This window comes from Pan paniscus, chromosome 10 (assembly GCF_029289425.2).
Source record: "Pan paniscus chromosome 10, NHGRI_mPanPan1-v2.0_pri, whole genome shotgun sequence".
Taxonomy (NCBI): Eukaryota; Metazoa; Chordata; class Mammalia; order Primates; family Hominidae; genus Pan; species Pan paniscus.
Window position 1 is genome coordinate 52,215,161 of NC_073259.2, and position 72,089 is coordinate 52,287,249.

Genomic DNA, 72,089 nt, shown 5'->3' on the forward strand with positions numbered 1-72,089 from the left:
GCTTCTATTTCCTTGCAGTCTTCAACTGTCACAATAGCAGTATCTAGTGGATGAAGAGACTTTCTTTTCAACTGAGCAGTAAGCAGGAATGAGTGCAGAAACCCTCCCTGGGTTCCTAAGAGATGGAATTCCTTTTCTTGCTGTTACTGTAGAGTTTCTAATTCCCTAATTTACTGCCAGTGTGGATACAGATGCCTCTGGTGCCTGGTGTCACTGTTCCATTAGCAGGTTTTGCACATTTTATTGCTAAGCAACAATTAGCAGTGTGAATCCTGCCTTCTGTGATTTCAATTTGGGCTTCACACATGGAATTTTGCTTTCATCTTTGCAACACAGCAACAGTGTTCACTGTTCAGTGAAAGCTGTTTTAGAAGAACCTGAGAAAAAAAATTGAGGAGGTAACAGCAGGTGTTCAACCATTCAGTGGTATGGTTTTGAAATGTTATTTATGAAAGAACATTCTCTAATTAGATATCCAATAATTTGAAATAATGCTAAAGGTTGGAGATAAACTCAAAGCAATTCAATTTGTCCTTAAGGGGGAAATGATAACAGTAGAATAATTATAAAAATCCTGAAAGAGAGCAAACCGAAGGTCCATAGGAAAAAGAAAAAGTATTTTAGCAAAAAAAAATTTCTCATGACAATAATGAAAGGAAATGCTTTCTTTCCAACCTAATACCATGCAAAATTCTTTTCATTGAGTTAATGGGATATTATGAAAATTTAATGGAAATAATAGATCTAGAAGAAGAAGTAAGTAAAAGAGTAGAGGAAACAGGAAAATAACTCCATTAAGTTAAATGTAACCTGGTTCTTTATCCATAAGGGAAGAAAAATGACCATGCTTCAGTTTAAATATTGTTTTTATGGAAGTGCAGCTTATTGTGAAACATTCTTGTTAGAGAAGTAAAATTATTAACATTTAAGAATTCAGCAAACATAAATGCATGCTTTTTTAACATATAAAAGAATATTGTTTAAAAAAATTCTGTTGGGTAAACATACTCACCCTCTTGTGTTGAAGAGGAGAGGGAACTGTGGTTAAGCCACTTACAGAAATAGGGTCTGGACATTTTATTCTTTTCTTAACAAGAGGTCTGTTTCCTAGTCTCTTCTTAGAGTCTTGAAGAAAGACCCAGGGAGGATCATAGTAGAGAAGAGCCCTAACTGAAGAAGGAGAAAATATTAGATGTTGGATCCTCTCTTGTAGCTCTCGGAAATACACAGTAAGTGTTTTAAGTGGAACAAGGATTTATAGGGGATTAAATTTTGGAGTTAAGAGGTATTGGTCATGGATGAGCCAAATTCTCTTAGAATGTAAGAAACTCTTTGACTGAAAAACTTTTCTCTAAAACTCTCTGACTTAAAAGATAGTTAATTCAAAGCATTTGGTTCTACTTTGAACAGCGATTTCTCAAATCTTTGACTTGGGGTTCATTGAACAAGATCTGCCTCCCTTTAACTTCACCTCATTCAGTTTGACATTTATCGAATTTACTATGAAGTCTCTGTGCAGTTATTTGAATAAATAAAAGGCTTCTTGTCCTCAAAGAACATACAGCCGAATGGGCAAGACAGTTAAATAAATAGCGTATCATGTTTAAGTACAAGGCTAGGGAATGGTACTAATGCTATGATGGTACCAGAGAAGTTACCTTAGCTAATTTTGAGGGCAGAAGCTCAAGGAAGGATTCCTGCAGGTCATGGTGTGTGAACTGCTTGGCTTTTTTATGAAGCTGCAAGTAATAAATCTACGGATGAATACACTTGGAAATGATATTGCGGATAACTCTGGAGGGGAGTTGAAGAGAGGAAAGAGGCTTGACAGCAACTACCATGGTTTATTCCATGTCTTCCTATATTTTGAGAGTGTGTTACAGTAAGAATCTATTTACACATGGTAAAAAGTATACAAAAATTTAAAAAAGAAAGAGAATGTCTTTTCCCTTAGAATGGCCTTTCAAATATTTGAAGATGGATCTCTTGCTCCAGGCTAAACCGCAGCTCTCAGAGTGGAATGTCATAATATATGTGAGATGCCCTGTGAAGTGCTTGCCATAGGACTTAAACAGATGTTTGCTTCAACCCTCTTCTCTCTCTCTCCCTCTGTCACCAGAAGAAGAGGTCCATCTTAGTTTTTGCCTTTGGGTTATGCTTTTGTTTTTTATATATCTCTTTTTAAAATGGAACCTATTTCTTTAGGGTATCAATGGAACAGAGTTAATCACTGAAAAAGTACAGTTATATAATCAGCTAAATAGGGCTGAATGTAAGGCTTCTGGTGATGCACACTGTATTTATCTGGGTAAGCTAAAGTTGTAGAAACAAGAGAGAAACTGAATTAAAGAACACAGCAGCTTATTTCTCTTTCCTGTGGTAGTCAGAGGTGAATGTTCTAATCTGGTGGGGAGTGCTGCTCCACTTGGTCATTTTGGGATTCAGGTGCCTTCTGGTGTGCTGTTCTGCCATCCTTTAGGGCCTTGGAATCATCTTAGTTGAAGCTGATAGCAGCCATGGATGGGTTCTAGCTAGAAAGGTAGGAAAAGACAGCAAGGAGAAAGCAGACCCACCGTGGGCTCAGAAGTAGCACACATCACTTCCAGTTTGGTTCCATTGGCAATAACTTAGTCATATGACTGCACCTGCTACAGGGGACACTGGGGAATGTGGTCTGCTTAGACAGCCATGTAACTTGCTATAATTCAATTACAATGGAGGAAGAATATATTTTATTAAATGGCTAGCAGTTTCTGCCACACACCTCTAAGTTGCATTAACTTTCCTTAAACATTTTACTAGCTCACAATGAGTTTATAAAAATTAAATATTGCTAAAAAGATTCTAACTGGTCTTACATTTCTTTGGTATGATTTATTCTCTCAAAGTTATTATGCACTTAGTTTTACATAAAAATATTACAGTGGACATTAAATCAATTTATGTCATTTCAAATTAGCTTTCAATACTTATAAAATTATATATTTCTACATTGGAGTCATTCTTATGTATGCATTCTTCTTTCTCACTTAACGTTATTTCATGTACACATTTTCTTCTAATTTTGCCACTCCATAGAATTGCCTTTAATATCATAAAATAGTGTTCCATTACCTTTATGGCTGCATATTTTCAGATATTGATTTGTTTCTTTTTGTATCTTCCCTTTTCATTCCTCCAATTCAAGCAGGTAGCCTGCACTCCCTTGCTGCCCCGGGAGAGATGTATGTCAGGTGGAGAGCAGAAGCAATGTGTAGTCTTCTGGACTTTGTTTCCAGAAGCCTAAGCCCATACTGGAACTTGGAATGTTTACTGAAGTTATGTAAGTGTCCAGGGGATTTGCCAAAGACAAAAAGAAAGTATTTCTGCGAGTATAATTTCCCGAGGCCAAAAAGGAGGCCAGAGGATGGGAGAGAGGTGGAGAAAGAGGCCTGTGGGTCCCTGAGTAATGGGGATCCAGTCCTACTTGATGGCAACAGAGGTGGGGAGATGGAAAGCAGAGACAGCTCAGGCCTTGGCAAGGGTCTGGATGGCCCAAGAGCGCCATGGAGCAGTAGGGCCCTGGGTCCTTACAGGCCGTGCAGACAAACGTCCTGGGACAGCAGGGTCCACCCTATCCCCCGGACCTTGCCACTGTATAAGAGTCCTGAAACTTTCTAGGGAGGTGAAAAATTTTTGAGAATGACTGAGATTATATTTTTTGCCTGCTTGGCAGATTTAGATCTCAAAGTCAGAAGTTGAACCGAGTTATAGAAAATAGACATTTCCTGCACATCTAAGTTTGGAAACTGATTTTGATATCTGCTGCTTAAGTGTGGATTGCTTAATCATCCTTTGGCTGTGTCCAGGCTTTTCTTATAAGCTAACAAGGAAATGGGGCCCCCATTCTAAATTTGTATGATTGAGTTTTAGAACTTATATCCAGACTTTATATTATATGCTGCTAAATTTAATCTTGTTGGTTTTGACTCATTATTTCCATCTGTGGGAATAATTTTAAAAACTGATTTTATCATCTAGAATATCTATTTCTCTGTTTTGTGTTATTTGCAGAAATGACCAAATGACAGTGCATTCTGTTTTCACTGAAATGGTAACTAGAAATGTAGGAAAGGCCAGAAACAGAGATAGCATGCGGCTGCTGCTGTGGATCCCTTTTCAGTTTTAATATGTATTGCATCCTTTCTGAGTTTTGTTACTCGTTCCATTTGAGTCTACATAACTGTACTCTTATTGAGACTATAGTTCCTTTTTTCACCACAGATATTGTGTATGATGTTATTTACTGCTTTGGTGATAAACATCTGTTTATTCATCATCTGTTCATATTAAGCCACACATAAGCATTTGTGTGGTGGCAGCAGAGGTGAGTGAAGAATGTACCAATGTAATGCAATGTCCTGAGTGGAATATTTCTTATCCTCATGAGGTCCCCAACGTTCATGGAATCAGTCACATACCGAATGTACTTCATGACACTGCCTGGTGAAGGTTTGCTTTGTAAGGAACAGTTAGAAAACTGCTGAAAATTGTTTTCCCTGGGCGGGGTGGTGGTAGGATTATGGATGATTTTTATTTTTTATATTGTACATTTCTGAAATGTTTGAATTTTATACTTGAATTATATTTATCTATCCATTCATTTATTCATTTAAAAATATACAGGTGTAATGGCTTGTGCCTATAGTCCCAGCTACTTAGGAGGCTGAGGTGGGAGGATTACTTGAACCCAGGAGTTTGAGGCTGCAGTGAGCTATGATCATGCCATTGCACTCCAGCCTGGGTGACAGAGTGAGACCCCATCTCTTAAAAAAAAAGAAACACAGAACCCCCCAAAATATAATGAAAGATTATATGTGCTGGGCACTTGAGATACAGTGGTGAGCAAAATCAGATATGGTCCATTCCCCCATAGAATTTAGTGTCTAGTGGCCAGATAATAGGGCCTAGAGGCTCATACGTGTTCTGGAATCGGAATGCGTGGATTCAAATTCCAGTCTGCCATTCATTAGCTATTAATCTTGGTCAAGTTCCTTAACTAGTATTCTCCAGTTTTTTCATTTATAAAATGGGGATAATAACTGCAACTCCTCACCTCCTTGCTTAGCTTAACTGGGTTGTTATGAGAATTAAGTGGAAAAATTTGTAAAACATTTGATGTGGTAGTATGTGGAATACAGTTTTTATTGTGCATGAGTATTAGTGAGGGAGACAGACGTTAATTACATGTTCATACAAATACATGTGAAGCAGTAACTGTGACAGGTACTTCATGGAGTGGTTTATGGTGCCAAAGAGGGGGCAAGAGACTACAGCTGGGATTCCAATCTGGTCAGGGAGGTGTTCCTAAAGAAGTGGTGAGTGAGCTATGAGTTAATTATCACAAAAGCCAATCAAGATGTAAATATCCTTTCTAGAAAAACGCTGGAAAAGATAGGTTGTGAGCAAGGCTGCATAATAGGTTGATTAATTGCCTCTTTGGTAATATCTGCTGGTTGTCTGAGCTTTTATGCAGAGTAGTCTTTGGTGGATAGCATGAGAGATATAAGAAGCAGAACACAGCTCAGAAGAAAGGGTCAGAGGGAATAAAGTGAAAGGATCAGGACTCCAGTCTGTTGGTTGCAGTGAGGTGGAGTCCACTTCCATTTGGGCAGGTCAGACACTTCTCATGTGGTTTGATGCAGAAGCTGCAGCTTGATGCTGTCAAGGGGCCTTGGTGTCCTAATTCCAACATCAGGATATTAGACAAAGGCACAGGAGCTACAGATTATTTCTAGGCCAAACGTGTTATTGGGGAGGAAGCTACTACATTAGCAGTGTCCTTCAAGGGTAACAAAGTGTGCTCTCAGATTACAAATTTATTGGATTTAACAGGATGTTTTCAAAAAAAAGGTCTTACAAGTTTATTAAATTTGGCCAAATTTAAGCAAGCATCTTTATTGTAGGCATTTCAAAAACCTTTACTATGCTAATGGGCATTAGGAATCTCCCAAAGGGAGTTTCTCATGGCTTAAACCATCAGTCCCCTTGGTCATGGGCTATCATGGAATGTCTTGCAGGGCTAGTTATGAGAAGCACACGCTGGAAAATATCCTCAGATGTTGTCAAGGCTGGCTGTCAGTGGCCCACGGACAAAGAAGGCTATAGCAGGGAAAGCCTGGAAGGACCTGCCAGAAGGAGCAGGGACCGACTAGACCATCGTTAAGACTAGAAACGACCAAGAGAGGGCAGATGCAGAGTGCAGTGAAGACAGGGAGGGGCAACATCTGGGAGGAAAAGTGGGCTCCAGGAAAAACAGAGAACTTATGCCCTGACTCCCAGATGCCATCAATTACAAGTAGACTGCATTGGGCCCCAGGGAACACAGTGCTGGAGGCTATGGGGGCCTCTGCATCTTGTTTCTACTAGGTTTTGTTCATCATCACAAGCAACACAGAGCTCACATTTTGGGGAATGATGGGCAGAATAAAGCTAAGCCTGCTCCTTTTCTATCACGTTTTCCATGTTCTCAAAGCTATCAAATCAAGAGTTTTCCTGAGATATAGTGCCCAAGGGTTTAAGATTCCCATTATTCTGAAAGTGAGAGTGTTCTGGTCTCTGACTTAATGTTTATGAGTCCTTAGGTGTTACTGATACTGATTTCCTCATCGCCAGCTCCTGGGTCTGGACTCTTGGCCTCATTTAATACTGGTGTAAAGCTGCCTCACAATAGCTTCAAGTACCTTGGGCTCCTATTTTTGATTTTAGTTTTCTACTTCCATTTTCTGATTATAAAAGTAACAAATATTCATTGCCCGAAAGTTCATAAAAATGTAACATCGAGGCAAAAAATACCCATAATCTTACCAGTGAGAGACAAGCAGTGTTGGTAGATAGCCATCTGGTACTTTCTCTCTGATTTTATTTTTTCATAAATCAAGATTATTTGTGATTCAATTTTGTATCCTGCTTCCCTCCCACTTAATCTTATGCCATGCCTTTTTCCATGTTATTAAAGAGTCTTTAGAAACATAATTTTTAGTGGCTGCCTCATATGTTAAAGATGGAAGTATTGTAATTTACTTAGCTGTTCAATTTCCTCTTAACCATATTTGTTCTTTTCCTAATCTGAATGTCTTTCTTTTTGGTGAAGACAGGGGCTGTTAAGGACTCTTGTTTCTTATTCATATATTACTATTACACAGTTTTTCTCAAGAAGTGGGCTCATTCCTTCCATTTTCATTGATTTATTGAGCATGGTTAGCCTTTGTGTTGTCTTAGCATTTTCTCCTAAGCTTTAGCTCACGGTGCTATTTAACTTTCCTGTCCTAATCTTACCGATGCTACTCACTTGCCCTTCATTCTATCTTTGGTACATGCCCTTTCAAAACATCAATCTATTAGAAATTTCCCTGTATAGAAGCTTGGGATAGTTCCAGTTGGTGCTGAGACACATACTTCTTTGAATAGTTCTGCCTAACCAGCTGAAACTTTCAGTCATTTGCCATGTTACTACTCAAAGTGTTGGGAAATTCAATTTTTGGCCTCTCTTCCTGGCTTGTAGACAGCCCCTTCTCATTTTGTCTTCATGTGGCCTTTTTTCTATGCTTGAGGAGAGAGAGAGAGAGAGAGAGAGGGAGAGAGAGAGAGAGGGAGAGAGAGAGAGGAGGCGAAAGGCAGGAGAGGGGAGGAGAGGGGAGAAGAGGAGAAGGGAGAGGAGAGAGAAGAGATCTGGTGTCTCTTCTCCTTCTTATAGTCACCAGTCCTGTTGGATTAGGGCCCCACCCCTATGACCTTTAAAGAGTTAATTATCTCTTTATTTTATAAATTTAAAAAATTTTATTTTTGAGACTGTCTTGCTCTGTCACCCAGGCTGGAGTGCAGTGGCACACTCTTGGCTCACTGCAACCTCCACCTCCCAGGTTCAAGTGATTCTCCTGGCCAGCCTCTCGAGTAGCTGGGATTATAGGCGTGCGCTCCCACGCTCAACTAATTTTTGTATTTTTAGTGGAGACGGGGTTTCACCATGTTGGCCAGGCTGGTCTCAAACTCCTGACCTCAAGTGATCTGCCCACCTCAGCCTCCCAAAGTGCTGTGATTACAGGTGTGAGCCACTGCATCTGGCCTGCTGGGTCATATGGAAATTCTATTTTTAATTTCTTTAGGAACCTCCATACTGTTTTCCACAATGGCTGCATCAATCTACATTATCACCAACAGTGTACAAGAGTCCCCCTGCCCTTTTTTCATACCTTCTCCAATATTTGTTATCTCTTGACTTTTTGATAATAGCCATCTGAGAAGGTGTGAGGTGATATCTCACAGCGGCTTTGATTTACATTTCCCAGATGATTAATTATATTGAGCACCTTTCATATACTTTTTGGCCACTTCAATGTCTTCTTTGGTGAAATATGTATTCAGGTCCGTTGCCCATTTAAAAAATTGGGTTATTTGTTTTTGTGCTATTGAGTTGTATGAGTTCTTCATAAATTTTGGATATTAACTCCTTATCAGATATATGGTTTGCAAACATTTATCCCAATCTGTAGGTTGCCATTTCATTCCGTTGATTGTCTTCTTTACTGTTCAGCTTTCTAATCTGATGTAGCACCATTTATTTATTTTTGCTTTTGTAACCTTTTTTGAACTTTTGGAGTTATATATTTAAAAAAACAATTATTGCTGAAGTCAGTGTCAAGGGGCTTTTCCCTTACGATCTCTTTTAGGAGCTGTATGTTTTCAGGTGTTTGCGAATAGGGGAGAGAGACTGAACTCAATTTTTCTGAAACAAAAGGTAGGAGAGTTTTTAAACACAGAGTGAGCTAGCAGAAAAGTATTGGTGGACATTGGGGATGGGGGAATTGTCAATGTGATTAGGTCATCACATTGTGTCTGCAAATAGATGCTTATCAAGTTAGGCTCCCATGCTCCCACAGAGACTGAGAGATAGGAGCTCTGTCCTTTCTTGATGATCGTGTTTCAAAAGGATGACTCCCAGGTCCTTGAGAAAGGCATTCCTGGGTTGTGAAACTGGCAGGAGGCTGGGAGAAGATTTACATCTCTAAGGGGCAGAGAAAGAATTTATAATTGCAAATTTTCTAAAGTAAATGCTCCAAGGAAAGGGAAGTCCGGGCTATAGTCAGGAGGAAATCTGTCTAAAGTTGAGTAGAGCTGAAGGGAATGTTAAGGACTTCTTGGTCAGTGTGTGTGTGTGTGTGTGTGTGTGTGTGTTTCTTTTCAACTGACAAGTCTCAATAAAAATTAACAGAGGCCTTTCCTCTTCAGGGCTCATCTGTTGCATTTCTGGGGTTCTGTTGGATGTTAGAGGGTGGGTGGATGGCCCCATGGAGCAGATGGGAGGCAGCAGGGTGAGGAGGCCAGGAGAAACATTCCTAGGTGGAAAGCCTCTGGGATTATGATGGGTCTCTATGTAAACTGCCCATGCTTTGATTCTCTTCCTCCAGTAAAAAAAAAAAAAAAAAAAAAAAAAAAAAATTTAGTTCTTAAATTACACATTTTGTAATTACAAAAAACAAAAATAAACAGATAAAATAATTAATTAAATAATAAATGAAAGAAGGGCAAAAATCATCCCCTTCCCAAATCCCTGCATGATGTGAGTTTAAAAATCAACTGCATACAGGTATCCACCTCCAAGCTCTCCCTCCCTCTTTATAAACAGCGCTGGAAATATCCAGGAGACCTGGCAAAAAATCGAATTTTGCCATACAAATAAACAATAAGCTGCTTCTGCCTGTGAGAACCTGCCATCCTAAAGCACAAAGGAACCAGGCCGGGACAGATGCACACAGACTCCACGCAGTCGCGGGGGCGTTCAGGAGCATTTTCCGTCTACTGATGCTTGAGGGACTGGGCCGGCTGGGCCCGGTGCGCGCAAAGGTGTAGTGCAGGGATGCCAGGTGGGCGTGCTGTCGGCAAGGAGCCCGTAATGGTTGTAGTTAAATTGGGGAAGTGATGAAGGCTAATTAAAAAGCACTTAGGCTTGGAAAACAGGAAGCAGAACTCCGCGGCGGGGAGGCGACAGCGTGGCCGGCCTGGCGCCAGCAAGAGTCAGACTGCTGGGAGGGTGGGGGCCTCGTCGGCATGGGCGCCGGGCCAGCGCTCCCAGCCTGCATCGCCGTGAGCAACGGCGACCCCTGGGCAGGGGCGGAAACGCCCGGCTCTGCAGCCTGCCCAACGCCGCGCTGCTGCTGGTTTCCTCTTCCTTGCAGATTGTGTTCAAACCCATTGCTAATTGTGTCAGTAAACAACAGACACAATTTTCTCTTTGCAGAGAGGTTGGGCAGCGGCGTTTGAACGTTGAGCAAAGCCTTTCCATTCACCTGTAAAATAGAATCAAAGGCTGGACGCCGTGGCTTACGCCTGTAATCCCAACACTTTGGGAGGCCAAGGCGGGAGGATCGCTTGAGCCTAGGAGTTCGGCCTTGGCAACATAGCAAGACTCCTTTTCTATAATACAAAAAAATAAAAAAATTGGCCGTGTGGGCTGGCTCGCACCTGTGGTTCCAGCTGCTCGGGAGGCCAAGGTGGGAGGATCAGCTGAGCCCTGGAGGTGGAGGCTGCAGTGAGCCGAGATCGCACTAATGTACTCCAGCCTGGGTGACAGAGCGAGACCCTGTGTTAAAAAAAAAAAAAAAAGTTTGGTGATGAGGTAGGATTAGAGGTGGTGGCGGCGGTGTCAGAAGCTGTTGGATGATGGTGATGGGGGCGATCACAAAATTCTGACTCTTTGATTCTGAGTTTGGTTAGTATGCTAGCTTTTATTTTTCAAGTCTGATTAGTAGCTGAGTGTGTGCCAACTGATTTCCAGATGCTGACATCCTGTTTCATTAGCTTTTTTTTTTTTTTTTTTTTTTTTTTGAGACGGAGTCTCGCTCTATCGCCCAGGCTGGAGTGTGTGGCGCAATCTCGCATTCACTGCAACCTCTCTCTCCCGGGTTCAAGTGATTCTCCTGCGTCAGCCTTCTGGTAGCTGGGACTGCAGGTCCGCACCACCACGCTGGGCAAATTTTTGTATTTTCAGTGGAGACGGGGTTTCGCCATGTTGGCCAGGCTGGTCTTGAACTCATGGTCTCAAGTGATCCGCCCACCTCAGCCTCCCAAAGTGCTGGGATTACAGGTGTGAGCCACCGCGCCCGGCCTCCAGTAGGTGTTTTGAGGTTTAGGGTGCTGAGTTATGAACTACTAGACTAGTGGGATGCCCTCTTCCTTGGGCACCTTGGAAAATGCTGTCATTGCTAGGTAATTAGAGAATCTACTTGACCAAATTCTCTGTACAAGGCCCAGTCAAAATGATCATATTCTAGTTTTTATGAATACACCAGTGAATTTTAATCTTGTCAAACAAAAAACAAACATGTATTTTTGGGGTATCAACTACATTTCTTTACTAAAAGCTCTGAAGTTAAAGATAAGCAAGCCTTGATTTTCCATTTGGAAATTTACCATTTACATACATGTAGCATCTCGTTGGACAGAGATATAAACCCTGATGTACTTTCAGAAATCCTGTAATACTGTAAAAATGCTGTAAAGACCACGGAGAACATTAAACATACGAATCCAGAAAGTGAAAGTAGATTATGAGGCAGACTTTTAATAAGCATATATTCAAGTAATCTACATGAGGGCAGAGTTTTTGCCCATTGAATTCCCTGCTTTATCCCTAAGTGGGTCTGGAACAATGTCTGGTACGCAAAAGGACTTCAATTAACATTTTTTGAGTAAGTGAACGAAGTCTGTGCTTATCTCTAAGGTAGTTATTTAAGATGCAAGAATCTTATTTCAATAATGGTGTTATCGTTCAAACTATTTTTCAGAAGGAACTTTTCTTTAGGAATTTCCTTTAATACTAGTCCCATTCCTTTACAGCCATACTTTGATTTTTACATCAAATCAATGCATTCTGAGTGAAAGAGTTTACGTGTATTATTTATCAGACATAGAGCCAAATCACTTTCTCAGTTCATTCTCAGAGGCTGAATTTACCATCCTGAAGGTTATTAAAGAATGCCATAGGCGCTAAAGGCAGGTCTTCAAGAGGCATGCCAAAATGTTTGCATTAATAAAGCTTCATTGCAAAAAGTGTCTAACTTCCTGAGATGAATACCTTGAAAGGAATAGAGCTCATCTGATTTTTTCTTGTGTGTTTGATAAAAAATCAATTCCATTACTCATATTTATATTATACTCCTGGAAAGAGCTTAAGTGCTTTTGATTGAGTAAAGAAAGAGGGATAAGGATTGTTTATTCTTTACCACTACTCTTCCAAAGATTTTAAGCTAGCTGAGAATAGAAGCTATTTTTTCCTATTGATTAAATTTCCATTCTCTTATCATTTTATCCATTCCTATTCACTTCCAGAAATTTCAGAATCTTTTATTTCCCCATGCTTTAGAAGTATGTTATATATTTTAAATTTTTTATTTCATATTTAAAAATATTTTGTAGTCTATTTAGATTAAAGAGAGCAGATTCAACATATAGCTATAATCCAAATTCTACTATAATGAAAGTAAATGTTTTTTTTCCCCAGGCATTTCAGTTTCAAACTGTGTATCACTTATGAAAATATGCGTAAAACATACATGTAGAAACGTAATGAATTGTCATAAAATAAATCCTATGTAACCATGATCTAAATTAAGAAAATGTACATTATCAGTATCTTGGAAGTTCTCCTGGCTGCCCGTTCCTAATGAAAGCTCACTCCCTCTCCACTAAAGATAACCAGTATCTTCTTATTTTTGGTGGTGATTACTTTGTTGTACTTTTCCATCCAAGTAGGCATCTATTAACACCATGGATTACTTTTGCTTATTTTTGAACTTTACAGAATTATGCATAAGGTATATCAGAGATTCCTTTCTATCAACATCATGCTTATATGATTTATCCATGTTATTTCTCTTCCTTGCTTAGAATTCCATTGTATAAAAGTTGACCACAGTTGATCTGTTCTACTACTGATGAACATTTGGATTGTTTCCAGGTTTGGTTATTGTGATGTGTGATGCTATGATAGGAACACTTTAGTAGGTGTCTCCTTGTACACATGTGCCTGTATTCCTGTTAGTATATAGCTAGGAGTGGAATGGCTGGCTCATAGGGTATGCAATTTAGACTCCTGACAACACCATAAGACAGTTTCTCTTATTCTGTACCCTTGACAACAGTGGGTATTTTCAGTCTTTAAGATTTTTATATTCTTATGGATCCTGCACATTTGTTCTTCCTTTTCAAAGCTGTTTTCGCTCTTCAGGTCATTTGCATTTCTATATGAAATTTAGGATAGGTTTATCAATTTATACAAAAATATCCTGCTGCAATTTTGAATAGGCATGCAATTAATTTGTAAGTCACTTTCGGGAGAATTAACATTTATTATTGCCATGTATTTTTCTTTTACCTATGTTATAAACTGCATTATACATAGTTATTAGTTTTGTTTTATCAGTCAATTATTTAAAAATATTTATTATTTATTTGCATCAAGATATAATGTACATACCGTAAAATGCATCATTTTAAAATGTATATTTCAGTGGTTTTTAGTATGTTCGTTAGGTTGTGTAATCATCACCACTGTCTAACTCTAGAACATTTTCATCACCCAAAAAAGAAACCCCATACCTATTAGGGTCACTAATTATCTTTTAAAGAGATATAAAAAAAATTATATTTACTAGTATAGGTAACTCTTTCAGTGCTGTTCTTTTGTGTAGATTCATATTTGCATCTGGTATTATTTACCTTCTGCCTGAAGCAAATCCATGCACATTTCTTGTAATGTGTGTCTGCTCGTGATAAGTTTACTCAGCTATTTTACCTTAATTTGTGAAGGCTGTCTTCACTCGGTACAGAATTCTAGGTTAATAATTTTTTCTTTTAGTACTTTTTAAAATATTGATGCACTGTCTTCTTGCCTTGCTCACATTCTTTCCAAAGAGAAATCTGCGGTCAGTCTTAGCTTCGTACGTAAAATATCTTTTAAAAAATCTGACTGCTTTATTTTATTATTTTTTTCTTTTGGAGAGGAAGCCTCACTCTTGTCCCCCAAGCTGGAGTGTGATGGCGCGATCTCGGCTCACTGCAACCTCTGCCTCCCAGGTTCAAGCGATTCTCCTGCCTCAGCCTCCTGAGTAGCTGGGATTACAGGCTCCTGCCACCACGCCCAGCTAATTTTTTTTTTTTTTTCTTGAGACGGAGTCTCGCACTGTCGCCCAGGCTGGTGTGCAGTGGCGCGATCTCAGTTCACTGCAAGCTCCGCCTCCTGGTTTCACGCCATTCTCCTGCCTCAGCCTCCCGAGTAGCTGGGACTACAGGCGCCCGCCACCACGCCCGGCTAATTTTTTTGTATTTTTAGTAGGGACGGAGTTTCACCATGTTGGCCAGGCTGGTCTCGAACTCCTGACCTCAGGTGATCTGCCCGCCTCGGCCTCCCAAAGTGCTGGGATTACAGGTGTGAGACACCACGCCCAGCCCTTATAAATATTATTGAGCTTTGTTCTGGGATGCAATTAAGTTACTGGAAACAGTTGATCCTTTCAAACTTTGGGCATTTTTTAGGCAGGGACAGATTGGCATTTAGTATAGGACAAGTTATTTTCCATTATTGAGGCAAAATCCTTTTGAGTTCTCTACCCAATGCTGTGTCTACTAAGAGGTTTTCAGTTTGACTCATGGGCACAGACACTATTCTGGCCTGTGTGTGAACACTGAATACTGTTTCCTCTAAGCCTTTTGGATGGTTCTTTCCTTGGCCTTGGGTAGTGTCCTTTCATATGTCTGCTGATCGCTACTTTGCTGAACACTATGTAGAAAAGGACCCTCTGCAGATCTCTGGGATTATCTTCGTTCAACTCTTTCTTTTCTGACCCTGTAAACCCTGTTTGTCCTGTTCTCCCTGGGCTCTAAGCTCCATTTCCTCAACTAGAGCAGTCCTCTGGGCTCTGCCTGGCTTTCACCTCCCTGTTCTGTGGTCTACAGACTAAATTCAGGCAATGATAGATGTATCATATTTGATTTTTATCTCTCAGAGACTACTCTTCTTTGTCTGATGTCAACTTTTTTGCAAGCTCCTTTTTCATATACTTTGTCTTTTTATTGTTGTTATATTTGTCTCATTATTCTTTTAGATTTTCTACATATGCAGTCATATTGATTGTAAAAAATAAAAGCTTATTTCTTTCTTTGCAATAGGTAGGTCTTTTATCTCCTGGCTCCACTGCAGTGGTTAGCACCTCCTGTATAATGTTTAATAAAAATATCTGTAATAGGTAATATTTGTCTCATTTGCATCTTAAAGGGACTGCTTTCAGCATTTTACCATTTGATATGGTGGATATTGTTGTTTTTGATAAGTAGGTTTAAGATTAGGAGCATTCCCTTCTATTTCGAGTTTGCAAAGATGTGTATGTGTCTGTGTGTGTGTTAAGTTGTAAATGGATGTTGACTATAATCAAATGCTTTTAATGCAGCTATTGAGATAATGAAATGATATTTCTCCTTTATTAACATGGTGAATTACACTGATTTTTTGGAATAGTAAACCAACCTTATATTCCTGGGATAAATTCAACTGGGCTATGGGGTGTATTTTTCTTTATAAAAAGTTGCTGATTTGGTTAGCTAATAGTTTGCTAAAGGTTTTAACATATGTGTTAAATTGGCCTGTCATTTTCTTTTCACATAATGTCCTTCCTTGTCAGTTTTTTGTAGTAAGGAAAAGCTAGCTACATAAAATGTGTACATAATTGTTCTGTTTTTTAAAAAATTTTCTGAAGGAGTTTGTTTAAAATTGGCATTATTTCTTTCCTAAATATTTAGGAGAATTTGCTGTTTGGTCAGGCATTTTTGCTTTTTTGGGAGAGCAAGGGGAAGGTTTAAAATGCAGATTCCATTTTTAAAATATAAGATTGCTTTGCTTTCTATCCTTCTTGTTTCAGTTACAATAGATAAGTTGTTTTTCTAAGATTTGTACATTTTATATAAATTTTCTAACTTATTGGCATAAAGTAGTGCATAATTTCCTTTTGTTATCTTTTTTATACCTAGGTAACATTTGTAGTGATGACTCTCTTTCTATTCTGATACTTGTTATTTGTATATTTTTTAAAATTAATCAGTCTCACTGGTTTTTGCTCAATCTTACTATATTAGTTCTTTTAGTACCAACTTTTTGCTTTGTGGATCTTCTCTACTGGTTATTTTTTTTCTACTTCATTAATTTCTGCTCTTATATTTATGATTCCTTTCCTTCTGTTATCTTGGTTTTATTTTCTGCTTTTAGGCTTATTGAGATGGAAGCTTACTTGATTTTTAGTTTTTCTTCTTTTCTAAATATGTGTTTAAGATTATATTCCCTCTGAACTCAGCTTTAGTTGCATCCCACAAATTTTGGCAAATGGTATTATTTTTTGTTATCATTCAGCTAAAAATCTACTCTAACTTCATTGTGATTTTTTCCCTTTTACTTATGAGTTATTTAGATGTTTATTACTTAATTTCCATATATTAGGTAATTTTCTGTTTTTTTTTTTATTGATTTCAAGCTTAATTGCACTGTAATCAGAGAACAAACTCAGTATGATATCAGTGCTTTGAAATTTTTTTAGACTTGCTTTACCGCTCAGCATATAGACAAGTTTTGCAGATGATTTGTGTTTTTCAAAGGATTATTTGTTTCACAGTTGTTGGGTGCAGTTTTCAATAAATGTGCATTTGGGCAAATTACAGTCTTCACATTTATTTCATCTTTCTTGATTTCGTGTGGTGTTTCAAAATCACTACTGTGAGTGTAGATTTATATTTCTCCTTGTAGTTTTGTCAAGTTTTGCTTTAAAATTTTTGAGGTAATGTTACATGCATACAAATAGGGAACTGTTTGTCTTTCTGGTGAGTTGATTCTTTTAGAATAAAGTATACCATTTATTTCTATTTTTTCTTTAATAAGCTAACATCAACTTTCTTTGGATTAGTTTTTGCATTGTATTTATTTCACCTCCTTTCGCTCTTTCTGTATTCTTGCAGTTCAGATATATATTGCTTATACTTTTTTTAAAATTCAAATTTGAAAATATTCATCTTTAATTGTAGAACTTATTCATAGACATTTATTGTAATTATTCATGTACTTGGGTTAAAAAACACTTTAGTTTGAACATTTTAGTGTGTGCTTTCTATTTGCCCTACCTCTTTTTTGTCCCTCTTTTTTTCTCTTTTTTTGTCTTTCTTTAGGTTCATATTCTCCCTCTAGTTTGGAAGCTACATATTGTTTTATTAGTCTTTTATTACATATTACAACATACAAGCTTAGATTATAAGAGTCTAATGCTAATTGTTGCTCTTACTCTTTTCTCAGATAATACAAGAAGTTTAGGTCACTTTAACTTTAGTTTTATCAACTTGTCTTCTATTGTTGTCATGAATTAATGCTGCATATATTTGAAACTGTAGAAGACATTATTATGTTTTACAATAGTTTTTATAGTCAGTGTTCACTTGGATATATAAATGTGTTTACCATTTTTTCCAGTTTGCTATTTGTCTTTTAACATTTTTAATAGTATTTTTAAATCTTAGAAATGTTTAATTTTGTTATTGGCTGAATCAGTCATTTTCTTTAGGCCTCTGAGTCTTGCTTGGGAAGGTTTTCCCACACTGAGATTACAGAAATACTGCCCGTATTCTTATTTTTAATATTTAGACTTTTAATTCATCCAGATTTGTTTTCCTCTGGGTGTGAAAGTAAGGATCTGACTTAACATTTTTCCAGGTGGTTAGCAAAATGGCTCAGCCCTAGTAATTGACTATCCTCTTCTTTTGACCTGCAATACAACTTTATTATATAATCATTTCCTTTTAAATATGGGCCTTCTATTTTCTTGCCCCTACTATTTTACTTACCATGATATGCAATAATTAATATGGAACTACTGTGTGACAAAAACATTGTCTTGTAGTCTATAAGGATGGGTCATTATGGTTGAATAGGAATCTGATGGTTCTGGTGTTTTAATCACCAAACGTATATCCTGATAGAGATAAGCAGCAGAGCTCTCTGGAAAAAACTGTGGTGTAGGTGAAAGAGATTGTCCTTTCTCCTTTCTTCTGAACAGCTTTCTAGATCTCTGGGTTTCCAGGGTCTTCAAGTAATCCCAGGCTACACAGGGCTCTTCCCCAGACCAGTTCTCTTAGAGCAATGTCTGTTTCTCTGAATCTATTTTTAAATCATTTCTACAAAATTCTACCTCATAGGGTCTATGTTGGAAATCCTCTGAGAAAATAATTTATACTAGGGCAGTGATGACTGAAGAAGGTTTAATGTAGTCATAGCAAATGTGTGGTATTATAACAATGGGCCTCCTCCTGCACCTAAAGTAAGTGGTCATGGTGTACTTTTCTGCTGATCTTGGACTTGACCTGAGAACTCGTTCCAAAACAACACTCCAGGATTCCTTAAAACTTCATCAGAATTTTCATGTGGGTTGGAATTAGTGTTCCACCCCTAGAATAATGTTTAATTTTCCCAGGAGAAACAGGCACTGAAGAAATGGGCTGTGATGGTGGCTCTGTTAGTTTCCCAAGGCTGCCGCAACAAAGTCCCAAAGACTGCATGGTTTCAAACAACAGGAATGTGTTGACTCACAGTCCGGATGCCAGAAGTCCAAGACCGAGGTGTCTGCAGGGCCATGCTGTCTCAGGGATAATCTTTCCTTGGCTCTTGTAGCTTCTGGTGTTTGCTGGGAATCCTTGGTGTTTTTTGACTGGTAGATGCATCATTCTAGTCATATGGCTGTCTTCTCCCTGTGTGTCTTCGCACTCTCTTCCCTCTGTGTGTGTTCAAATTTCCCATTTTTATAAGGAAATCAGTCATATAGGATTCGGGCCCACTTTAATGACCTCATTTTAACCTGATTACATTTGTAAAGACACGGTTTCCAAAATAGTCACATTCTAAGGGACTGCAACATGAATTTTTTGGGGGAGCGGTGGAGGGGGAGAGACACAGTTCAACCCATCATAGTGACACTCAAAGTTGTAGGTGAAAACCTGTTTATCTATGTTTAAGAGCAGTACTGTTAGAGTCAATCAGTCCTGTACTAAAACACAATATCGCTTGACAGTGGAAAAGCATTGAAGATAGTCATTATCATTTGTGTGGTTAAAGAGATTCTGGGCTGAGAGGCACAATGCAGAATTAAACTCTTGGAAGCATCCTGAGGACTTAACAGGATTATTCATATTTGCTGTTATTTAGTTCTATTTTAAAGAGATATGGAGGCAATGTGTATGCCTCACTAAATTATCCTTATGTCTTTCACTGCAGATACAGCAATGCAAACAAGAGCTAGGTCTGAATGCATTGTCGCATTTCCAGAACATGTGTTTGTTTGTTTGTTTTTAATGAACCTGGCAAGTATTTGAAGTTATGAAGGAAGAATCTAGTTCTTTTGTATTGACTTTTTGGTATCACAAATTATAGGTCAACTGAAATTTATCAGCACAGGTTCAGCAAGCTTCAGGTGTGATTTGAGTTCATCTATGTGAAATGAACAAAGTCAGAAAGTAAATTATGAGGTAAGAAATAGTACTTACTAGGCATTGCGAGATCTATTTGGTCAGCAACTTAGTTGATTCATGGTTAAAAAAACATATTAGACTGTGCTTTATGAGGGATTAGCTTCTTACTGCTTATATGAAGTAGGCATAATCTAATTTTATTATTAGTGCAGAACAAATGTGCTAAGGCTTGAAAGGTGTGCTAACCCAGATATGGATGAAAACTGTTCTTGAGGTTGAAATCGTTTGCTGTTATTTGGGAAAAGGTTTCAAGTAATTAGTCAGACACCTGGGTGATGCCACCCAGCTATTTACAGTTTCTCTAGTAGTTAAAAATAAATTCAATATTGTTTCTTTATTAAGGAAATCAGGATAGAAAGGCTGCCCTGTGTTAGCCACATTAATATAGTTATAAATGAGATTAACTGAACACACTTATTGAACTCTCATTAGATGCTAGGTTCTTTGTCAAGGGCTTTACGTGGATTATTTTATTTAATTCTCGAAATTGACAACTGAGGTATATTTTTATTCCAGTTTACAGGGAAAATAAGAAATTTCACTAAGGCCACCACTGGTAAGTTGTGGACTTATGGACAGTCTCTTAACTACAACAGGACAGCGATGTCTCTTATTCTGCAGGTGATTTGCTATGGCAACTAACTAAAAAAATTGTTTGATTTGTAGCAGGCTTGGAGACTATATGGCATGGGTGAGTGTGCGCACTTTGGAGTTACACAGTTCTAAGTTTAAATTTCAGTGCCATCTCTTGTGCAAAATTCTTAATCTACATGAACCTCAGATTTCTCATTTTTTTAATTAAAAAAATTTTTTTTCTGTCAACTTTGCAGAGAAGTAAGATTTCTTATTTTAAAATGAGGGCAATGATGCCTCTCTTGCAGAATTGTGAGGATTCAATCAGATTATAATTGTAAAGTGATTTTAAAAAGTTTGCAACAAAATCTTTCCTATTCTTTCTCTCAAATTCTTTTTTTTGGCTGCATGATTATGTGATCTGATTTCCATCATTTTAAATTAAAACCCATTTCCAGTTGAAAGAAAAGTTGGCGAGCTAAATCTCTTTTCTGTCCCATCACTGTAGAAGAGAGAACTGTCAAGATTGTTCAGCATTTTAAATAAAACCACCTTTTTGTAGGAGAGAGATTAGCGTAAGATATGTTAAAAGAAAGGTCATAAATATTCTAAAAGCAAATAGGCGCAGAGCTCTTGTTCTGGGGAGCTACGTTAGGTTTCTTAATTTTGTAGGAGAGGAGCCTTATATTATTTCCTTCTCCTTTTAATCTTAATCTGCACATATTTCAGAAGGGTCATTCACTGGCCTTTTTTAGCCAGTCCTGCCTGATTAGACAGAAATTAAGTTTGGTTTTGTTTGACAACCTCAGGACAGCCAGAAAGATAGGGAAAAGGAGCCCACAGATTCTTGCTTTAAGTTTACAAAACTTTGTAGTTCTGCTTAAACATTTAGGTTAACAATAGGGAAGATTTAAAAATAACTTTAGATTTTCTAGTGTTCAAAGTCTTTACTGAAGCCATGTATTCTGAAAAAGTTATCACTTTATAATTAAAAGTATCAAGCCTGGCTGCAACCTTTAAAAAACAAACTTTACATGGGTTACAATTTTTGTTTTAGTAGCATAAAAACGAGTGGATTGCCTTAGATATGTCTATCACGTAGTGTTCTGTAATTTTTCTTCCCTGTAGAGTTATTATGTTTGCATGCTTACTAGTTCTGTTGTTTGACTTACAGATACCTATCTTTGGTTTCAAAATGTGTGTGTAAGCATTGCTAGGTGGTGCTAACCATCTATAATTATCTCTGTTTCTTAATAAAGAAATGGTATTGAATGGTCAACAATTAATTGTTTAGCAACATAGGATTTTCAAGCAAGCTGCTGCTTTTTAGAATCAGGGAAAGGAAAATGTATCCATGTACTTGGTCTATCATTGGGGCAGAATTTTACTACCCATAGCTCTTCTTAACAACAATGGATGCCAGCAGGTTTATGACTTTATCTCTAGAGTTATTGCCCCAAGAAATAGTATTTCAAATGCAGCTATCTCTGTGAGATATCTCTATAGAGACTCTCTTTTACTTTGTGCTTTGAAATGTATATTATTAATGTACCAACCCCTCTTATCACTAATGCTGTCAGTGACGTAGACAGCAGAGGTGTAAGGTATATCAGTTAAAATTTTAAAAAACTAAAATATTGAATGAAAACAGTGAAGTCTGCTGGAAATCATACCAACATCTGGTGCTCAAACATTTTTCAATATCTATATATTGCCAGAAAATAAGAAATGTTTGAGATCATCTATAGTGTCTTTTGGTTTGGTAGAGGAATTTTTCAGCCAAAGACAGTAATATAAATGCCAAACATTTTCTAAGTTGTCTTAGGATCTGTGAAAGTCTCAACTTAGACTTGTACAAACAAGCACTATTTTCTCCAACATACATTGCTTGAGAAGTGCATTTTGAAAAAAAGTATGCTACAAACCGACATGTTGGAGTAAACATGTGAAAATGATGCATGTAGCAGAGTTACAGTTTTGTTCTGCTCGACACTTGACATATAATTTTCAGTAATCTTCTAGCGATTAACCTCTGATGTTTCTTAACAAGGTCTACTAATCTGAATCTTTTTTTGGGTGCCTTGGAGTTGTAGGTTATTGTTTTTAGACACTTGGAATTACTGCTGTTCTTCTGAGGCCTGTCTGAAGAGGGGCTGGCTTTGTTAATTTCTAATGCAGCAGCAGTAAGAACAATATTTAGCACTTATGAGGCTCCACTTCTCAGTTTCAAAGCACTTTACAAATATCAATTAATTGCGTTGAATGGGGAGCTCTGCAGCTGCTGAGTGAAAAAAGAGCACACAGTGATTGGCTCATTATCATTTACAGCTGTTGAAAAATGTTCTTCAAAGAAATAATTACAGATTTTCATATATATTTAAAGAAAAAAGGAGCAGGCAGGAGGCTACTAAGGGTCTTCTTTAACAAATGACTCTTGTCTTTCCATTCTGTTTCGAGAGCAGCAGCTTTATTGCGAATAATTATCCTCTCCTGGACAAAAAGAAAAAAAGCGCTGCAACAGCCCCTTCCCTAAGAAAATGCAAGACAGTAAATCCTCTTCTGAAAAATAATCTCAATTTCACCAATTTTGATTTGTTTAGAATTTTTGTTTCTTAGTGGTTGGACTGCTGCTGGACTTTGCCTAATGCAGCCTTATTTAACGTCTGATCCAATGTTGGCTTTGTCCAGCTTTAATTATGCATGAAAACAGAACAAGTAGACAATAACGGATAGTGCTTCTCACTTTGTTTCCAACAGAGCTTTATCACCATATGGGCGCCAAAAGAAACTATCTGAACTGTCTCCCTGTCACCAGGAAGAGATACAGGCAGTCCTGGCCATAGAAACAGATTTCCGTTTCTTTTCTTTTTCATTCTTTTTTCTTTTCTTTTTTTTCCCCCTTCTCTTCTTTTTCATAATGTGAATCTCCTGGTCGAGCAGATAAGCTGCTAATTCTATTAATTTTCTTATCAAAATCAGCAAGGGAAGCGAAGCTTCCAATTTAGTGATTTATTATCCTGAGCAAGCTGTGCGGAGTATGCCTTTCATATTCTGTAATTGGCACTAAAGGGGAAGAGACTTTCAAGGGAGATGCACTCAGCAAACCGTTTCCATTTCAATTGACTATTGAGCAAACAAATGGAGTGTCCTTTCATTGGCTTAAATCATTTAAAGTGATAAAGCTAGCAATTCTGCATTTGAATGTATGCCAGTGGATATCTGTGTGTGAGATGCTGACCCCTAAGACATTAAAATATGAGCATAATAACATCTCTCTATAGGATTTGCCATCAATAAAACATCCAAGTGCAATACGTTAATTGACATGCAAAAGGCCAAAATTGATCACACATGTAATCTGACCCTTATTATTATACCGCCCCCAAAGGCCTTTGAAATCAACATCTTTCCTTTGCATACTGAGTATTGAATATTTTGGTATATGAAAGTTGGCTGCATAAGCAGTGGACTCTGATGTTTTAACACTGTTTATTTTAGTCTCAAAGGCAGGAACATTATCAGTTTGAAAGGAAAGAAAGTGGTGAGGAGTTGGATGCCAGGAGTGAGTGGGACTGATTGAGATATAGAAGGAAGACTAGGTTTCAGGTGGGAAAAAAAGTTGCTTTCTGTTTAGTGTCATTTGAAAAGCTAGGGAAGGCTCCTCTGCTCCAAATATTATCCTCAGTAAAATAGGAACTTGAATTGTAGGTATCCATTTCTTTTTATTTAAGACCACAATTTTTTAAAGTAAATTTTGTATAATAATTGCCACCAACTAGTTTAATGGTTGCAAATCATGCTGCCTACATTGCTTTACTTAAATCTAAGAGCAAGGCACTAGTGCCCCCATTATACAGATAGTGCTTAGAGAAACTTGAGAGTTTAAGTATCATACTTAATGCTTAGATGCTTGAGAGGTTAAGTAACTTGTCTGATTTTACTTGGTTAGAGTGTTCAAGCTGGGAGTTGAATTCAGCACCATGAGATACGAAACTGTTGTTTTCTAATCACTGTATTAGTCTTCCTCTAGCCTTGTGTTTCTGGGAGAAATAGTATCCTTAGCCCTTAAATCTTAAATATAAATCACGCCTTGAATTGCACCATACCCAAACCCTTGAATTAGGTTTTGGTACTAAAAACTTCAAAGATAATTTATTTTAAAAATTGAATCCTTTTTTTTCTCATGATATATTTCATGAGAATGATGATATTTTGACAATTTGGAAATTCCCTCCTAATTCTTTGGGATGTTTTCCCCTTGCATTTCCTGGGAGGAACAAGGTAGGGGACGATTTTCCCTTGTAGAGAGTGCTGTCTATAGTGCCGATGGCTGGGAAATGTACTATAGGAGTGTGCACAATGATTTAGACATTTGTTTGGGCTTTTAATCTTTTCTCATCTACACGTACCACCAAAATAAAAACCAGTGAAGTATGTACTCTATAAATCTGCTTGTTCTCTCACTCCTCAGAAATATTTCAGAAAGAACTTGACACTTGTAATCAGAGCTGGGCTTAGATGCAGCCTCCTGTTGAGTCAGCGATCCCGCCTCTCTTTGTTTCCTATTTTAAATAGCACAAAAATAGTACGGGCCAGAGGTTATGGGCTGGGGAAGCGCTGCTGTTGGAAGAATGTAAAATCTACTTATGTACAATGAGTTTCCCCCGACTTCAAGTGTGTGGATTATTGAGTTAAGAGAAGAACAAGTTGAGAAGACAGTTAGAAAGCGTTGTGCATTAGACAGGTGGGGAGAAGCTGCTGGGCTTCACGTGGGGCACAGCAAAAAGACAGATGGACTGTGGTGATGATGCAGTGCAAATGCTTGGAGAATATAGTTGCAAAAGACCTCAGGAGATTATTTGCAAACAGAAGTGGCTTGACAGTAATTAGTAAGATTTCAGTTTAAAAAAAAGACTATGTTGGAACTTATTAAGAGAAAAGAGGAAAAGCAGATAATAATTATCACGGGATAATTCTCTGGGATGCTGGGAGATGTGCAGTATGTGAGAATAAAACCAATAGCCCAACGTGGGGAAAGGAAAGAGGGAAAAGTGAACCAAAGAAATGGGGACAAAATAAAACTATACTTGTGACAATTCTATTTATGAAACACTCTGTGTCATGTAACTGTGCTATGAGCTTTCCATATATTACCTCCTAAGATTATTTCCATTTTTTTGCATAAAGAAATTGTCTAGCTCTCATTCTATGCTCTATATTGTTTTAATAATAATTAAGGACATAATAAATGTGATATCCTAGAATTTTTGATTTTTTTTTTTTAGTGGAATACAAGCTATAAAAGCATGGATACTGTGAATTAACAAGAAGTATGTATGGGACAAAAAAGTTTGAGAATACCTGATGCAATACTGAACCTGGTTTCAATACCTGGTTTCAATAATGAACTAAGATGTTATAAACTCTGGTTACTAATAGTATAGTTTCAGTGAAGTCACAGTAATTTTCTGATCTTCAATATAAGATGGAATAAAACATCTTCTATTTACAATATTTCAAAAGTAAATTAAAACTGGCATTATAAAGACAAAGCCTAATTTTGAAAAAGGCATTTTCTGAGACAAGTTATTTGTATTTTAAAGTGACCATATATATGTTTTTTAAGGTTGCTTGATGCTTTATAAAGCTATCTAGGATAAAACTAGAACTTTGTTCTTCATCTCCTTCCAAGTTTTCACCTGTATCTTCTGTGTACAAAGGTGACTTTGACTTCAAAGGGCAATGGGAATTGAATCTGGTATGAAAATGGGATGAGGAAATATATGGTCTTTCAGGAAAAGGTCATTACATACTGTACAGAAGCTCAACTTTTATTTTGATTAAATACTTTTTTTCAGTGCGATTTACTAGCTAATTACTTCCTCAGCTTTGTGGCTTTGCAAGACTTACCTGATCTATCATGTCTACTGAAGGACTTAGAAGCCTCAAGGTTTGTGTGCTTTTATGTAAAATTATTAATATTAATAATAATTAACTATAAATGGTAAGTAGGGTGGGCCAGACGGCCTTTTCTTCTTTCAAAAACATCTTTATGTTCTTAGTTATTCAGAAGGTAGAGGTGATAATACAAAGACACAAGTGACATTTTAAATTAAATTATTGATTTTGGAATGAAGCTTAAATAATTTACTCAACAAGGGGACTGACTTTCACCTGTACCAGACTGAAAGCTCTAAATACCATCTGCTTATATCAAAGTAAAACTTTTTGTCTGTTTGTAGTCATGCTGAGTTTGGGGCTCCTATTGGCCTCATTTTTAAGAACCTCGCCCATTAATCATTAGTATTAGTTGGTACCACTGGTAATTAGTCTTTTAAGTTGCAACCAGATGGAATGTATAAATTATTAGAAGTTTCCTGCCAGGCGTAAGTGTAGATGATTCATGGGCCTATGGCATTTCTCTGTGCTCTGTTCCTGATAGGAAAATGTAAAGAGTATACAGTTGGAAAGACTAACCTTCACACTTTGTCTTGATTTCAACAATTGCTGACTGTTACTTCTGGTGTATCTAGAGACACAACAGGCTGAGTTCTTTTAAAGTTATTTTTAGACTTATTTTTACATTTTAAAATTATCCACCACTTCTTTTGGTTCCCTGTTTGATTCTTCTTTCTTTAATATCAGTAGCATGTCACTCCAGAAGCAGTCTTGTCTGCAGGAAATGTAATATTGCCAGGAATCTCCTTGCTGTGGCCAGTGGTAGGGGAGTTGAGGGTAGAGAGAGTGGGAGGGGCGACCAGATTCAATTTTTCTCAATGGGAACTTAACCTCAAATATATGTGTCCTCTAGTTGTAATCCTAAGCTCAGGCACATGTGATCTGGCATATAGATTAAAGGAAAGAAAGTTGGCCATGAGGCTTACACTCATTTTCTTGTGCCTTTTTCTTGTTGTTCACTTTCCTGGCAAAACCCTCCTCCTAGATAAACCCTAGTAGTCACCTACATTTGTCCATGCCTATATTCAAGCAGTGAAGCATTTCTGGAGAAAGTGAGATAAAATATTGGTAGGAGTATAAATTTATGATTACGATGTAATTTTGATGTGTAAATTAGACAGAAACCCAACTTAAGCTAGCTTAAGCAAAAATAGAAATTTATTGGCTTATGTAAGTAGAAAGTTAAAAGAGTGGTCAAGCTTCAGACATGGCTGGGTCTAGACATTCAAACAGTATCATCAGGGCTCTGTTTTTCTCTCCAGCTTGATGACAAGATGACATTGAGCAGCCTTAACTAACCTTACATTATCTTTATACTTTTTTTTGAGATGGAGTTTTACTCCTGTTGCCTAGGCTGGAGTGCAGTGGCGTGATCTCAGCTCGCTGCAACCTCCACCTCCCAGGTTCAAGTGATTCTCCTGCCTCAGCCTCCCAAGTAGCTGGGATAACAGGTGCCTGCCACCATGCCCTGCTATTTTTTTTTTTTGTATTTTTGGGAGAGATGGGTTTTCATCATATTGGCCAGGCTGGTCTCGAACTCCTGACCTCAGGTGATCCACCCATCTCGGCCTCCCAAAGTGCTGGGATTACAGGTGTGAGCCACCACGCTTGGCTTCTTTATACTTTTAATACCAGTGAGAGGGAAAGAACATCCTTTGTGATAATGGTAATGAAATATTCAGGCCTGACTTGGAATGGCCCAGCTTGGGTCACGTGCTTATCCCCTGTATTAGTTCATTCTTATGCTGCTAATAAAGACTTATCTAAGGCTGGGTAATTTATAAAGGAAAGAGGGTTAATTGGCTCACAGTTCAGCATGGCTGGGGAGGCCTCAGGAAACTTACTTACAATCATGGTGGAAGGGGAAACAAATATGTCCTTCTTTACATGGCGGCAAGAAGGAGAAGTGGAGAGCTAAAGTGGGGGTGGTGGGGAGCCCCTTATGAAACCATCAGATTTTGTGAGAACTCACTATCACAAGAACAGCCTGGAGGTAACCAACCCCATGATTCAATCACTTCCCACCAGGTCCCTCCCATGACACATGGGGATTATGGGAACTACAATTCAAGATGAGATTTGGGTGGGGACACAGCAAAACCATATCATCCCTGGACCAATAACTCAAGTCTTTGTCCTATGTCTAAGTGTAGCATCACAGTCCAGGCTAGATCCACTTAAATCTCATGGGCTTAGCAGGCATAAAATAGAGTGGGGAAGGGGAACATTCATGTCAATATTGAAACTCAAGGGTGTTCTCAAAGCTGCATGACACTCCTACTACAACCTTCTGATCTGAGTTGCACTTCCATTCCTAACAGCAAATATTTCAAACCGTCTTCACTGCTATCTCTGAACTCTCCCCCACCTCATCCCAACTTTTTCTCTGATGCTTGACATGAATAACTTTTCCTTCTATCTTACAAAGAAAGTTGAAGTGAACTGATGGAAAGCCCCACCATCAATTTCCTGCTGCCCAACAATTATGCAAATGCGAAGGCTTCTATTTGCATCCATCCTCTTCTCTTTTGTTACACCGGAACAGGGGCTTCTCTGTCTATTTATGGCCAGTGCCATTGTCTGTGCCTTTTCCTGCCTTCTAACTCTAACCCTCTCTTTATTTATTTCATGCACATCGTACTGCATTCTGCTACCTGGAATTTACATTCCTTCCTACATTCCCATTCTCATTCTCCTTTATCTTTTAATAAAACTCTCAATTGGTCATATATTCCTTATCCAATTTCTGTCTTAAAGCTTTCCTTCTTTCAAAACCAAACTTCTTATGAATGATAACAATCCTTGCTATCTCCATTTTCTCACTTCCCACTTACTTCTCAACCCACTCCAGTCTAGCTTTGGTCAAAACAGCAAACCCTCTTATGTCCCTTCTGCTTTAAACTCTTCAATGTTAGTGCATTGCTCTTAGGATAAACATCCAAATTCTCAAAATGACTTAGAAGGCTCTAGACAGTCTGGTTCCTAGGGAGATTTCCAGCCACATCTTGCACCACACTTTTCATTTCACATAACCATCTTCTTTCGGTTTCTCACATGTATTGCAGTCCACCCTTTGTATCTGTGGGTTCCATGCTGCTAGATTCAACCAATGGCAGACTGAAAATAATCGGGCAAAAAAGCATCTGTACTGAATATGTAGACTTTTTTTTTCTTGTCGTTATTTCCTAAACAATATAGTATTACAACTATTTACATTGTATTATGTATTGTAAGTAATCTAGAGATGATTTAAAGTATATAGGAGATTGTGCATAGGTTATTTGCAAATACCACACTATTTTACATTAGAGACTTGAGCATCCTTGGATTTTGGTATCCTTGAGGAGTCTTGGAACCAATCTTCCACAATACTGAGGGATAATCATATATCACATTTCTGGCAAGAACTAGCTGGTGCGTTCAAACAGTGTAACTCAGGAGAGTTTATGAGGGACTATTTACAAGGATATGGGAAGGGTTAAGGAAAGTCAATAGGAGATGATGAAGCATCTGACAGCTTAGTTACAAAGAACGTAGGTCCCTGTAGATACAAGACGCAGGAATAATTACAGATCCCTCAGATGCCGCTAGCTGTAGCTATAAGATAAAGCTTTTTGAGTGACTACCCAACTGGAACTATGTCTTAGAAAGAAGATCACAGCTATAGCCAACCCAAGGCCCATCAGGAAAATAAATACCTTAAACAATTGACTAAAAGTAATAAGAAGCCAGAGGGCCAAGTATATGGTTGATAGCTAGAGGTTAACCTTTTGGGGTGCAAGGCAGGGTAAAGAAGGGTAGAGAGTGGATTAGGAAAAGCAACAGATAATTTCCAGCTCATTCTTACCAGAGCAGTTTTGTACATGCTGTTCCTCTGTTTGGATGCTGTTTTTGAAGGCTGGTCATCTTCAACTAGTTCATTCTTTTTCATCCTTCAAACCTCAGATTCATGTGTCTTGTTTTGTATAGAAGCTATCTTTAACCAACTAATAGGCCAAGATCCTTCATTATGGAGCTGGATTCTCTCCTTCTCAGCACTGATATCAGTTTGTAATCATCCTGCTATTAGTGTGATAATTTAATCAATGTATGTGTCCTCCCTATGGCTCTATATTCCACGTGACTGGGGATTATGCCGGATTTAACTCATAGTGGAATCCCTAGGCACTAACACACAACATCTGGTATATAGTAGGAACTCACTAAATTCCTGCTGAATAAGTACATATACTGAAAATGTATGCTATAGTCTGAATGCTCGTGTCCTGCACCAAATTCATATGTTGAAGTCCTAACCCTTGAAGTGATAATATTAAGAGGTGGAGCCTTGGGAAGTGATTAGAAGATGACAGTGGAATCCTCATAAATGGGATTAGTACTCTTATAACAGAGACCCAAGGGAGCTTGTTTACTTCTTCCACCAAGTAAGAGTGCAGCGCGAAGACACTGTCTGTGAGGAAAGGGCCCTTACTAGTCACCAAATCTGGTGGTGTCTTGATCTTAGCTTTCCCAGTCTCCAAAACTGTGAGAAATACATTCCTGTTGTTTATAAGCCACCCAGTCTAAGGTATTTTGTTATAGCAACCTGAATGGACTAAGACACAATGTAGCATGCTCAGTGGCTTGAGCTCTGGGGTCACCTTCTGTCCAGAGGCTGACTGGGCAGTGCCCATCACCACAAGGGCCTAGATGGGCTGAGCACAAGTTTCCTAGCTCTGTAGCTTTTTGTTCTTCATGCTTCCCTTGCTATCAAGGAGGCTGGCTCCTCTCTCCAGGAATTCCAGGAGTTGCTCTTGTTGCCAGGGCTCTGGCCAGGCAGGGTCCAGTGTTGCAGCTCAAGAAAAGTCCCCAGGATCTTCTCATTGCTTGTTCATGTTTCTGCAACATCACTGTGTTTCGATGAAGGTCAGGACTGCTGGAAGCTGTCCTGTCAACCTTCTCTGCTTGGACCTAGGCAGAAGGCTTGCTGGAAGATCTTAGGGTTCTCACTGATATTGAAGTGAAGAGAAAAGTATGTATTCTCCAGAATATGCTAGGAGCGGCCATGGTGCAAGTTCATCTTCACAGCCAATTTAGCCTATTGGTCACTGTCCGTGACATGATAAAAATGTTCATCTCCAATGTTAGTCCACAGCTGGTGAAGCACTGGCAATAGGTTTTGCAGGGAGACATTATTCTTGCAGCTGCAATACCCCCTTTTCGCCAGTACCCCTCACCCAGCTGGTTTCAGGCTTCCACCAGCTCAGGCTCCAGCTTCATAGCCTTTGATAGAAACTCCTCAGCCTTAGAGACACAGTCAGGAGTAATGTTCAGTGCCTTCCCAGTCAGCATCTTCACTGCACTTTGCCCTGGATTAAACCCACGACTTCCTCCATCTGCCACAGGGTCTTCAACATCTCCTCCAGGGGCTTCTGTGTCTCCTCCTGCACATCCTATTGCTTCCCCCCAGCATCCTCAACACTATGTGTCTTGAAATTGCAGTCTTGAAATGAATAGAGCAGTTCCTGCAGTTTCTGTGAGATCTGCCTGACTTCTTCCTTTTCATTAGCCATCATTTCCCAGCTATCATCATTAATTAGTTAATATGCAATCTGGTAAGTGCAGTGATTAGAAATGGATTTTTCTGTGAAGTTAATGAAGCTTAAGCTTCAGAACTCTCACTCCCTGGGCCTGTTCCAAGGCCCTGGCAAGTTGTTCACATGGTCATATGTTTTTGTAAAATATGCAAATGTTAGCTGTTTTAATCACACTCAAGTAAAAGCGTGCTTTCTCTCTACTCTGACTTCCCATGAATCTCACTTCTGCTTGTGTTAAATAATGTTAGACTAGCAGTGGGCATTTTTGGGATTTCAATAAGGGGAATGGAGTTGAGGATGCATTTTGTTTGGACTTAGTGGGATATGTTTATGTGTTTTTCAGTTGCTTCCATATATATTGAAGCTATTGTTAATCATCTTGGGGTAGAAACGTCTTCTAGGAATTCTTGCATTGCTCATTGTGCCAACTCACCTGACATTGGGACATGACAGTGCAGGGCGAGTTTATAACCTGACATGAATATATTCCACATTCCTAGCACAAAAAGAAAGTGGGTGGAGACAAAACAAGATTGGACATATATGGAGCCAGAAGCTCATCCTTGGAAAATTCTTCCCATCATTCAATGTGTAAAACTGTAAGCAAAGGCTTTGATTCTCATTTATCTTCAGTTTAAATGGAAGATCTTTCATATATAATAACAACTGTATGTTTTTTTGATAAGAATCATGTGAAGTAGAATTTATCAGAAGTTCTGTGTTTGTAACAATACAGAGATTTTGTCTGTATATAAAGTAACATGTTTTACAAAGCCCAACTATCAATAATAAGAAAAATTCTGATCAATTGTAGCATACGAAAGACCGAGTTCTATTTCTCCTCTCTCTATGGAAAGTAATATTACAAAATTATCGTTGAAGAGACGATAAAGAGTATGCAACTGACAAGTAGGAAAACAGGTAGGAAAGGTATTCTAGAGAAATCAGGCCATTAATTAATGAAATATGATGTGTATTTTTTTCTATATTTTGGATAGGTAGTATATTTTTCAGATTTTGAAAAATTGTATTAATTTTTCCCTTCATAAATAATATTATCTTGGCATTCTACTTTTATATTTGTAGTTTTATATTCTTTTGCTTAAAGAGGGTCTTGGAAATTGTACTAGGTTCAGGCCCCACAAACCCGAGGCTGCACCCTGTGGTAGCAGAAGTAGGCACTAGTTCTTGAGGGAGTGGGTAGTTTTGGATGGGGATGTAAAGGGTCAGACGCTTCCTTAAAGAGGAAACACTTAAGCTGAGGTCTGGGGGCCGAGTAGTTTTCCAGAGAAACTCTCCAAATTGCAGAAGGGCTTGCCCAATCATGGAATTTCTTTTCAGTTTTGTACTCATAGTAGGCACGTTTGGTTTACAGCTTCCTTCAGGATGTTTGTTGCCATTGTTATGTGTGGCTGTCATTACTTTATAACAGGTTGTGAAGAGAGGACATTTGGTATGGGGTCTACAGGATCCTGTGGATGGACTCTGAGCTGCCTATAAAGAGAGGTAACTAGGAACTGGTGAAACCCCAAGGGTGTTTGGGACTCTAGGCACAAACAGAACTGTTTCAGAGCTTAGGTGACCATTTTTCTGCATCTGCATGGATCCAGCTTTATTCTATCATGTCCTTTGGCATGGACAATGGTGTAACCTCGATGGTGGGTCGCAGCTAGGATGTTTCTCTGAGTGGCTGAGCAGGCTGCAGAGGTGGAAAAGTGGGAAACAGCATGTGTTAGTCTGTTTTTGCATTGCTATGAAGAAATACCTGAGACTGGGTAATTTATAAAGAAAAGAAGTTTAATTGACTCATGGTTCTGCAGGCTGCACAGGAAGCATGGTGCCCAGCATCTGCTTAGCTTCTCATGAAGCCTCAGGGAGTTTTCACTCATGGTGGAAGGTGAAGCGAGAGCAGGCATCTCACATGGTGAGAGAGGGAGCAAGACGCGGGGCGGGGTGGTGGGGGGTGGTACCATACTCTTTTTAACAACCAGTGTGAACTCAGAGCAAGAACTCACTCATTACTGCAAGGACAGCACCAGGAGGTTCATGAGGGATCCCCTCCCATGACCCAAACACTTCCTGCCAGGCCTCACCTCCAACACTGGGGATGACAATTCAACATGAGATTTGGAGGGGACGAAACCCAAACCATATCAGAGAGCCAAAGAGAAAGCACATCTAGCCTCGTGGTGATGTCAGCTGGCAGATTGGTTGTGGGTTCATTTATATACTCAATAGATATTTATTGAGTGCCTACTGTGTGCCAGATCTTATTCCAGACTCTGGGACTACCATAGAAAATAAAGTGTGTGAAACTCCTGGCTTCTATGGAATACATGGGAGACATCCCTTGGGAATGACAAGAACTAACAAATAGGACTTATTGGGGGAAGGAGGGGGGAAGAGGGAGGGGTTGAGGTTATGCTGTCATAGGTATGGGTCACTAAGGCACTGGACTTTCAGTTTCCAAATGTTATAATTAAACTTAGTTCAAATTTTGCATTGTATTCTATTATACAATGGTGTTTGTTTTTTTATAAAAATGAAATTTGCCCATCCGAGTCTTTGAGAACAACTGATAGTTCAGGGAGTTATGTTGTGTGTAACCAGGAAGTTATGTTGTGTATAACCATAAACCCCTGCCGTGAGCTTTACAGTTAATTGAAGAGGCGCTATTTGAAGATTTTCAAACAAAGGAATGATAGAATCAGGTCTGTGTTTATGTAACTCACTCTTACTTCTCTATGGGGCTTGAAGGAAGAAGCCAGGGAGACTAGTTAGGGGTAATGCAACACTCCGACTAGAGAGGATGAGGACCGGAGGCGGAACTGGGGAAACTGGAAGGGAAGAGGAAGGACAGAGTCAAATAAGACTTAGGAAGTAAAACTAGCAGAACTTGGAAACTGATTGCATGGGAATGGAGGCAGGAGTTAGAGAAGTTGAGGACTATTTCTAGGATTTTCAGGGGGGATGGTGAGGCCACCAACTGAGATAGAACATTAAGGTGGAAGAACACATCAGGGATCAAATAATGAATTCATCAGCCTGGGCAACACAGTGAGACGCTGTCTTTAAACATTAAGAAAAATTAGCTGGGTGTGTTGGTGCATGCCTGTAACCCCAGCTATTGGGGAGGCTGAAGCAGGAGGATCACTTGAGCCCAGGAGTTCAGGGCTGAAGTGAGCTATGATTGCACCACTGCACTCCAGCCTGGGTGACAGAATGAGAACCTGACTCTAAAAATAAATAAATAAATAAATAAAAAGAATTTAGTGTTGGATATGTTAAGTTTGAGGTGCCTGTGGATATCTGTTGGGAATGACCATTAGAAAGATTGATTTTCAAGTCTGCTGGGGGAAGTGCTGTGAGCTAGAAATAAATATTGGCAATTATTGGAATACAAGTGGTGCTTTGAGCAAAGATAAGGGATGAGGTTGCTGAAGAAGAGTGGGGAGACTGAGATTAGTCCCCTGAGGACAGGACACTAGGGTTACTATATATAACTCTTATAGTGTGGTCAGAGGAATGGGGCCCTTTAAAGGTACTTAGGAGGGGCCCAGAGAAGTACAAGAAGCTTCTCTGTTATACTTTTCTGGTGTGAGCAAATGTGGAGTTGCTGAGCCTCCTTAATTCATTCAAGAAATATTTATTCAATATCCCTGGATATGTTGCAACATTTCCCACTAATTACTTGGTGACTGGTGTCAGATGTCCAGATATTGTGGAAATCACATATTATTAACTCCTTGGTGGGAAGAAATGGCTCTAAATAAGGTCCCATGGCCCACAGCAGGAAGGCCCAAGACATTGAGCATGAAGTCAGCAGAGCTGTTGTGAAGAGCAACCAGATGGGGAAGGAGGATGAGGAGTGTGGGGGCAAGCAGGCCGGCCTGAGGGAATGCCACGTGTTGGACGCTGGAGGTGTGCTGTGTCGCTTCTGTCGCAGAGCCACCAGCAGCGTGCCTGGTGGTTTGCTGGCAATCACGGCCTCCTGCAGGAGTGCCTGAATCCCTGCTTAAGCCACAAGGCTGGGACTTGCTGGTTTTCTTCCCCAAAGCAGGCTTCGCAATCTGTTCAGGGCTGTCTCGGTGCTTGGGAGGAGGTGGAGGAACTGGGATTCACCATCTGTGAGAGTATGGCAGGGAAAGAAGGAATAATTGTTCGGTTTTTGAAGAATGATAAGAAAGAAAATCTCATCATTTTACAAGTAGAGTTTAATTCATGTACTAGATAAGAGGACACCTAACCTCTGACAAGAATCATTAATTTACTCCATCAAATATGTTCATAGAAATCCTAAGGTTGATAAAATTCTCAAACAGAAAATGTTAAAAGGTCTAAGAAAAATTATAATGGCTTTAGCTATAAGGGCCTAAATAATTAAGAATAGTCTCAAAGGCATATGGAACATCAGAGAAAAGTTATGGACTTTTTTGTCTGTTAAAGGAGAAAATCTCAAGATGAAGATGGCTTTTTAAACAGAATGGCAAGTGAACACTTGTCCACTTAATTGTAAACACCTGTCCAGTTTTGTTTCCTGCACCAGACTCCTTTGAAAAATGTTGTAGAGCAAGTGGCCAAGTGTCAGCCGCTTTCAAATGCATTCACCTGATCCTCAAACGCTTGTGATATCTGCATTATTATCTCTATTCTCAGATGAGAAAACAGAAGCTCTGAGAAGTAGTGTACTGTGCGCTTTCGTCAAAGCTGCTCAGCAGCAGAACTGAGACCCTCAAGCCAGATAGAAGGGCTCACGCTTACTCTCCACGCCCTTCTACCGCAGCTTCACTTCTTGGTGCTCCCTACTTGCCATGATAGAATCCACTATATATATATATTTTTTTGGATTTTGAGGCCATGCCTCCTGATCAGTTTTATATCTGAATCAAGAACTGAGTTATGGGTATGCCTTGAGATTGGGTGGTCAGAATGCCCTGGTGTCTCACATGCTGCCTCTCCTGGGGTACAAAGTCAGAGGGAGAGAGAGAATATAGTTTATCGCTCATCTTAATTCTTGTTTATCTCCACCATAAAGGTCCTGCATCAGAGGTGATGAGTAGGAGTGAGGTGGAGGGGAGCAGGGCTCCCTCTCAGCCGACTCAGGCACTGAGTCCCCACCATTGGGTGGCACAGGAGCAGGATCAGGAAGACAGACCCAGGATCATGTTGTACTGTGCTCCTTAGGAGAAAATAGGCCAAGGCCTGTATTCAGCCTAAGAGTTGAGTCAGAGAAGGCAAAATTAGAATATGCAAGAAAGTATGTAACTTCATTTCAGCATTCAATTTAACTAGAGCTCATTCCCATTGGAAAATAGGGTTTTACCGACAGCTTGTATTGTGTTGCTAATTAAATTCCATCACCTGCTTCTCCTGTTTGCGACAGCATTAGGTGGCGGGATGATGGCATTGGGAGATTTCTCTGGGTTGACTGATCTTTCTTCTTTGATTTTTATGTTGTCTTGTCTTCCCCCCAACCTTTTTAAAAAATTTTTTTCAATATTATTACAGAAAGACAAATTGTGAATGGAGTTTAGGCCTGCCCTCGGTTCCTGATGGAGGTATACACATGAACTAAGTATAAAGTCAGTTGATTGTGAAATGTTCAGTTTGGAAAGTCATTATCCCATGAGCAACATCATCAAGATATGCAGGACTTGTTTTCAATGTTAAGCTTGTGGCACAGATTTCCTATTGCCATATGGAACGTACCTTACTAAAGATTGCTTGACCTGGTTGAGTCATGATGCATTTTGGGTGAATAATTGTCCTCATTTTACTCTTTTTACTGTCCTTGTAACCCCTTCAGGGTCTTGAAAAAATACGGTCTGGTAAATTTTTTTCTTTTGTTTTTACTGTAACACTGAATATGTAATCTAGTTTTGCAGATCCTGTGGCAAGAGATTGGCTGGCTTCCATACTCATTTAAAAATCACTATTGGTGCCTCTGCTGGAGGGGTTTTCAATTCTCCATCTCTAATCTGTCCTTCTGAAAGATTTAGTGACCAGATGTCCAGGATCAGTGAGAAAGATCTTGTCTGCCAGCGTCAATATTTTTTTCCTATCATCCTGCTGGCCTAGGGACTTGAAAATCCCCATCAAACATAGCTAGCTGCGGATGTCTCTGGTAGAAGTATTGTTAACCAAATTCAAGGTTACTAGACTAGCCCAGCTCTAATATTTATAAAACTCATTTTATGTTTTCATCTTTAATTCTTTTTTTTTTTTTTTAAATCAGCTTTCTTTTTAACTACCTTTTCTATTCTTCTTTCCCAGTCTGGTCATGTACCTCTTATCTTTAACCTTATTACTTCTCATCTGCAGAGATATTTCTACCATGATTTCACTCTGCTATCACCTTCTCTACTTGCTTGATGTAACCTTGCCAAGCAACTGGCCTTGTTACTTAGAGTGTGGTCCTCAGGCACCAGCATCAGCATCACCTGCAAGCCTGTTGGGAATGCAGGATCTCAGCCCTCACTTTGGACATACTGATTGAGAATCTGTGTTTTCACAAGATTCCTCAGGTAATATGGATGCATGTTAAAGTTTGCAAAGCTTTGCTCCAATGTATGGCCTTACAAACTCAGTCTTTTCTAGCAACCTATGACACAGAGGGCATAGTTACCAAATATTTTTCACTCTGTTGATGTGCTGGGGTAACCACTGACACTTGCAATTGGGGAGTGGAATGCCAGAGGAGAAAGTTGCTCAGCAGGGTTGGAACCATGTTCCCAAGGCAGGTGGTCCTGCCATGGCTCTGGACAGGTGAATTTTCTACTTTTCATTATCTGCACCAATCTGATGTCTTCCTCTCTCATACTTGCATAGCAAGGAAATGAAGCCACTGCAGTATGAAGATGTATTTCAAATGACAAAAAAGTGTCACTTTAGAGCAAGAGTCCATAGAATGGTGGGGAGACAGATGTCTCAATTTCAGCTGCATGTTCTAAGTGACACATTTCACGAGGCAACCAGATGTCTCCATTTCATCTGTTAACAGTTGTTCCCCATGAGACGGGTAAGTGGGTGAGCAGGCACCACAGCTCTGGGACTGGTGAATGTCTCGATGTGACAGCCTCGTCACAGGAGGCACAAGGTTCATAATTGTTTTTTCAAGTTAACAGTTTCAACAGTTATATATCCACATTTTTTCACAAACTACAGAGGTTCAACAGAAATTTACCATGGCGATGCACCTCTCACTATAATATGAAGTGTAAGGCACATGAATCTTCTGGGGATCTTGGTAAAAATGTAGATTCTGATTACATAGGTCTAGGATGGGGCCTGAGGGTCTGTGTTTCCAACAGGCTCTCAGGTGACTCTGATGCTGAAACAATGGGAAGCTCTTGCCTCTTCTCCAAACAAGAATTTCGAACTGAGGAGCAATTAGCTTTTCAAACACAATGCCACTTGGTCTACTTTTCCATTTGAGAATGAGATCAGGAAGTTTATTAAGATTTAGAAGCATCATTGCAGTGGTGCATTTTCTTTTTTAAAATCAAACTACATATCTCTTGCTACCCTATATACATCCAGCAAAGGGAAGACAAAATACATCAGCCTTCAGTCCCTTTTGCCTCCAATACATCCAGCCAACTGTCACCAACATAATCTTCCTGAAACACTGCTGTCACCATGTCACTTCCCTGCTCAAGAATTTACAGTCATTTCCTATTTCCTATTGGACCAAGTCTAAATTCATCTGCCAGGCTTTCAAGGACTCTCATAACTTGGCTCACTCTATTTATTCAATCTTATTTTCTTCCCCTCCTCAGCCAGGACTCCCTGTCACTCAGACCCGCCTCTGTGCTGCTTTCCTTCCACTGCCAGACTGCACTGTGCTGCAGCTCACCTGAATCTGCTGTTTCCATAGCAGGATTCAAGGGCTAACTTCTCATGACATTGTTTCTAACTTTTTTAGATTGCAATGATCACATCTTTCTCTGAATTTCTATGGCGAAACAATTTAGCACTTAATTTAAATTTATTTATTTATTTATTTATTTATTTATTTATTTATTATGGAGTCTTGCTCTGTTGCCCAGGCTGCCAGGCTGGAATGCACCTCTCGGCTCACTGCCACCTCTGCCTCCCAGTTTCAAGTGATTCTCTTGCCTCAGCCTCCCGAGTAGCTGGGATTACAGGCATGCGCCACTACGCCCGGGTAATTTCTGTATTTTTAGTAGAGATTGAATTTCACCATATTGGCCAGGCTGGTCTCGAACTCCTGACCTCAGGTGATCTGCCCGCCTTGGCCTCCCGAAATGTTGGGATTATAGGCATGAGCCACTGTGCCAGGCCCTACTTAATTTAGATTTAAAATTGCTTTGTGTAGGAGGTTGAGTAGCATCCCCCTCAAGATTCATGTCTACCCAGAACTTTAGAATGTGATTTTATTGTAAATAGGGTCTTGGCAGATGTAACTAGCTTAGATGAGGTCATTTGGCACCAGGGTGAGCCCTAAATCCAACGACTGGTGTCCTGATGAGAAGAGGAAATAAGAGGAGAAGACACAGAGACATACAGGGAAGAAGGCCATGTGAAGACAGAGGCAGGAATTGGAGTGATGCTGCTACAAGCCCAGGAATGCCAGGAGCCACCCTGGAGGAGGCAAGGAAGGATCTTCTCCTAGAGCCTTTGAGAGGAGTGCAGACCTGTTAAGACCTTTATTTTGAACTTCTAGCCTACACAACTGTGGAAGAAATCTCTGTTATTTTAAGCTACCGAGTTTGTGGTAATTTACTAAGGCAATCCTAAAACACACTTTGTATTAATTTTTATCTAACGCGTGTATGGTAGCTTTAGCTCTTTAACTGCACCCGAAGTCTCTACAGAATGGGGCCCCTGTGCTCTTCTAATATTCCCTGGAATGGTTTATGTAGGACTAAAACAGTAATGTAAAAATATGATTTTTTTTGCATTTTACTTTTGTTGTTGAGATACGTCATGCATACTATAAAGTGCAAAAATCTTAAGTGTATAGCTTATGACTTAAAAAAACCCACCATAATGGAATCACTACCCAGATCAATGTGGAAGACATCCACGGCACCCCAGAATCCTCCCTTATACCTTTTCCTAGTTAGAATCACTAGTTGAACTTCAATTGCCACATATTAGTTTTGCTTGTTCATGAACTTTATATGAATAGATTCATCCAGAGGCTTCTATCAACCCTGTGTTGTGAGGTTCATTCATATTTTTACATCTAACAGTTTATACTTCATTAAAATTTTTTTAAAAGGTGTTGTAAATTGGCAATTTATAACAGTATGTATTTTTGGAATACAGAGTAGTTACAATGTATGAATACAAAATGGAATAATCACATTAAGGTAATTTTAACATTTGTCACCTCAAATACTTATTTATTTTTGTGGTGAGAACATTTGAAATTTGCCCTCAGTGATTTTGAAATGCACAATACTTTATTATTAACTATATTCACCATGCTGTGCAATAAATCTCAAAAAAACCAACACTTAGTTTTCCTGTCTGAGACTTTGTATCCTTTGACCATCATTTTCCCATTCTCCCCACCTCCAGCCTCTGTAAGTGAGAACACGTGGTATTTGTCTTTCTGTGCTTAGCTTATTTCACCTAGAATAATGTTCTTTAATTCCATCCATGTTATTGCAAATGCCAGAATTGCTTCCTCCTCCTCCTCCTCCTTTTTTATTATTAAGAGACCAGTGTTTGCTCTGTCATCCAGGCTAGTGTAACTCCCGGCCTCAAGTAATCCTCCAGCTTTAGCCTCCCTAGTCGCTGGGATTATAGGCACAAGCCACCATGCCAGGTTCAAAATTTCCTTCTTTTTAAAGTCTGAATAATGTTCCATTGTGTATCTATATCACATTTTTCCTTATCACTTCATCTGTTGATGGACACTTAGGCTGATTCCATAGCTTGACTATTGTGCATATTGCTGCAATGAACATGGGAGTGCATATCTCTTTGACAAGCTGATTTCCTTTCTTTTGGGTAAATACCCAGAGGTAGGATTGCTGGATCATATGATAGTTCTGTTTTTAGTTTTTTGAGGAACCTCCATCCTGTTTTCCATAATGGTTATACTAATTTACACTCCTACCAACAGTGTACAGGGGTTCCCTTTTTTCCACATCCTCACCAACTTGTGACCTTTTGTCTTTTTTTTTTTTATAGTAGCCATTCTGATAGTTGTGAGGGGATATCGCATTGTGGTTTTGATTTGCATTTTTCAGATGATTAGTGGTGTTGAGCTTTCTTAAATATATCTGCTAGACATTTGTATGTCTTCCTTTGAGAAATGTCTATTCAGATCTCTTGTTCAGTTTTTAAACTGGATGATTTGTGTTTTTGCTATTGAGTCTTCCTTATATATTTTGGATGTTAACCCCTTAACAGATGTATGGCTTGCAAATATCTTCTCCCAATCTGTAGGTTGTCTTGTCAGAGTTAATTGTTTACTTTGCTTTGCAGAAGCCTTTTTGTTCAATGTAATCCTATTTGTCTATTTTTAGTTTTGTTGCCTGTGCTATTGTGGTCAAATCCCAAAAAATTGTTGTCCAGACTAATGTCAAAGTGTAGGTTACCCCTGTGTTTTCATCTAGTAGTTTTAGTTTGAGGTCTTATGTTTAAACCTTTAATCCACTTTGAATTTATTTTTGTATATGGTGTGAGATAAAGGTCCAATTTCATTCTTCTGCATGTAGATATATCCAGTTTTTCCAATGCCATTTATTGAAGAGACTATCCCTTTCCCATTGTGTGTGGCATTTTTGTTGAAAATCAATTGGCCATATGTGCATGGGTTCATTTCTGGGCTCTCTATTCCCATCTATTGGTTGATGTACCTGTTTTTATGCCAGTATCATGCTGTTTTCATTACTATAGCCTCAAAGTATAATTTGACATCAGGTAGTATGATGCCTCCAGATTTCTTCTTTTTGCCCATGATTGCCTTGGCTATTTGTAGTATTTTGTAGTTCCATGTGAATTTTAGGATTTTTATATTTTTATGAAAAATGACATTGCAATTTTGATAAAGATTGTATTAAATCTGTAGATCACTTTGGGTAGGATGAACATTGTAACAATATTCTTTCAATTCATGAACACAGCTATCTTTCCATTGATATGTGTCTTCAATTTTTTCATAAATGTTTTATAGTTTTCACTGTGCAAGTCTTTTACCTCCTTGATTAAATTTATTCCTAAGTATTTTATTTTTTTGGTAGCTATTGTAAATGGGTTTTTTTCTAGATTTAATACATTTTTATTAAATGAATATACCACTGTTTATTCATTCTGTTGTTGAAGCTCATTTGGGTCATTTCTGGGTTTTGGCTATTGAGAATGTTGCTCTGAACATTCCTATATGGTATTTTGGTGCACATTTAAACACCAAGGTGTATATTGTTGGTCTATACCTAGGAGTGGATTGCTGAGTCATGGTTCAACATGGTTCATCCATGTTGTTGTGTGGGTCAGTAGTTTGTTCTTTAAAAAAAATTTATTTCTTAATTTTTGTGGGTACATAGTAGGTGTATATGTTTACGGATTATATAAGATACTTAGGTACAGGCATGTAGTGCATAATAATCACATCAGGGTAAATAGGGTATCTGTCACTTCAAGCATTTATCCTTTGTGTTATAAACAACACAATTATGCTCTTTTAATTATTTAAAAATGTACAATTAAATTATTTTTGACTATAGTCAACCTGTTGTGTTAGCAAATACTAGGTCTTATTAATTCTTTCTAATTTTTTTGTACCCATTAACCATCCCCCCATTACCCACTTTCCTCCCTAGTCTCTGGTAACTATCCTTCTGCTCTCTGTCTTCATGAGTTCAATTATTTTAACTTTTAGCTCCTACAAATAAGTGAGAACATGCAAAGCTTGTCTTTCTGTGCCCGGCTTATTTCACTTAACATAATGCCCTCCAGTTCCATCCATGTTGTTGCGAATGACACGATCTTATTCCTTTTAATGGCTGAATAGAACTCCATTGTGTACATGTAGATTTCTTTATCCACTCATTTTATTTATCCGCATTTTCTTTATCCACTCATCTGTTGATGAACACTTAGGTTGCTTGGCTATTGTGAATAGTGTTGCAATAAACATGGAAGTGCAGATATCTCTCTGATACAGATTTCCTTTCTTTGGGGTATATGCCTAGGAGTGGGATTGCTGGATCATATAGTAACTGTATTTTTAGGTTTTTGAGGAACCTCCAAACTGTTCTCCATAGTGGTTGTACTAATTTATGTTCCCACCAACAGTGTACAAGGGTTCCCTTTTCTCCACATCCTCACCAACATTTATTATTGCATGACTTTTAGATAAAAGCTATTTAAGCTGGGATGAAATGATATATTATTATGGCTTTGATTTGTATTTCTCTGATGATCAATGATGTTGAGCACCTTTCCATATCCCTGTTTGTCATTTGTATGTCTTCTTTTGAGAAACATCTATTCAGGTCTTTTGTTCATTTATTCATCAGATTATTAGATTTTTTTCCTATGAGTTGTTTGAGCTCATTATATATTCTGGTTATGAATCCGTTGTCAGATGGGCAGTTTGCAGATATTTTCCCCATTCTGTGAGTCGTCTCTTCACTTTGTTGATTGTTTCCTTTGCTGTACAGAAGCTTTTTAACTTGATGTGATCCCATTTGTCCATTTTTGCTTTGGCTGCCTGTGCATATGAGGTATTACTCAAGGAATCTTTGCCCATTCCAATGTCCTGGAGAGTTTCCCCAATATTTTCTTGTAGTAGTTTCATAGGTTGAGATCTTAGATTTAATTCTTTAATCCATTTTAATTTGATTTTTATATATGGTGAGAGATAAAGGTCTAGTTTTATTCTTTTGAATATGGATATATAGTTTTCCCAGCACCATTTATTGAATAAACTGCCTTTTCCCCAGTGTATGTTCTTGACACCTTGGTCAAAAATGAGTTCACTGTAAATGTATGAATTTATCTCTAGGCTCTCTATTTTGTTTTATGGATCAATATATCTGTTTTCATGCCAGTACCACACCATTTTGATTATTATAGCTCTATAGTAAGTTTGTTCTTTTTTATTACTGGATAGTATTCCATTGTTATGAATCTACTACACTTTCTTTGTTCATCTGTTGATGGATATTTGGATCATTTCCAGTTTGGGATTACTGCAAATAAAGCTGTATGAAAATTCATCCTTTTGTGAACATATGTTTTCATTTCTCTTGGATGTGGATTATATAGGAATGGAATTTCTGGATCACACAGTAAGCATAAATTTAACTTTATAAGAAACTGTTCACGTTTTCCAATGGTTGTACCATTTTATACTCCAACCAGCAGAGTATGAGGGTTTTAGTATCTGCACATCCTTGTCAACACTTACTGTCAGTTTTTATAGTTTTAAGCATTTGAGTAAGTGTGAAATGATATTTCATTGTGGTTTTATTTTCATTTCCCTAAATGACTATATTGAGTACCTTTTCATTTGCTTATATATGTTCTTTTGTGAAATGTCTGTTCAACTCCTTTGCCCATATTTTTTATTAGGTTTTTTGTCCTTTTATTATTAATTTATAGGAGTTCTTTTACATATTCAGGATTCACTCTTGGTCAGATATTTGTATTGCAAGCCTGTGGCTTGCCTTTTCAGTTTTTTAGTAGTGTCTTTCAAAAAGCAAAAGGTTTTAATTTTGATAAAGTCAATTTTACCATTTTTTCTGTTTTTTTGCTGTCTTAGAAATCTTTATCCCAAGGTTGTAACGATTTTCTCCTGTGTTTTCTTCTAGAAGATTTATAATATTATGTTTATATTTATGATCAATTTTGAATTTATGTGTATGGAAGAAGGTAAGAATTGATGTTCATTTTTGTATCTATCTATCTATCTATCTATCTATCTATCTATCTATCTATCTATCTAGCTATCTAGCTATCCATCCATCCAGGTGTTTCAGCAACATTGGTTAAAAAGACTATTCTTTTTAAAATAAGTTACCTTGGGACCTTTGTTAAAAGTCAACTAAGTACAGATGTGTGGGCCGATTTCTGGAGTCTCTCTTTTGTTCCATTGATCTATTTGTCTATCACCATGCAAGTATCATGTTGTCTTTATTATTATAGCTTTATAATAAGTCTTGAAATCAGGTAGTGTAAGTTCTTTTCAAGATCATTTTGACTATCCTATCTTGTGCATTTCCATATAAATTTTAGAATAAGATTATTAATTTCTATAAAAATGCCTGCTGGAATTTTGATTGGGATTGCATTGAAGGTATAGATTAATTTGCATAGAAATGACATCTTTACAATGTGTCTTCTAGCCCCCAGAATATATCTTTATACTTGCTTAGATTTAAGAAAATCTTTAGCCTTTTATAGTTTTCAATGTACAATTATTGTACCATTCTAAAATTAAACTTATGTCTTAAGTATTTTTATGTTTTTTTGATGCTACTATATTTCCTAAATTTTAATTTTTAAATTATTTGGTGCTCTTAAAGAAAAAAATGCAACCAATTTTTCATATATTGATATTGTGTCTTGCAACCTTGCTAAATTCACTTGTTAGAGGTACATAGATTCCTTAGGACTTTCAATACATGCAATTAAGTTGTCTGGCAATACACATAGCTTTCTTTCTTTGCAATCTTAATGCTTTTTGTTTCAGTTTCTTGTTTTATTTCACAATCTAGGATCTCTTAATCTAGGATAGAAGTGGTGAGAGCAGACATCTTTGATGTTTTCTGTTTTAAAGGGAAAACATTCATTTGTCACTCTTAAATATGAATGGGTATTGATTTTTGTCAGTTTTTTTATATCTAGTGAGATGATCATATAATGTTTAAATTATAGTAATGTAGTAAAATGAATTCATTGATGAATTTAACCTTGCATTATTAGAATTAACTTCATTGGTCATGCCATATTCAATTTTAAATATATTGCTGGATTTGGTTTGCAACAATATTGTTGAGGAATTTTGTATTTATAATCGAGGTGTATAAGTTTTCTTGTAATGCCTTTGTTACTTTTGACACCAGAATTATGCTGAACTCATAAATTGGGAATGTTTATTCCTTTTTGATTTTCTGAAAGAGTTAGTTTAACTCGGTATTATGAAATGTTTGTCAGAGTTCACCAGTGAGCCATATGGACCTTGAGTTTTCTTTGTGAGAAGATTTTAAATGACAACTTCAATTTATTTTAAATATTAGGCTATTCATATTTTGTATTTCTTCTCGTTTGATTTTAGGAAGTTGTGTTTCTCAAAGAATTTGTACATTTCATTTAATTTGTCCAATTTACTAACATACTATTACTTATAATATCCTTTTAGTGTCTGTAGGATGATGTAGCAAAATCTCTGCTTTTATTCCCGATATTGGTAATTTGCAGTTTTTTTCTCTCTCTTTCATGAGTCTTGCTAGAGGTTTAGCATTTTCATTAAATCTACAATGGAAAAAGTGGTAGGAAGTTTTAGGAGTGATCTGGAAACTCTAAAAAAGAACCAAATTAAAATCCTAGGACTAACAAATATAATCACTGAAAAAAATCACTGCATGGGATTAACAGCAGGTTGAACACAACAGAAGACAGGATGAATCTGGAGATAGGCTAATAGAAATTATTCCAACTAAAGCACACAGAGAAAAAAATTGAAAAAAAATCCCAGAACTTTAATAACCTTGAGGAAATTATCAAACAATCTATCATGTATGTAACTGGAATATTAAAAAGAGAGGAAAGAGAGAATTGGTTACAAAAATATTTTTAAAGTATGGACCACCCAATTTTCCAAATTTGGTAAAAAACTCAGCCCACCTGTCAAGAAAGGTCAACAAGCCCCAAACAGGATTAAAAAAAAAAACCCTCACCTAGACACATAATAGTCAAATTGCAGAAAAATGAAAAAATACAGAAAAAAATCTGAAAAGCAGACAGAGAGAAAAATACATTTTATGTACTGGAGAACATTGGTGTGGGTGAATTCTGCCTTTATGTAGCTTAAATCCTAACAGGGGACACAAACAATAAACAGAAAACATAACATGTAAGTAAATTATTGAGTGCATTGAAAGGTGATAAGTGCTGTGGGAAAAGGGGGAAGATGAGCAGGGTATGATGAATCAGAAATGCCAGAGGCCAGTGTGGTGCAGTGTTGTACAGTGTGGTCAAGGTAGGCCTCACTGGGAAGGCATTTGAGCACAGCCTTGCCATAAGCAGGGAAGTTGGGGAAAAGAATTCGTGTAGAGGAAATAGGTGATGCAGATGCCCTGAGACAGGAAGAGTGAGGTGGGGCATCTGGAGTGAGGGAGAGTGCTGTAGTCTGAATGTATACATCCTCTTGAAATTCATATGTGGAAATTCGATCTTCAAAGGAATAATATTAAGAGGTGGGGCATTTGGGGGGTGGTGGGGCATTTGAGAGGTGATTAGGGCAGGAAGGCTCTGCACTCATGAGTGGGATTAGGGCCCTTATAAAAAAGGCCAGAGGGAGCTTGTAGCCTTTTTTGCCTTTTATTGTGTCCTACACAGAAGTCATCATCTATGAGGAATAGGCCCTCACCAGAGATGAAATCTGCTGGTGCCTTGATCTTGGACTTCCCAGCCATCAGAACTGTGAGACATAAATTTCTATTTTTGATCAATTACCCAGTCTAAGGTATTTTGTTATAGCAGCCTGAACAGATTAAGAAAGAGAGAGTAGTAAGAAATTAGGTCATTGTTATTCCACATCTCTCAACTGTGTCTCCAGACACTGCACCTATGCTGCCCTTTGGAGTTTTTTCTCTGTCCATTGAATGAATATTTCCCTCCTCTACTACACTGGAAATCTTGGGACAAGGACTGTGTATTTTACTTCTTTTGCACCATTAGTGCTTAAATAAATACACACTAAATAAATAAATGAATAAATAAACAGATTTACAAATGTCCTGCTTTAATTCTCCCATTCACATTTATCATGTAGACAAAACAGTAGCTACCTGTTCTGTCTGTCCACTTACTTGGCTGACCTAGACTGTAAGCTGTGACCTCAGAGACTACCGCAGTCTTATTCACTGACACTTTCCCAGAGTTTGTCATGGTGGCTAGCATACGGAAGTGCCCAATAAATGTATTTGGAATGAATGACTAAGGCCACAATTTCACAGCCAAAGAATCACGTATGTATGTATCTATATAATATGTGTATATGTAATTTTAAAAAGTCAAATTCAAAAGTTAACTTGACCTCATCTTCTATGAATTGAAATTACAACATTAGCAGGAATACGTCCCCATTCTGTTCAGGCCTCCAGACACTTTACTACTCCCATGATTATACTGTCACTACCTTAACAACCCCCACCCCAGTGTGACAACATGTGGATTAGCATCTATGAAGACCTATCCCCACCGTGTATGCCTAGCAACCAGGGGATTAAAACATAAATGATATAAATAGTGTAGTCACTATTTCATCATAGTACAACATTCCTTATAAGGACAGAGGTGCATTTATTGCCACATGAGATAGACTTTTGCCCTGAGAAATAGTATTAGTGCCCAGAGTCAATTGATTTTCTTACTTTCTACATTGCTTGTTGTAATTTCCAAGATGGCATATTTACGAACACTGAATGTTACATTGGGAATTGTATTTTTTCATCTGTATTACGTTGCTTAGGAACATTGACATAAATTTCAAATTTGTGCATCCAAAACATATTACGAATAAGATGTATGCTATTCACATTCAACCTAATATATATTGCACTGTCAATGAATTAGCCAATAGCACACTGGAAAGTTTTTTGGGGATAATTCACTCATAAGATCAATAGTAGAAAAGGAGGCAACTCCTAGTCCAATTTAGCAGCATAGCAATGATTTTTACAGAAACCTTGACAGGGCTCCCAGAGTAAATAATTACCATTTCCATTACTGCTGAAGGTATCCTGTTTGGTACAAAATATGTGGGTACTTAGACATCATGAATTACTTATTGTTAGAGACCTTCTTAGGGGGAGAGGATAATTTCTTATGCCAAAAGGTGGAGAAGGCAGAAAGAGGTGTTCAATTCTGAAGATGTTGCTAATAATATAGATAGTCCCTGACTTATGATGGTTGGACTCATGATTTTTCAACTTTTCAGAATGAGTGAAAACAATATGCATTCAGTAGAAACTATACTTCCAATTTTGAATTTTGATATTTTCCTGAGCTAGAGATACGCAATACAATACCCTTTCCTAATGCTGGGCTGCAGCAGCTCCAGTTAGCCACTGATCAGGAGAGGAAACAACCGATACTATGCAGTGTCCTGTTGCGAGATCATTTTGCCCAACTGCAGGCTGATGTGTTCTCAGCACATTTAAGGTAGGTGAGGCTAAGTAAGCTATGATGTTCAGTAGGTTAGGTGTATTAAATGCGTTTCCACTTACGATATTTCTAATATATGATGGGTTTGTTTGGACATAATTTACCATCCCAAGCCGAGGAGCAACTGTACACAGAAAACAAAGGGTTTCTGCCATAGACTGAGGGGAAGTAATGACCACAAAATAATTACATTTTTGTAACAAAGAAGAGTTAATGAAATGAGACCTTGTAAAACCAGTTAGAACATTGTTAGATAAGTGACTCTTGAAAGCCAAGGCAAAGGATAATGAGATAATGAAAATATAACTGGCTGTGCCAAATGTACAGAAGTCTTGTGAGTCTTAAGAATGCATTAGAGGCTGAATTCATCTGGAAGATAAGGAAAAAGCTCAGAAGATCTCGCTATTTCCACACTGGCAGGCACAAATGCTCCATTTGCTCCAGTTTTTCAGGAGTTACGAAATTCCTATATTCTCCCACTTCTATTTTAGTGATTTTTGACAGCATTGAAAAAGTTTTTAGTCGATATAATTTATATCATTTCAGCAGTTACTGTTGCTTGACATACATTTCAGTACTTCTAAAAGATGTTCTTATTTTCTTTCCTTCCTACCAGTCTCTTTCACCAGTTTTTCCTTTATCTGTACACTTATAATGTGTGGATGCTCCCCAAGCTTTGTCTTCTTCCCTTTTTTTCTTGATCATACTCTTCCCTTGGGCTGCCTCATTCAGTCCCATGGCTTTGAATAACAGTGTATCTTGGTGATTTTTAAAACCACAGTTATAGTTCTGATTTCTTTTGTTAATAAAGCCAAATATCCAGCTGCCTGCTAGATAGGCCACATAGATGTCTGCCTACTTCTTATAACTTTGGTTTGTTGTATTCATCCTCAACCTGGTTCTTCCTTTTGCATTTTCTTTTCTGCTTTTGGGCACCACCATCTCCTAAGCCTTTTACCTTCACTAGTATCTCAAAATAATTTCCTTAAATTTCTTCTCTCTCATACCCCATTTAGTTGATCCTACTTACCATGTCTGTTTGGCTAGGCCACTTCATCCCTCCAATTCCCACTGCTGCTTTCCTAATTCATATCTCATCATAGCTCGGTGAAACATTTAAAAGGCTTCCTTGCTGCCCTCTGTTCATTCACTGATTCATTAATTCAGTAAATCTTTATTGAATGCCAAATATGTACCAGGTATTATTTTAGGCACTTGAGATATTGCTGTGAGCAGAACAGACAAAAAAATCTCTCTCATTAAAAAGAGCTTACACTATAGTGGATGAGTGAAACAACAAAAAAGACAAGTAAATTCATAGTATGTTAGAAAATGATGAGCAATATGAAGAAAATAAAGCAACGCAAGGTGGAGAAGGAGTGTCTGGGGACAAAGGTTGTTATACTGCTTATGCTCAGTGAAAACTACTGATGAGGGAGGTTTCGATCAGAGACCGGAATAGAAGTGAGAGAATAAATTGTGCATGTACTTGGGGCAATAGCAGAGGTGGGGGCAGGCTTGGTGTGCTCATTATTCAGCTCTAATTTCCAAAGCAAGCTAGCCAAGATGGCTGGAGTGAAGTGAAGGAGGCATAAGAGAAGAGAGGGCTTACTTGTTTATTCTAAGCAAGACAGCACACTATTTCATTTATCAAATAATCACATAATTCCACACCCTGCTATATGTATTATATAAACTCATTTAAACCTCATAACAAACCTAGGAGTTAGCTATTTATTATCCCCATTTTACAGTTGAGAAAACTGAAGCATCTGTACAGGAGTGAGGGAGCTGGGATTTGACCCAAAGCTGTCAGGTCTATGCTCTTAGCAACTACACTATGCTATTGCAGGGATTTAAGCATAGAAATAGGGTGATCCAAATTAAATCACTCTGGATTCTCTGTGGACAATAGATTGTAAGGCACAAATGTAGGGGGAAGTTAGGATACTATTCCAATAATTAAGGTGAATAATGATGGTGGCCTGAACTAGGGTGATAGCGGTAGACATTGTAGAAAGATTAATCTGGGATCTACTTTGAAAAATAGAGCCAATTGCGTTTCTTGGCAGATTCTATGTGCAGAGTATAAGAGAAAGAGAAAAAACCAAAATGATTCCAAGGTTTGTGGTTTGAGCAACTGGAAAGGTAGAACTGACATTTACCGAGATGGGAAGGTGGGGTTGTAGAAGGGAAGCATATTTGGGCCGGGGTGTGGGCCATGAATTGTAAATTTGGCTTTAGACTTTTATTTATTTATTTATTTTTTGACACGGAGTCTCACTCTGTCACCTGGGCTGGAGTACAATGGCTCAATCTCAGCTCACTGCAACCTCTGCCTCCTGGATTCAAGCAATTCTCCTCCCTCAGCCTCCCAAGTAGCTGGGATTACAGGCACCTGCCACTATACCCAGCTAATTATTTGTATTTTTAGTAGAGATGGGGTTTCGCCATGTTTGCCAGAATGGCCTTGAACTCCTGACCTCGTGATTCTCCCACCTTGGCCTCCCAAAGTTCTGGGATTACAGGCATGAGCCACCATGCCCAGCTAGACTTGGTAAATTTGAGGTGTCTATAGAAGTCCAAATGCATATGTTGACTAGGCAGTTGGATATATAATTCCGGGATTGGGGAGAAGCCAGGGTTGGAGATAGAAATCTGGGAGTGTCAGTTATGGCCCTGGAGTGAGTACAGATGAAGAAGCGTAAGAGGTTCAAGGATCAAGCCCTGAGGAAACTCCAAAATTTAGAGATCAGAGAGCTGAGGAGGAAGTGGTGAAAGAGATAAATGAGGAGCGGGGAGGAACTAAGAGAGTGTGGTGTCCTGAGAGCAAAGGAATACAGTGTCCTAAGGAGGGAATAATCAGTTATGTCAACCCAGCTAATAGACTGAAGAAGATGAGTTAGGCATGTGGAGGTCATTTGTGACCAAGAGCTATTTAGGTGGAGTGGTAGGCATGAACATTTTATTGGAGTAGGTTCAAGAGAGAACAAAAGTAGAGGAATCTGAGACAGCAAGTTTAGAGGACTATTATGAGGAGTTTTCCTGCAGCAGAGAAATAGTGTAGTAGTTAGAAGGAATGTTAGGTAGAATTTCTCAAAATCGCAGCTTGAGATAGAGATTTGGGTGAATGCGATTTATAGAGGAATGCCTTGGGATGAGGGAGTAGAGGAAGCAGGAGAGGGGAGGGGATGTTGCTAATCAGGGATGTGTTCTCAGCTGGAGTCTGCCTTAGCTCGATCCCACAGGAGTTTGAATTGTACCATAAAGTTGTTCCTACCTTGAAGCAAAGGGCTGGACCTCGGCACTGCCATGCCAGTCAGTTATGGGTTGTGAGCTGTCCCCAGTTGGGAGTGTGTAAATGATTGGCCCAGGCTGCTTCCATTTGGCCAAGGGCAATTCTCTGAAGACAGGAGCATCTTGGGATGTTCACGAACCTGCTACAAAAAGGACATAGGAGAGAAACCAATAGTATTCACTATGGCAGTGAATGGAATTTATTTTAAGTTGGAAGATATTATGATGTGTTTCTCATGGATGGGAAAGGCCTAGTTGAGAAGGAAAGATTAATACTGCATAAGAAAGAAAATAACCAATCTCACCTTTGCAATTTACCGTTTAAATAGCAACCATAAATCCTTATCTGAAAAATCATCATTATAATAAAACCTAAAATGTTAAAAATGCTTGACAGATAAAAACAAACTTTAAAAATACATTGCTAAACATGGACATTTCAGAGGCCAAACAAGCATGCCATTTACTAATTCTCTTTCCTTGAACAACTTGATTTACCTTTCTGTGCCTCAGGTTTTTCATCTGTAAAATGGAATATTAGGAATAGTACTTATTATATGATAGGATGTTTGCAAAATTTCTATGAGATAATGTATGAAAAATACCCAAAAAGCACTTGGCTGTTTTCCTCCTTCTCCTTTTCCTCCTTTTTCTTGTCTCAGTAGCTTAACTTCCGTCACATACCTCTTGCACTCTATTCTTCACCATTATTGAAAAACTTGTCATTCTCTGTACACACCACACTGTTTAAAGCTTCCCTGTCTTTTTGGTTGTGCTTGCTTTACTGAAATATACATGCCCCATCTTGCTCTTTTTTTCCTGTATCCTCTTATCCTCTTGCTTCTCATTCAAAATACTCCTCAGATATCTCTTTCTAATCCTTCCTTATTACTTCCAGAGTCACTTGCTTTTTGCCCAGTACTTTCCTTCATTTCTTGTATTTAATATACTTTCTGTAATGCATTCTACTCATTCAATAGTATTGAGTATTCCAGGTTCTATCCTAGTTGCTGTATTCCATATGTATATATTATAATGTATTGTAATGACTTGCTTAAATGTCCTGTCACATCATCTGTAATGTCATCTGCCAAAATTGCAGAAGCCATGTCTGTCATTGTGTCCTCAATGCCTTCTCAGTACATGGGTCTGTATGAGGCTCATTTGGAACTGTTTGGCACCAGACACCTTGATGGGCACTTTCACTTGTGCTTCTAAGCTATACCTAAGCTGATGCTTACTACATATCTTAAGGTAGTACTATTCTCATTACAGATTTTTCTTTGGAATAGAGTATTAGGAATAACTAATCTAAATTTTTATTAATTTGCAATTCAGAAAAGAATATATTCAGATTTAAGCAAAGTGTCTGGTAGAGTGAGGGGACTTGATTAAGCATGATTGGGAATTTTAAATTGGATAAAAATACAATACAATGAATAGCTGCTGAGACTTATGTCATATTTCTTATTACCAGTAATAATGAATAAAATCAGGTTGTTTTTAAATGCAGGTTTTTTTTCTCTCCTTTTCAATGATTTCAGCATGATTGTTGAAGATGGCAGCTGAGAGAATTTGTTGATAGAGGGTCACTTGACTCATAAATACCTGGGTCCTCCCTGTATTTGCTTCTTGTCTCTGAATTGTTGTACAAGGATATAAGGAAAGAGGAATTAAATAAGGTAGAACAGTTTTTAACCTCTGGTGGTTTTGGCTGTAAACCTCAGGTAGAACTTGTGGTACAGCAGCTTGATAAGGCAAGGCTGGATCCCATGGGGAATGCCTTCTGCCTTCAAGGAGCTGGCGTTGGAGGCCTGAAACCAACATAAGCCTAGACCGCATAGGAGAGGAGAGAGAAGAGAGAGAGGAGAGAGAGGGGAGAGAGAGGAGAGAGGTTTACTGAGAAGAAGAGGAGTAGCAGCCAGCATTTGTTAAGAGCTTGCCATGAGTTAAGCCCTGTTCTCGGTGCTTTATGTATTAATTCTTTTAATCCTTGATTGACTTAACTTTTTTTCTTTTAAATCTTATTTGATTAGTCTTTTACTTCTGTGAGGTAAGTACTATTATTAATCTTCTTCTGCATATGAGGAAACTGAGGTATAGAGTGATTGACTTGTTCAAGGTCACTCAACAAATCAGTGTCAAAGAACTTAACCGATCATAAAAGAGCTTCCTCTTTTTGGGATGGGGGATGGGAGAGGGATGGACAGGAACCTTGACACTTTTTCCGAAATTACTATCTGCTAGAGATGAATCAGAAAGGAGAATGATCTATGCAATTGATGATGCATCTTTATAGAATATAACTGGTAAAAAAATGAAGAGAAGAATACAGTTTGATTTAACAAATATATTTCAAGCATTTCCTGTATGCAAGGGACTGTAGTAGGTGCTGGAAGTATAAAGAAGAACAGAACATTGTCTCTGTCACAGGAAAGCTGGCAGGAGAGACACATGTATGAAGAGGTCATCTCTGTCTGGTAGAAGTAGATGGCATAATTGGAGCGCAGGGCAGAGAAGCCTACCTGGGGGTTCAGAAAAGGTTTCCAGCAAGTAATTTTGACTGAGCTGAGTTTTAAAGGATGAGGAAAGTCACTTAGATAAAGAAAAAGGGCAGGACATTCTAGGAAGAGGAGACAAAAGGAACAAAGCTGTGTTCCGGAATTGTGTCTGTTTGGAATAATCTACACTTGGTTTTACTAAACTCTCAAAGGCAAAGAACTAGATGATGTGGGAGGAGGCTGGAGAAAGAAACGAGGCTCAAATTTTAGAGATTCTTATAGGCTGTGCTAAAGCGTTAGGGGTTGGGCGTGTCCTATATACATTAAAATGTATGCTAGAGATGTGATCAAAATAGTGTGATAGACTGGAGTGGAAATCAATGCAATAGAGAGACCAAGAGAGATCCATGCATCATCAGTAGAAATTTAGGTTATAATAAAGGTGATATTTCAAATCCATGGAGGAAAGTATAACCTATGCAATTAATAGTGTTAGGAAAATTAGTTACGGGTAGATAAAAAAGGGAAAGTAGACTATTACTTTATATCACCCACAAAAATAAACTTCAGGTGAGTTAAGCAGCTGAACATAAAAGAAATTTAAAAGTATTTGGTGATTATATTGGAGCACATTTTTATAAGATTGGAGGTGAAAAAGGCCTTCTTAAACAAGACATAAGTACCAGAAGCCATAAAAGAAATGATCGACAAATAAAACCCCATAAAAATTAAAAATCATCTTTGTGCAATAAAAAGCATGATAAAGTTAAAAGATGAGTAATGTGCTGAGAAAACTCTTTGTAGCCTATTTAATGGATGACTGATTATTGTGTAGGATGTATACAGAGCTTGTATAAGTCACTAAAAATCAGAAATATGGATAGAGGTCATAAATAGGCAATTTACAGGAGAAATACCAGAGGCCAATATAAAGATGGTCACAAAAAGATGCTCTTCAACGCTAAATTAGGTAAATATGAATAAAATATAAAGAATAGAAAAATTTGGTGGGGATATTGAGAAACAGCCACTTTCATACATGGTTGGTGGTAGTGTGAATTAATGTGGCATTTTTGGAAGGCAATTTGGTGTTGATCTATTCAAATAAATAACGCGCTCTTGTGGACAACTAACTACACCAACTGCCTGTGATTTCTGTTTGGGAATCAAAGCACTTCTAGGTAAGCTGGCCTCATCTACAGCTTCAGATGAGTGGCATATGACTTAAGCATGTCAGGATATTTCATCCCTCTGGCCACAGTGATTGATGGTGCAGGAGTGGCCATATGACCTAAGCTAATCAAATCAGAGAGAATCTCAGGACTTTTCCTTAGAATTCAGGGTCAATGCATTCCTCCTTTCTTGATGGATGTAGATGGGGAATCTTGTTGCCTTGGAAGATGTTGGCAGCTAACTGGGATCAAGGAAGTGAACTATCCTTAGGAGGAAGTGAATATTAGGGAAGGTAGAAGAGAAAGATGGGAAGAAATGGGGATCCACTGGGTCAAATCTTTTCTAAAGCAAGTTCCTCCCCAAAGTTTGGATCAAACGAGTCTAATATTTTCCTTTTTGCTTACACTGATCTGCATTGAGTTTTCTATCACTTGAAGCCCAAAGGTTCCTAACTGATACGTGCACATGTGCTTTAACTGAGTAATGTAATTTCTATGAATCTATTGTAAGGAAATACTTTGACATGTGCACTAAGATGTTTATTCCAGCCTTATTTACAATATGTGAAAAATTGGGAACAATGTAAATACTAATTGAAGAGTCATTAAATTATCATAGATCTATATATGGAACATCATATAGCTATTAAACAGAATGAGGTAGACCTTCATTTACTTTTAATATACACATATTATAAGTGTATACAGATATACATATATGATAAATAAACAGGAGACTGAATCGGTGCTCACCAAATAGTGATATTAGCTATCTCGAGGGAGAGGAATGAGAATTGGGGAAATGTGAAGGGGGGACTTTCATTGCTTACTCTGTATATGCTATATTATAAATATATATTTATAATTACTCAGTAATATTATATTATTAAAAAATGGAACACTATGCTGCATTTAAAAGATGTTAGTTATGTCTTTATTCTATAGGCTAGTGATTTTAAAACTTTAGTCAGCATAATGAATGTCTGTGGCATTTTTAAGAATGAAGTTTCCTGGGCCCTACCCTCTGAATCTGAATCAGTAGAGTATATACAGTATATACATACTACCTGAGTATTATGGCTTGACGTTTTCAAAGCTCACCTTAGAGGCTATGCTGCAGAGAGTGTGGATTTAAGTGGGACAGAGCCAAGTTGAGAGATAAATTAGGAGGCTAATGTAATAGTTTAGGTGAAAGATGGCAGCTTGGACAAAGGTTGTGTTAATGGGATAGTGATATAATCCAGCTAAAGAACACATTATCTGGCATATAGTAGGCACTTAATAAATGTCAGCCTCCATCATCAGCAGCACCACTACTACTTCTATTACTACCACTATGAAGGATTCAAAAAACACTTGAAAATTAAAATCAGCAAGTAAGAACATAAGAGACTTCAATAAAATATTAAGTGGGCCAAATTAATATATACTTATAATATCAATATTAACATTCTTGTGTTTCATATCTGTATGTACATTTGTGAAAAATGCTATAACATGAAATAGAGAACAAATTTTCTTTTCTTTCTTTCTTTTTTGAGACAGGATCTCACTCTGTCACCCAGGCTGGAGTGCAGTGGTGTGATCACTGCTCACCACAACCTCGACCTCCCTGGGCTCAGGTGACTCCTACTTCAGCCTCCCAAGTAACTGGAAGTTACTTGGGAGTAACAGGTGTGCACCACCCAGTCTGGCTAAGATAAGCCAGTATTCCTGTGTGATTCTAATTTATCTGATTAATGGTGAGGACAAACATTTCTTTATAGACTTAATAGCCTTCTATGAATTGCTTTTTTGTGAGTCTTGCATGAACAAAGTTATCAACCTGTGACCACTGGGAAGGAGATTTAATAATCATTCAGATGCATAAATTCTGGTGTTTAAAGAAATGCAAATCTGGCTCATTACTTAAGATTAATAGGAAAACCCATAAACTGGGTTTGAAGTGTTATTAGTTCTGTGATCTTAGGTTCACTAGCTTCTGAGTGTCTTACTCAGAATGGAGGTAATAATACCTGCCTTGGCCGGGTGCGGTGGCTCATGCCTGTAATCCTAGCACTTTGGGAGGCCGAGGTGGGTGGATCACCTGAGGTCAGGAGTTCGAGACCAGCCTGCCCAACATGGTGAAACCCTGTATCTACTAAAAATACAAAAAATTAGCCAGGCGTGATGGTGCGCACCTGTAATCCCAGCTACTCGGGAGGCTGAGGCAGGGAGAATCGCTTGAACCTGGAGGCGGAAGTTGCAGTGAGCTGAGATCGCACCACTGCACTTCTGCCTGGGCGATAAGAGCGAAATTCCATCTCAAACAAAACAAAACAAAACAACAACAACAAAAACAAACAAACAAACAAAAAACCCTGCCTTGACAACCCATAGGTTTGTTCTGAGAATTTTATAAGACGATAGAGTGAGTGCCATTTGTAAAATGAGAAGCTACACAGAGTAACGGACAGGCTAATGCACTGAAAGTTTTGCTTGATCCTTTTTATGTACCTTTTACCTAATGGCACATCATGCCTCATTCTACAACCTGGGGAATGTATGTTGGCTTTACCCTTTATTTAATTTTCCCTGAGGCCCTGCTGAGCTCCTTGGGACATAGTAGGCCTTTGAAAAACCTGGTTTTTATTCATTGTAACTGTCAGATGCAGCCATGTAGAAACTAACCCTGTTACAGAATGTCTTCTAATTTGGTAAGGAGCTTAAATGACATGAAGGGGGGAATAATGAATAGAGCAACTGGTGAGCAAAATTAAATTTCTTGCTCAGGCCTCTGGCTGGCTCTGGTGAACATGCTCATAACTGAAGTGTTCATGCTAAGAAGGTCTCTTGTGATTAAAAGAGTATTGAAGAATATTTGTTTCATAAAAGAGATGACATTGTAATAAATAGTCCCAGGCCTGCACTCCCTTTGGATAGAAATGCTCTGTTAGGCAGAGCCCTTGGAGAGATTCACTAGTGGTGATATATCAAAAGCCAGCTCTTTATTCCTAACTGTGAAAAACTCCATACTGAGGTTGTTCTATGTGCAAAATTAGTTGGTTTAACTCTTCAGTGTTTTTATCCCTGCTAGTGTTTTTATCACTGAAGCATAGATCATGCTGTCTACCTTCTCACCCAGAGGAGTCCCTTTGGCACCATCACTGCTGGGCTTCATCTAGCCTCAGCTTAACGATTCCAGTAACAGGAGGCTCATTGCTTTTAGGGGCAGTGCTTCCGAAGGCACTCCTTTGGTAATTGTTAAAACAAAGCAGCCATGTTTGTTCTTGTTTGTTCTAATTCCATCCTCTGGGGCATGACAGAGTATGTCTCCTTTCTCTCCGTGGTTCAAATGTAGGGTTTACAGAAGAGCAAACATCCTTCATGTTTCCATTCCTCTCTCTGACCATTGCTCCTCCCTCTCTTTTCTGCTCTTCTGATGACAGTCGCAAATCCTAATGATCCAACCATACTTTCACTTCCACAAGTTCTGCACCTTTGCCAACTCTCTCTTCAGACTTCTCCCATGATTACTATTTGAAGTTGGAAAAAGGCGATGTCCCTAGACTGACAGTTTAAATAATATTTCCACTTACCATTTCTACAAGTTTCTCTAGGGTCTTCAAACTTTGGCCAGTGTATTTAGGATGTATATTGAATAGATTCTTATATTTTCTCAAGAAGTGACAAATGATAATTATTTGCATTTTTTAATTATTAAAACTGACAATACATTAGTAGGATTCTAAGTAGACCAGCTAAAGGAGATCAAATTAGCCTTTAAAGTGTCTTAGCCCTGGTGGGCAGAGTCTTTGCATCTTTCATGCTTCCTTTACCACAGTGCCTGACACATAGTAGGTGCTCAATTAATGTTGAGTGAATATGTGAAAAAATCAGGCAAAGGAAAATTTTTACATATGTACTTGTGTTCGTGAGGACAAGAACAATGCCTTAAACATTTTGAAGGCAGTAGGCATTTGTTGGGATGATAAGAAGGCAGCAGGACCTGGTTAGCATCTGCAGGAAGGAAGTCTTGATGAGATGAGCTTAGTTCCATCACATGTAGCCACTTAGGTGCATTGGAGGTAGAGCTAAGAGGAATACGGTATGGTTTGACTCTGTGTCCCCACCCAAATCTCATCTTGAATTGTAATTCCCACTTGTTGAGGGTGGGAGGTGATTGGATCATGGGGGCGGTTCCCCCATGCTGTTCTCCTGATAGTGAGGGAGTTCTCATGAGGGCTGATGGTTTTAAAACTGTTTGGCAGTTTCTCCTTCATTTACTCACTTTCTCCTGCTGCCTTGTGAAGAAGGTGCCTGCTTCCCCTTCTGCCATGATTGTAAGTTTCCTGAGGCTTCCCCAGCAATGCGGAACTGTAAGTCAATTAAACTTCTTTCCTTTATAAATTACCCAGTCTTAGGTAGTATTCTTTGTAGCAGTGTGAACACAGACTAATAGAGAACCTGAACTGGATGCTTCTTCCTTGGGTGTGTCTGCCAGTGAAGAGAAATTTTTAAAAATTGTTGGAAATGAAGATATGTGATATGTGTTTTTTTTTTTTTTTAAAAAGAATCCCAATTATAGAGTATGCTACTGGGCAGAGACTGACTGTGCTCTACAATGATTTCTCTGAAGAAGAACTAGAGTCCATTTCTGTTCATTGTTAACCCCTTCCCCACTCCTTTTGAGATCTCTGATTCTCTGCGGCCAGTGCCTCTAATTGTCATCTTTGCCTTATTCTAATAAAGTGACTCTATTTAATAAAACTTTCCCTCCTTGAGTGTGCTGGTCATTGGAGAAATCAGTGGTGTTTGAATAATGGCAGAAAATGGAGCAGCCAGAGTGGTGGAGTGCTCCCTGAATCAATGGCTCCAAGTCTTCTGGATTTCTTGAACTAATAAAAAACACAAACATATGGTTTCCAACTTTGTACTTTGCCAAGTAATGATATTAAAATTTTGTTCAAATTATCATCTTCCTTCATCATTATTTCATACAGAATTAGAACATTTTTGGAGTTAAAAGTTAGTGTAAGACATGATTATTTTAAGAAAGGCCAATTCTTTAAACAGAATAAAGTCAGCTTTATATCACTTTTTTTTTTTTTTTTAAATTTCACTGCAGCAACATTTTGGCATAGACCAGAAATGATAGGGCAACCACTTCCACACTGAGCTGGATGGCTGGAAGGCACAGTAGTGGCGGGAGGGCTGTCCCATCCCTGGGTCCTAGGGCTCATAGAACATCATTTGGCTGGATCTGGCTAGTCAGCTGGTGACCAGGCTAATAGGAATTTGTACATAGTTGCAGATTTGATGAATTTTGCAAAATTTCTCTTGGATTATGACTTTCTGATCAGAGTTGTCATCACAATGACCCTACTAACGGCAGGTGAAAGATAAAAATTTTTCAGCCTGGAGAAATATTTATGACCTGACAATTCAATTGGTGGGAGAATCCTATGGTCATCTCTGTAAGGCTGTAGCATTGTACCAAATTAAATTGCCCCTTTTCAAAATATTCCATTATTGGTATTTTATTTTTCTGTTTATGAGGAAGATCATGTTTTAAGTATAAGATTTGTGGTTGTAAACAATAGAAATCAACTCGTGTTAAGTAGATAAGGACATTAAAATAACACTTTTTTTTTTGAGACAAGGTCTCACTCTGTCAGTCAGGCTGGGGTGCAGTGGGTTGATCTCAGCTCACTGTAGGCTCAACCTCCCAGGCTCAACTGATCTTCTTGACTCAGTCTCCCGAGTAGCTGGGACTACAGGCTTGCTCCACATTGTCCAGCTGATTTTTGTATTTTGTAGAGATGGTGTTTCACCATGTTCCCAGGCTGGTGTTCCCTGGGCTCAAGTGATCTGCCCACCTTGAGCTCCCAAAGTGCTGGGATTACAAGCATGAGCCACTGTGCCCAGCCAAAATAATTATTTTTAACTGACAAGAATTGTATGTATTTATGACGTACAACATGATGTTTTGATATATGTATACATTGTGGAATGTCTAAATCAAGCTAAGTAACATATGCATTACCTCACATACCATTTTTTGTGTCTAGTGAGAACACCTAAAATCTATTCTCTTAGCACTTTCAAATATATAGTACGTTGCTATTAACTATAGTGACCGCATTGTACAATAATCTCTTGAACTTACTTCTCTCACCTAACTGAAATTTTGTATCCGTTGACCAACATCTCTCCAGTACCCCACTCCCCAGGAGCCTTGTAATCACCATTTTACTCTCTCCTTCTAGGAGTTTGACTTTTTTTTTAGATTCTACATATAAGTGAGAGCAGTGTCTTTCTGCGCACAGCTTATTTCACTTAGCATAATATCCTCCAGGTTCATCCATTTTGTTGCAAATGACAGGACTTCCTTATTTTTAAAGCTGCGTATTATTCCACTGTATATATATACCACATTTTCTTTATCTTTTCATCCATCATTGGACAGTTTGATTCCATGTTCTGGCCATTGTGAATAATGCTGCAATGAATGTGGGAGCACAGAATCTTCCTTCAACATAGTGGTTTCATTTCTTGTGACTCTATACTTGGTAGTAGGATTGCTGGATGATATGGTAGATATTTAACTTCTTGCAACATTGTCACACTGTTTTCCTCAAGTGGCTATATTTAATGGCTGTATTAATTTACACTCTCACCAACAGTGTGTAAGAGTTCTCTTTTCTCCACAACCTTGCCAACACTTATCTCTCATCTTTTTGATAACAGCCATTCTACCAGGTGTCAGGTGATATCTCACAGTGGTTTAAATTTACATAATTAGAGATGATGAGCATTTTTTATATACTTTTTAATATACTTCTTAATATACTTCTTGGCCATCTGTATATCTTCTTTTGAGAAATATCTATTCAGGTCCTTGGCCTATTTTTTTTTCATTTCTTTAAGCCACACATATTTATTGAGAGCAGACCAAGTGCAGATACCTTTCCAGGTGCTGGAGATTTAGGACTGAATGAGACAAAGTTCCTGCTCTCATGGTGCCTGCCTTTTAGTATATGCAGAAGGATACTAACCTAAATATACATAAAGCTTATAATATATTAAATGGTGACAAGTGTTATGGAGAAAAAGAGAGGATAAAAGAGGAGAGGGCTGTGGTGGGCATGGACACAGAGCCCCTTGATGTGGGGACATGGGTGGACAGGGCAAGAAGCCCACTCTCTTGGCCTCTTGGCCTCTCAGGCTGGTGTGCTGGATGCTCTGCATGTCCCGCTCAGTCCACTTGCTTGGCAGAAGTGGAATCCAGGGAGGTTCTCCTGTGGGTGGTCTTCTTTGCACATTTTTAAATTATTATTATACTTTATGTTCTGGGATACATGTGCAGAATGCGCAGGTTTGTTACATAGGTATATATGTGCTATGGTGGTTTGCTGCACCCGTCAACGTGTCATTTACATTAGGCATTTCTCCTAATGCTTTCCTTCCCCTTTCCTCCCACCCCCCAACAGGCCCCAGTGTGTGATGTTCCCCTCCTTGTGCCCATATGTTCTCATTGTTCAACTCCCACTTATGAGTGAGAACATGCAGTGCTTGGTTTTCTGTACCTGTGTTAGTTTGCTGAGAATGATGGTTTCCAGCTTCATACATGTCCCTGCAAAGGACATGAACTCATTCTTTTTTATGGCTGCATAGTATTCTATGGTGTATATGTGCCACATTTTCTTTATCCAGTCTATCATTGATGGGCATTTGGGTTGGTTCCAAATCTTTACTATTGTGAATAGTGCTGCAATAAACATACATGTGCATGTGTCTTTATAGTAGAATGATTTATATTACTTTGGGTATATATCCAGTAATGGGATTGCTGAGTCAAATGGTATTTCTGGTTCTAGATCCTGGAGGAATCGCCACACTGCTTTCCACAATGGTTGAACTAATTTACACTCCCACCAACAGTGTAAAAGCATTCCTATTTCTCCACATCCTCTCCAGCATCTGTTGTTTCCTGACTTTTTAATGATCACCATTCTAACTGGTGTGAGATGATATCTCATTGTGGCTTTGATTTGCATTTCTCTAATGACCAGTGATGATGAGCTTTTTTTCATATGTTTGTTGGCTGCATAAATGTCTTCTTTTGAAAAATGTCTTCTTTTGAAAAATGTCTGTTCATATATTTTGTCCACTTTTTGATGGGGTTGTTTTTTCTTCTGTGTTTAAATTTGTTTAACTTCCTTGTAGATTCTGGATATTAGCCCTTTGTCAGATGGATAGATTGCAAAAATTTTCTCCCTTTCTATAGGTTGCCTGTTCATTGTGATGGTAGTTTCTTTTGCTGTGCAGAAGCTCTTTAGTTTAATTAGATCCCATTTCCCCATTTTGGCTTTTGTTGCCATTGCTTTTGGTGTTGTAGTCATGAAGTCTTTGCCCATGCCTATGTCCTGAATGGTATTGCCTAGGTTTTTCTTCTAGGGTTTTTATGGTTTTAGGTCTTACGTTTAAGCCTTTAATCCATCTTTAGTTAATTTTTGTATAAGGTGTAAGGAAGGGGCCCAGTTTCCATTTTCTGTATATGGCTAGCCAATTTTCTTAACACCATTTATTAAATAGGGAATACTTTTCCCATTGCTTGTTTTTGTCAGGTTTGTCAAAGATCAGATGGTTTTAGATGTGTGGCTTTATTTCTGAGGCCTCTGTTCTGTTCCATTGGTTTGTGTATCTGTTTTGGTACCAGTACCATGCTGTTTTGGTTACTGTAGCCTTGTAGTATAGTTTGAAGTCAGGTAGCATGATGCTTCCAGCTTTGTTCTATTTGCTTAGGATTGTCTTGGCCATACGAGCTCTTTTTTTCATTCCATATGAAATTTAAAGTAGTTTTTTTCTGATTCTGTGAAGAAAGTCAAGGGTAGCTGGATGGGAATAGCATTGAATCTATAAATTACTTTGGGCAGTATAGCCATTTTCATGATATTGATTCTTTCTATCCATGAGCATGGAATGTTTGTTTTGTGTACTCTCTTATTTTTTTGAGAAGTGATTTGTAGTTCTCCTTGTAGAGGTCCTTCACATTCCTTGTAAGTTGTATTCCTAGGTATTTTGTTCTCTTTGTAGCAATTGTGAATGGGAGTTCACTCATGATTTGACTCTCCATTTGTTTATTATTGGTGTATAGGTATGTTTGTGATTTTTGCACATTGATTTTATATCCTGAGACTTTGCTGAAGTTGCTTATCTGCTTCAGGAATTTTTGGGCTGAGATGATGGGGTTTTCTAAATATACAATCATGTCATCTGCAAACAGAGACAATTTGACTTCCTCTCTTCCTATTTGAATACGCTTTATTTCTTTCTCTTGGCTGATTGCCCTGGCCAGATCTTCCAATACTATGTTGAATAGGAGTGGTGAGAGAGGGCCTCCTTGTCTTGTGTTGGTTTTCAAAGGGAATGCTTCCAGTTTTTTCCCATTCAGTATGATATTGGCTGTGGGTCTGTCATAAATAACTCTTATTATTTTGAGATATGTTCCATCAATACCTAGTTTATTGAGAGTTTTTAGCATGAAGGGCTGTTGGATTTTGTTGAAGGCCTTTTCTGCATCTATTGAGATAATCATGTCGTTTTTGTCATTGGTTCTGTTTATGTGATGGATTATGTTTATTGATCTGCATATTTGAACCAGCCTTGCATCCCAGGGATGAAGCTGACTTGATCTTGGTGGATAAGCTTTTTAATGTGCTGCTGGATTCCGTTTGCCAGTATTTTATTGAGGATTTTTCCGTTGATGTTCATCAGGGACATTAGCCTGAAATTTTCTTTTTCTTTTTTTTTTTGTGTCTATGCCAGGTTTTGGTATCAGGATGATGCTGGTCTCATAAAATGAGTTAGGGAGGAGTCCCTCTTTTTCTGTTTTTTGGAATGGCTTCAGAAGGAAATGGTACCAACTCCTCTTTGTACCTCTGTTAAATTCGGCTGTGAATCCATCTGGACCTGGGCTTTTTTTTGGATGGTAGGCTTTTAATTACTGCCTCAATTTCAGAATTTGTTATTGGCCTATTCAGGGATTCGACTTCTTCCTGGTTTAGTCTTAGAAGAGTGTATGTGTCCAGGAATTTATCCATTTCTTCTAGATTGTCTAGTTTATGTACATAGAGATGTTTATAGTATTCCCTGATGGCAGTTTGTATTTCTGTGGGATCAGTGGTGATATCCCCTTTATCATTTTTTATTGTGTCTATTTGATTCTTCCCTCTTTTCTTCTTTATTAGTCTGGCTAGCGGTCTGTCTATTTTGTCAATCTTTTCAAAAAACCACCTCCTGGATTCATTGATTTTTCAAAGGGCTTTTTTGTGTCTATAGCTTTCAGTTCTGCTCTGATCTTAGTTATTTCTTGTCTTCTGCTAGCTTTTGAATTTGTTTGCTTTTGCTTCTCTAGTTCTTTTAATTGTGATGTTAGTGTGTCAATTTTAGATCTTTCTCACTTTCTCTTGTGGGCATTTAGTGCTATAAATTTCCCTCTAAACACTGCTTTAGCTGTGTCCCAGAGATTCTGGCACGTTGTGTCTTTGTTCTCAAAGAACTTATTTATTTCTGCCATAATTTCGTTATTTAACCAGTAGTCATTCGGAGCAGATTGTTCAGTTTCCATGCAGTTGTGCGGTTTTGCGTGAGTTTCTTAATCCTGAGTTCTAATTTGATTGCACTGTGGTCTGAGAGACTATTTTGTATGATTTCCATTCTTTTGCATTTGCTGAGGAGTGTTTTACTTCCAGTTATGTGGTCAATTTTAGAATAAGTGATATGTGGTGCTGAGAAGAATGTATATTCTGTTGATTTGGGGTGGAGAGTTCTGTAGATGTCTATTAGGTGCACTTGATCCAGAGCTGAGCTCAAGTCCTGAATATCCTTGTTAATTTTCTGTCTCATTGATCTGTCTAATATTGACAGTGGGGTGTTAAATTCTGCCACAATTATTGTGTGGGAGTTTAAGACTCTTTGTAGGTCTCTAAGAACTTGCTTTATGAATCTGGGCACTCCTGTATTAGGTGCATATATATTTAGGATAGTTAGCTCTTCTTGTTGCATCGATCCCTTTACCATTATGTAATGCCCTTCTTTGTCTTTTTTGATCTTTGTTGCTTTAAAGTTTGTTTTATCAGAGACTAGGATTGCAACCCCTGCCTTTTTTTGCTTTTGATTTGCTTGGTAAATATCCCTCCATTCCTTTATTGAGCCTATGTGATTCTCTGCATGTGAGATGGGTCTCCTGAATACAGCACACTGATGGGTCTTGACTGTTTATCTGATGTGACATTCTTTGTCTTTTAATTGGGGCGTTTAGCCCATTTACATTTAAGGTTAATATTGTTATGTGTGAATTTGATCCTGTCATTATGATGCTAGCTGGTTATTTTGCCCATTAGTTGATGCAGTTTCTTCATAGTGTCGATGGTCTTTACATTTTGGTATGTTTTTGCAGTGGCTGGTACCGATTTTTCCTTTCCATATTTAGTGCTTCCATCAGGAGCTTTTGTAAGGCAGGCCTGGTGGTGACAAAATCCCTCAGCATTTGCTTATCTATAGAGGATTTTATTTCTCCTTCACTTTTGAAGCTTAGTTTGGCTGGATATGAAATTCTGGGTTGAAAATTCTTTTCTTTAAGAATATTGACTATTAACTCCCACTCTCGTTTGGCTTGTAGGGTTTCTGCAGAGAGATTGGCTGTTAGTCTGGTCTTCCCTTTGTGGGTAACCCGACCTTTCTCTCTGGCTGCCCTTAACATTTTTTCCTTCATTTCAGCCTTGGTCAGTCTGACAATTATGTGTCTTGGGGTTGTTCTTATTGATGAGTATCTTTGTGATGTTCTCTTTATTTCCTGAATTTGAATGTTGGCCTGTCTTGCTAGGTTGGGAAAGTTCTCCTGGATAATATCCTGAAGAGTGTTTTCCAACTTGGTACCATTCTTCCCGTCATTTTCAGGTACACCAATCAGGCGTAGGTTTGGTCTTTTCACATAGTGCCATATTTCTTGGAGGCTTTGTTCCTTTTCATTGTTTTTTCTCTAATCTTGTCTTCATGCTTTCTTTCATTAAGTTGATCTTCAATCTCTGATATCCTTTCTTCCGCTTGATCGATTTCGCTATTGATACTTATGTGTGCTTCATGAAGTTCTTGTGCTGTGATTTTCAGCTCCATTAGGTAATTTATGTTCTTCCCTGAACTGGTTATTCTAGTTAGCAATTCCTGTAATCTTTTTTCAAGGTTCTTAGCTTCCTTGCATTGGGTTAGAATGTGCTCCTTTAGCTCAGAGGAGTTTGTTATTACCCACCTTCTGAAGCCTACTTCTGTCAATTCATCAAACTCATTCTCAGTCCGGTTTTGTTCCCTTGCTGGCAAGGAGTTGTGATCCTTTGGAGGAGAAGAGGCATTCTGGTTTTTGGAATTTTCAGCCTTTTTGTGCTGGCTTTTCCTTATCTTCATGGATTTATCTACCTTTGGTCTTTGATGTTGGTGACCTTTGGATGGGGTTTTTGCACGGGGGTCTTTTTTGTTGATGTTGAAGCTGCACCCACAGCTGCCCCTTCCCCCAGGTGCTCTGTCCCAGGGAGATGGGAGTCTTATCTGTAAGCCCCTGACTGGGGCTACTGCCTTTCTTTCAGATGCCCTGCCTAGTGAGGAGGAATCTAGAGAGGCAGTCTGGCTCCAGCAGCTTTGCCACGCTGTGGTGGGTTCCACACCCAGTTTGAACTTCCCGGTGGCTTATTCACACTGTGAGGGGAAAACTATCTACTCAAGCCTCAGTAATGGCAGATGCCCCTCCCCCCACCAACCTCTAGCATCCCAGGTCAACTTCAGACTGCTGTGCTGGCAGTGAGAATTTCAAGCTAGTGGATCTTAGCTTGCTGGGCTCCATGGGGGTGGAATCCGCTGAGAAAGACCACTTGGCTACCTGGCTTCAGCCCCCTTTTTAGGGGAATGAACGGTTCTGTTTCACTGGTGTTTCAGGTGCCACTGGGGTATGAAAAAAAAAAAAACCTCCTGCAGCTAGCTCGGTGTCTGTCCAAACAGCTGCCCAGTTTTTTGCTGGAAACCCAGGGCCCTGGTGGTGTAGGCACCCAAGGGAATCTCCTTGTCTGCGAGTTGCAGAGACTGTGGGAAAAGCATAGTATCTGGGCTGGAGTGCACTTTTCCTCATGGCATAGTCTTTCACGGCTTCATTTGGCTAGGTGAGAGAGTTCCCCAACCCCTTGCACTTCTCAGGTGAGGCAACACCCCACCCTGCTTTGGCTTGCCTTCCGTGGGCTGCACCCACTGTCTAACCAGTCCCAATGAGATGAGCCGGGTACCTCAGTTAGAAAGGCAGAAATCACCCGCCTTCTGTCTTGGTCTCGCTGGGAGCTGCAGACTGCAGCTGTTCCTATTCGGCCATCTTGCTAGCCTCGTCCCTTTGCTCATTTTAATTTATTTTTATTTTTAATTAATTAATTTGTTTTTTTCTTTGAGACAAGATCTCACTCTTGTCACCCAGGCTGGAGTACAGTGGCATGATCACAGCTCACTGCAGCCACTACCCCCTGGGTGTAGATGATCCTCCCACCTCAGCCTCCCCAGTAGCTGGGACTACATGCACGTGCCACCACGCCCGGCTAATTTTTTGTATTTTTTTTGTAGAGACGGGGTTTCGCCATGTTGCCTAGGCTGGTCTTGAATTCCTGGCTCAAGTGACCTGCCTGCCTTGGCCTCCCAAAGGGCTGGGATTATAGATGTGAGCCACTGCACCCAGCCCCTTTGTCCATTTTTAAATTGGGTTGTTTTTATGCTCTTTAGTTTTTTGAGTTCCGTGTATGTTTTGTGTATTAGCCCCTTGTCAGATGTACATTTGCAAATATTTTCTCCCATTGATAAGAAGATTTTGTTTTGAAGGACACTGGGTAGGATGCAAAAAGGACAGTGAGTCTAAAGAGCCAGGCTGGAGAAAAGGCAGGAATGCAGGGGGGCTGGGCACACAGGACCACAGCCAGAATCAAACCCTGAAACAGGTTGCTAAAGACTGTTGCCAACAGCACCACAGCCCGTGCTCCCAGGGTACTATATGTGGCTGCTGCCTCTCCCAGAATGAATCTTTCCTGTCTTGCTTCTTTGTGTTATCAGATTAGGAATTAAAGATAAGAGCGGTTAAACTGGCTAAAGTCACACCCAGTTTGGCATTAGAGTTCAGGGGTAGAGAGCTCACTAACTTTTAGGAATAGGGAAGGCAAGTGTTTACGCTTGAGGCTCATAGAAATCTCTCAAACATCAGAAATGGGAACAGGCAGCCTAAAAGGTAAATATCTACACATGACCACAGGATAAGACTATGCTTTCACGTTATGCCCAAATGCATAAGGTGCAAGTCCGCATGCTGCTTATTTGCAAGAAATCAAGCCTTTTACTATGATCTTTAATTCACTGCTCCCTGGAAATCCCCAGGGCATCTGCCCCTACTCCTCAGATCTTTCTGATTGTTCCTTACCCACTCTGCCCATGGTCTGGCTCTGGGGCTTTCCTTCCTTCTTCAAAAGATCTTACTTCTCACAAGGATGAGTGAGATAAGGCTGCAAAATTAAAAAGATTTTGCTGAATATTTGAGATTAATCAGTGATCATAATTGAGAAAATCTAAATGCATCTCAAACATGGTAGTTGTTTGAATGAAGCCTCATCCACAGGCTATTACCTATGACTCTGTCCTTAAGCCTGAACTGCTGACTGTTGCCACTGTGTCTTCACTTACAGAAACAAGCTCACTTTGTTTCTCCTTCTTTCCTATAAGGAAATAATCTGTGAGATGAAATTTGGCCAACAGAGAATGACAATCTAGTACATATATAGAAATCGCTACTTTGTAGATTCTCTTCCGCGTTTCTTATGTATCAACTCATACAGTCCTCAGGTAGTCCTATGAAAAAGGCTGTTCTCCAGTTTTACAGATAAGAAAACCAATGCACAAAGGGATTAGTAAATTGTAACAAAATCACAAAGCTAGTAAATGGAAGAAGCTAGGATTTGAACTTGGGCAGTATATCCCCACCCTCTGAGGGTATAACC

At 38.6% G+C, this 72,089-nt stretch overlaps 1 pseudogene; it reads right to left on the bottom strand.

Annotated features, from left to right (window-relative positions):
* Positions 1–9,968: 9,968 nt before the first annotated feature.
* On the bottom strand, positions 9,969–31,673 carry LOC100985278 (tetratricopeptide repeat protein 5-like; annotated as a pseudogene).
* Positions 31,674–72,089: the final 40,416 nt, after the last annotated feature.